The 72089-nt window shown below is 44.2% G+C and overlaps 2 protein-coding genes and 1 pseudogene across 4 annotated transcripts; 2 read left to right on the top strand and 1 right to left on the bottom strand.

The window, feature by feature from the left end:
• LOC129858072 (histidine--tRNA ligase-like) overlaps positions 1–1397 on the top strand; it is a 4172-nt pseudogene extending 2775 nt beyond the window's left edge.
• Positions 1398–1444: 47 nt separating this feature from the next.
• On the bottom strand, positions 1445–4666 carry dnd1 (DND microRNA-mediated repression inhibitor 1). The gene is made up of 5 exons (XM_055927002.1): positions 4586–4666; positions 3950–4055; positions 2464–2789; positions 2189–2321; positions 1445–2078 (listed from the first exon to the last, which is right to left on the bottom strand). The coding sequence occupies exons 1-5, from the start codon at positions 4604–4606 to the stop codon at positions 1567–1569; spliced, it is 1098 nt and encodes a 365-aa protein (XP_055782977.1). The 5' UTR covers positions 4607–4666; the 3' UTR covers positions 1445–1566.
• Positions 4667–24918: 20252 nt separating this feature from the next.
• Positions 24919–62710, top strand: LOC129858070 (GDNF family receptor alpha-4-like). 3 transcript variants are annotated; one of them, XM_055926999.1, is made up of 9 exons: positions 24919–25445; positions 32704–32985; positions 36880–36957; positions 37215–37566; positions 37667–37776; positions 38055–38189; positions 39997–40133; positions 42437–42633; positions 62536–62710. In XM_055926999.1, exons 1-9 carry the CDS (start codon positions 25391–25393, stop codon positions 62588–62590), a joined length of 1401 nt encoding a protein of 466 aa, XP_055782974.1. In that variant the 5' UTR covers positions 24919–25390; the 3' UTR covers positions 62591–62710. The 3 variants fall into 3 exon arrangements, with proteins under 3 accessions (XP_055782974.1, XP_055782976.1, XP_055782975.1); XM_055927001.1 differs by lacking the exon at positions 62536–62710 and adding an exon at positions 44877–46212; XM_055927000.1 differs by having other exon boundaries at positions 24920–25430.
• Positions 62711–72089: the final 9379 nt, after the last annotated feature.

Below are 72089 nucleotides of genomic sequence, written 5' to 3'. Positions count from 1 at the left end.
TGTTTGACCCCAAGGGCAGGAGTGTGGGGGTCAGCATCGGCATCGAGAGGATCTTCTCCATCATGGAGCAGAAGGCTGAGGTAAGGAAGGGCGACGGGGCATTATCAAACTGTCTGATCACTGCTGCCAGCTCTACACACAGGCTTGTTTATTCATAAGTACATGAGAAAGCCTGTGTGTCTGGCCCCCCCGGCATCGGCGCAGAAGGTGCGCACCACAGAGACTCAGGTCATGGTGGCCTCTGCACAGAAGAACCTCCTAAACGAGAGACTCAGACTGACCGCTGAGATCGATTACAGCGAGTGAGATGTGTGTGTAGAGTTAATTACCACTGCTGAATAGGCTGTGTGTGGCTAGTCGTAAGAGTAACCTTTTAATAGCACTGATATGACCGTGTGTGTTGTCAGGTAGAGGTGATGTATAAGAAGAATCCCACGCTACTGAGGATTCTGGGATCCCCCTGGTGGCAATCCTGGGGGAGCAGGAGCTCAAGGACGGGGTGGTGAAACTCCGAACAGTCCACAGCCCAAAGGAGGTGAGTCACACACCAAACTCCCTCTTTACCTCTGTCTGGTCTCCTTCACCATACTGGTATGCTAGGTGGTTGCTACTTAAAGTCCCCAGGACATTCACAGTATTAGGAAAGACTGCCTTCTCTTCTTGTGCACCAGATGCATGGAGTAGTCTACAATCCATACATTAGTGCCACTGAATGAATTGAAAATATTTATGGGAGTGCTTTTTTTAGGCTAGATTATGTAATTTTTTCATTGTTGCTGCCTTGGCCAGGTCTCACTTGATTTGACTCTGGGTCTCAAATGGGCCTGGTTGAATAAAACATGTTTCTCTCAGGTTGACAGATCGAGAGCAGAACTAGCGGAGGAAATCAAGAAAAGGACCTCAGAAGTCATGGTCAGGTCATCACCCGATAGGCCCAAAAGGTTAACCACAGGTCTCAGCGCTGACCACCCAAATGCCAACCTTCAACTGTGGAATTTGTTCCACTTGTCCAGGCCTCTCTAATGGTCTTAATAAAAATCCAGTGGTTTCATGCCAACTACCCAGACACCTGCGTAGCATGACAGAGGCACGGTTGCAAATCACTGCATTACAGCTTCAGTCTGAGCACTAAGGAGAATAAATGCCTGTTCTTTTGACCCACCAATAAACTGATATTTGCTTGATTAGTTCAGTTCAACAAATGTACATGTATGATACATGAGCATATTTCAGAAGTATTCAGTTTACAATTGGCTCATTCATCCCCCTCCTCTCCCCTGTAACTATTCCCCAGGTCGTTGCTGCAAATGATAATGTGTTCTCAGTCAACTTACCTGGTAAAATAACGGTAAAATAAATAAAAAATAAAAAAAAATGTATACCACACAACTGCTAGACATTTGACAAATCTCATTTTATTATGAGAAACAATTAAATGGTGCAGAAACATGCAAAAGTGGTTCAAAATGAAAGTAAAATCATGCATCTACTTACTAAATATAAAAAAGTGCAAAACATTAAGTATTTTCATAATTAAAACAAAGTAGCGGATTAGTGCTTCAACACTCAGGCCCTGTACAGAGCGCTGAGGACCTGCTGGGCTGTAGCTCTGCGAGCCTCTTCCTGTGTGGCTCCAGGGGTGGGGCCGGGGAGAGTCTTCACCATCCCAGTGAAGGGTGTGGCCAGCCCCGGCACATACACCCGGTAGCTGAAGCACAGGAACCCGTCAGGCCCCATGTTGTGGTACTGCAGGTCATAGAGGGGCTTCCCCTGCCCGTACACCTCACACACACCCTGGAGCAGGGCTGCTGCATCCACAGGAGGCACCATGGTCGCCCCCCTGGAGGATTCAGGAGCAGCGTGCACCATGGGAGAAGGCGCCCTCACAGCCCGGGAGAAGGCAGGGAGCTGACGCTGGGCGAGGCGCAGGGGAGGCTGGGGGCTGTCGAGGGAGCGGCGGGGAGGTTTGGGAGGAGAGGAAGGAGGGGTTTTGGAGGGTCTGGGAGGCTCTTCATGCTTGGGCCTAGAAGAGGACTGCCACTTCAAAGTGATGGCCAGCCCGAAGCGTTTCTTAAAGGCTGCAGAGAGGAGGAAAGGCAGACGGAAAACATTAAAGATCAGATGAGAGCATTTCAAATGTAAGAGCTGCTGATCAGTACACTGAATCTCCATGAGATCCCTGGCCTACCTTCAATCAGCACCTTCTTGGCCATGGAAGCTGCATGGTGGGAGGCATAGACCACCACTGCAGACATCCCCTGTTCCCCAGGCCCTGCTCTCAGGGACACACCCTCTACCCCCTCAGAGAAGTCCAGCAGCACCTGCAGGTGGGACAAGATTTACACACAGACCAAACGTCTAGAAAACTGTAAATTCAGCTATTTTTGTAATGTTCTGTTTCTACATGCATCATTCCCACCCCACAAGTCCCTCCACCTGAACCACCCACCCCTCCCTCCTGACCTGCAGCAGTTGCTCCCTCCTTGTGCTGGTGGGCAGCTCCGCAAGACAGAGCTGACGCTTCTCCGTGCTGCGCCGTACACTGAGGCGTGACCCTGACCCCAGGGCACAGCCATGCAACGAGCGGATGGCGGCAGCGGCCGAGGCAGGGCTGTCGTACTTGGCGTAGGCAAAGCCACGGTTCTGTCCGCTGAAGTTCATCATGAGGCGGAACTCCCAGAGAGGGCCCACGGCACGGAACAGCGGAATCAGCTGGTCCTCAAAGACATCCCGCGGGATCTGGCTTATGAACACCTCACAGCCCGGCCCAGGGGAGGCGCCAAGCCAGTCTAACCACCAGAGGGAGCAGTGGAGTCAGGAGTGGCTTCACTAGATTGGCTTTGACTAGCAAGTTATTTCCTCTCACTAGCCTTTCCCTTAACTTTTCGATGTTTACAGATCTGAAGGTTATGGATAGGTATAAGCAGTGTAATGGTGGAACTTTTTCCACTTTACAGATCAGCAAACATCGGAGGTGCCCAGGGACGTATTCATTACACGGATTCTGTTGCAAAACGTTTCTTAAGCGGAGGCAAATGGAACAGTGAGGCACCTATCGGAATGTTCAACAGAAACTGTTCGCTTTAGTTTGCTTCTGAAACGGTTACGTAATGAATACACCCCTGGTGAATTTGCCTTAATTCCAATTGGCTTGCCAGTCTGTTCACTGTAGATGAGTAAGTTCCCCATGTGTGAGCTGATCACTTCATCACCAACAGGTGTGTGTCGTTAGAGTGATTAGGTAAAATGGCTATTGCCATGCTATGTAGATGGAGTAGGCATGTAGTCTTAGAGATTTTGCCAATATTATCCACAACTCTACAGTTCTTCATACATTGAAGAATAGATACTTCCAGTGGTGGAAAGTATCCAATTGTCATACTTGATTAAAAGTAAAGATACTTTTACGTGGGTCATTTTCTATTAAGGTAACCCAGTAAAATACTACCTGAGAAAGTCTTAAGTATTTGGTTTTAAATATACTTAAGTATCAAAAGTAAATGTAATTGCTAAAATATACTTGTGTCAAATTCCTTATATTAAGTAAACCAGAGGCACAATTTTCATATTTTTTGGGATAGCCAGGGGCACACTCAAACATTATTTACATATAAAGCATTTGTGTTTAGTGAGTCTACCAGATCAGAGGCAGTAGAGATTACCAGTGATGTTCAATTATTAAGTGCATGAATTGGACCATGTTCCTTTCCTGCTAAGCATTAAAAATGTAACGAGTACTTTTGGGTGTCAGGGAAAAATGTATATTGTAAAAAGTACATTATTTTCTTTAGGAATGTATTGAAGTAAAAGTTGTCAAATATATATAGTGAAGTACAGATACACCCAAAAAATACTTTGTGCCACTGGATACCTCAGCAAACGGTCTCTTGCCTACCACTGAAAACAGTATTTACAGCACCATAGGCCATTTGGTTCCAATCATACATACCATCAGGTGGACCTCCATATTTCCTCTGGCCATTGACCTGTGTCAGTTTGACGTCAGTCTCCTGCAGCCACTTCTCCAGCGCCTTCAGTCGCTCCGGGTTCAACACCTGCTAGAACAAAGATTGAGACGTTTATCTTTTCGATCTACTTTATGAAGACACGTCGTGAGAGTATTATTAATCTGTCAATATATAGTCCAATTTTGAAAATTAGCTTTTTTGTTATCCAACGGAGTGGGCGGTTGATCAGAGGCCTCTGTACATGTGGGTCTTGTAGATCAATACTAACCAATTAACTGCGTTTGCAAACAAACCTACAGAATCAAAGTTAACATTTTGCGACCTTTATAATACCCGAGAACGGCTCTTATTTACAACTAGAAACACTTCGGGTGATACTGACAAATAAGTAGGCTAAGGGTGTTGAATTGTATGAGCAAATGTTTTCTGTAAAACAAGCAACATTTCGAGAACTTCACTTGCAAAAGGCATTAATTGCACATCATTGTCCAGTGTGTGAATCATATTACATGAAGGCCAGCAACTAGTGAACTGCTTTAGATTCACGTCCATGGCAAGTTATCGGTAATATGTTAATAAACGCTTTAAAACAAAAACGGTGTTATGCTATTTGTTACCTGACTTGAACGCTCCTCCATTATCCTAGGTCTCGAAAAAGTAGCAACAATTACCGAATCTGATTTCTAGTCATTAGTGGTACCACGGTGAAATCCCGTGACCTTAGGTAAAAGTCAATTGGATCAGAGGAGGTTGGGGGCGTGTGCAAAGGTTGTTAAATTAGTCAAGTTTGAAGACGATGGTGATGGAAAGGCCATTTGAAACAGTAAATGTTGAAAGTAATTTAGAGGAGAAGCCTCAAAGTATTTGAACTGTACCGGGTTTCGACAGGTAGTTCTAAGTGCATTTTCAACAGGTGCATCCTTCGCTATTCCTGAGTTGAATGAAACATTTAAACGAAACAACTACACGTTTCAAAGGATGGCTTTGGTCCCTTACGGAGAGGGATGCAACTACAACTTTCTCTCACAAGATGTCAACCTGTCCCGCGGTCTGCTGTATGTAGGCCTACATATGGGTCATCATAATAATCACGCTCTCAATAGGACCTTGTGAACTTCTCATTACACACGATTTGACTACATCCTCAAACGCACAGTTTGCACACGGCCAGTCTCTGGATTGTGCACAACGTTTTTTTTTCTTCCCTGCAGGGGTGTTGTGTTGGTAACTCATCTGTAGGCCTATGGCATATAATGGAGGTACATGAGGGGAGGGAGTATGGGGTTTTGTAGTATTTTGTAGAGTATTAGGCTGGATTGGACCATGGGGTTAGGCTTGCTTGACTGGGTTTGGTGTGGTTCTGCTTTGTAGTGTGATGAAGCCAGGTGTCACTGGGGCTGCTGTGTCTGTGCCATTAAAGGAGTGTTTCCTTATTGCTGCTAGCAACTCCCCATCACACCAACTACACCTGCACATCAAGGTCTTCTCTCTCTCTGTAACATCCATTTTTAATTCTTGGGTCCGGGGTCTGTGTATGTGCAGCGCCACGCCACAGACCGTTGGTAATTAGAGCTGTTCATTTGAGGCTGAAAAATGCGGGCTGTAAACATCCTCAACATGCTTGCTCTGTGAGTTTCGGTGTGATAGCAGGGGCTGACTGTGTGGGTATAAAACAACGCAGTGGGGGTGGTGGGTGAACCGTGAATAGTGAATTGCTACTGTGGAGTATTTTGGCCATGTCTTTGAGGTGGTGCACTGCATTGCACCCTCAGATGACTTTTATGGATTTTTGATCATGCCTTTTGGAGCAGCTTGTTCATTTCCCTCTGCCAAAGAAAGGTGAGATGGACATTTGGAGAAGAGGGAGAGTTTCCTGTTTCCTCCTCTTTGACTGTTCCCCGTAGACTGCTTTATCTGAAGTATCTCTATGAAACAAAGTTAATTACTGTATCTAGACTTCCAGATAAGAGCTCTGCTTCAGGCTAATGAGATTTACATCAAGGTCAATTTTCATTGACCATGGTTTCTGGACTTAATGCTGAGGTGGATATACAGTAGATTAATATGTTTTCCACTTTGTGCTGGTTTGAGGGTTCTCTCCCTTCTCTCTGCACCATCCTGTGTGTGTTTGTGTATCTTACCATGAAAGACTGTGGTAATTGACTGCAATATAAAGCGTTGACGTGTGCGACAAAGGAACACACCCACAGTACTCACAACAGCACAGGGCCATTTAGTGGTTACAGGGCACTGTATCACACATTGTGTTTATCTATGCAAAACGAAACTATATGATTTAGTTCTGCAAATTGTTACAGCACTGCAAGCACAACTGCTTTCTGTCACATTGGCCTTGGTTAGGAGACATGTACATGGCAGTAGCAGGGAGCCACAGGGGACTGTGCCCATTTAAGTATTTTTTATTACTGTGAAATTCATGGCAACTGTGTTGGTGAAGAAATCGAATGTCTTCTCAATAGAAAAAGCATTTAAAACTGAGTTGGCTTCTGCTATTTTATGCTGCTGCCTTTCGGTAATTTCCAGCTGTATATCTTTCTTAGTTTTAGAAGCTGGCAGGCACATTTTGAAGTAGAACTTTCCAGAATATCTTCTCCCGTAGTATTCAGAGTCAAATTAGTCGCGGAGACTGTCACTCTTTTGCTAAGACATGTCAGCTGCATAGCGACAGCAGATTCTGAGCCGTAGGGCCTTGGCGTCACACACACACATGCGTGCGCACACACACACACAGCTGTGTCCCCGCCTCTTTCACCTAAACATCAGGGGGAGGGAGTGATCTCTTTTCCCAGTCTAACCTAAGGGTGTGCCCCGGGCAGAGTCAATCTGTTCCCTGTCACCCTGCATCTCCTCAGCTCTGCTCAGCCGTTACACAACTCCCAACAAGTCTTCAAGACTTTGAAACAAACTTTTAAAGGTGCAATATGCAGAAATCACTCTGCCATTTCCTGGTTGCTAAAATTCTAATATAGTTTGCCTCATTTCAGTTTGACAAAACAAGCAATATCTAGATAATCATTGTACCATCTAAACCGCTGTGAAATATCTTTTCAATAACCAAAAATGTTGTATTTTCAGCTGTTTGAAGCTGGTGTGAAGGTGTTCAGGGCCTTTCTTACTCAGGACTTTGATCATGTATTTTTAAGACTATTATGTCGGAAGCATTTATCAGCATATTTATCAGCATTTTATTTATGTGTTTGGGAATTGGTCTCGAAAAGAACTTTAGTCTGTAAGAATGTTTTTGTTTGTTTTCATGCCACCTATGTATAAAGCCAGAGTACTAGATTCAATGATAGTTATATATATACAGTGTGCTGTCATGTTTTTTTGTGTGTGTGTGTGCGTGTGTGTGTGTCTCATTTGCGAAAGATCTTTATGGATTTGTGTCTGGGCACTGCTGATCAGTGGCAGACGGGCCTAATTCAGCCAGGTGATAACATGTGTCATTGTTCCTTTGTGTGGCTGTTGGTACTGCAGCTAATTTTTACTGCTGTGTGTAGTCTAGCGTGTTGGTCAAGTTTAGCTCTGGAGGCACATTTTGTGTGCTCTCCTCCCCTCTCATACACCACAACCCCCTCCCGCCCTCCGATGTTCCTGATAGTGATATGCGTGGAGCCAAGCGGTCACTCACCAGGAGAGACATATCTATGTACTGTGACAACAATAAAACACTGCCGCCAGCCGATGTTTAATAAGGAAGTGTGTTGAGCAATGTGTGTGTGTACGTGCGCCCGTGTGTGTGATGAGGCATTAGAACTGAACTTAAACTTGACAATCTCAGTGTGCCTGTAATATAAATGAGATTTTCAACTAAACACATTTTTTTGCATTTATTTGCTGCTCTTTAATTACTTTTTATTTCTTATTCTTAAATGTTTTGTTTATTTTGTATTTTTTTAACTGCATTGTTGGTTAGGGGCTTGTAAGTAAGCATTTCATTGTAAGGCTGTTGATTCGGCGCATGTGACTAATACGATTTGATTTGTATATAATTTGGTGTGTGTGTGTGTGTTCGTTCACGCACATGTCTATATCATTTTATACAAGGGGTGGGTCTAATCCTGAATGCTGATTGGTTAAAAGCGCATTCCAGCCAGTGTCTATTCCACAAGTTACTACCGACTAAATCTATGATGTTAAAATGCCTATTTACTTTGTTCCATCTGACTGCGCAATCCACTGTCTCATCAGCCCAGCCAGGCAATTTATGAACTTGATCTCCACTATAAAAAGCATCTAGACATTATCTCACATTTCTTTTAGACTAACATTTAGTTAACAACAGCGGAGATTTGTAGAAACCTTGCTGTCTGTCTCTCCGACATTTGCGACATTGTTTTCAATATTCAAATTCGATCTCCAACAGTCCCATAGTAATGGGACTCGGGACTAGACAGGCAGGCAGGCAGGAAGCGTTTCTCAGCCAGTTGAAATCATGAATCAGCTGGCATCATTTTTATGGATATAGAAAAGAAGGTCAAACATCTGACAGTGACATTCAGTTGATATTGGACAGCCTACACATCGGTGGGACACAAGAAGAACAAGCCACGCTAGCTGCTCTTTTGGCCAGTTACTCAGACGTGTTTGCTTTCCAGGATGAAAACCTGGGTTACACTGATAAAGTCAAGCACACGATTAATTTGGTCGATGAAACACAGCCCTACTGCCGCATTCCTCCTACACAGTACAAAGAGTTTAGGGAGCACATCTTTAAGCTTCTGGAGAAGGGTGTCATCCAGGCGACCTCATACGCTTCCACTGTGGTCCTAGTCCGTAAGAGTGATGGGAGTCTTTGTCTATGTGTTGTCTGTAGGCGACTGAATGCAAAAACTGGACGTGATGCTTTTCCTTTGCCTCCCATCAACGAAAGTTTTGATGCCCTTTACGTTGCAAAGTTCTTTTCGACTATTGATTTTGCTAGTGGTTACCATCAGGTTGGATTGCAAGAACGTGACAGACACAAGACTGCATTTACAACTCCTTTTGGCCTATGGGAGTATCTTAGGATGCCGTTTAGGGTTTGTAATGGGCCTGCGACGTTTTAACGACTCATACAAGTTACTATGAGTGACCTAGTCTGTTAGTATACTTGGATGACATACTCGTGTTCTCTCAGATGTTCCAGGACCACTCGGAGAGACTTGAGACAGTTCTGAAGAGACTGAAAGAGACGGTTGAAGGTGAAGCTTGAGAAGTGCCATTTCCTTCAGCAAGAAGTATGTTTCCTCATCGGAGGGTATTGGGGCAGACCCAGAGAAGATCACCTCCGTAAAACAGTGGCTAGTCTCCAGTACACTCAAAGATCTGAGGTCGTTTCTTGGCTTCTGTAGCTAATACAGGAGGTTCATTGAGGGGTTTTCCAAACTGGCTGGCCCTCTCCATGACCTAGTCAATGCGTGCCTCAGAGAAGATAGCCCTGCAAAAGCTAAACGCTTGTTTGAAAGAGAAACTTATCACTGCTCCTGTGTTAGGTTATCCAGATTTTGCTGGGATGTATGAAGATTGTAGAGACAGATGCAAGTGGCCTAGGATTAGGTGCTGTTCTTTACCAGCAGTAAGGAGATAGGAAGAGAGTAATAGCGTACGCCAGCAGGAGGCTCCGTAATGCATACTACAGTAGTATGAAACCTGAGCTCCTCGCCCTCAAGTGGGCTGTTTCAGAGAAATTTCGAGGTTATCTTTTGGGCTCTAAGTTCACTGTGATAACAGACAACAACCCCCTGTGTCACCTCACCACAGCCAAGTTAGGTGCCATCGAGCAAAGATGGGTGGCTCAGGTAGAAGTGTTTGACCTCGAGGTAGGCAGTCATTTGCAGGGGAGCCTGAACCTGGTAATTATCATGCCAAGTATGATGATTGTGTGGCAATTTGCATGTCATTCGAACGAGGACAGCTCTAGAACCAGACTTAGTGACAGCAGGAGCCAAGTGCTGTAAGATCAGACAGGATTGTGCCTCAGAAGCCAGAGTGGCAACTGATAGTAGTGAGTCTCAGGGTAACTCACCAACACTTCCTGGTTATTCTAAAGATGAGTTACAGAAGTTTCATGACCCTACACTCAGCGGGCTGAGGAAGTTTTGGGACAAACAGAAAAAATCTACTCACAAGGAGAGGTCACGATTAACTAAGCCAGATATGTCCACGCTGAAGCAGTGGCATTGAGTAAAAGAGCAAAATGGGTTGTTTGATTGAGGACACCCATGTAGGTGAATGTCACCAGCTCCTATTGCCAGCTTGCTGGAAAGAACCAGTACTTGAAAGTGAACATGATTGCATGGGACACCAGGGGATAGAACGCACACAGAACCTACTTAGACAGAGATGTTTCTGGGTTGGGATGTATGAAGATGTTGAGCAGTGGGTGAAGAAATGCCAGAGATGTATTCTGACAAAAATGCCACAGCCCAAAATACAGGCATCAATTAAACCCTTCCTAGCTTCACGGACCCTTGAAGTTGTTGTAGTGGATTTATTTCACCATCCTTGAACCTGCGTCTAATGGTTGTAACAATGTGTTATTGGTAACGGATGTTTTCACTGAGTTCACTCGGGTTCCCTATTCTTGATCAGAAAGTGGAGACTACAGCTAAGGTCCTTCTCAAGGAGTGGTTCATGAAGTATTGGGTGCCTGACGGATTGCACTCTGACCAAGGGATACATTTTGAGTGTGAAGTCTTTGCCGAATTATGTAAACTTTATGGAGTCAAGAGAACCTGCACAACCCACCATCACCCTGAGGGGACCGCTCAGTGCGAAATGTTTAATAGAACGCTCATGATCTCCTGCTCACACTGCCTCCATAAAAGAAGCGCTGTTGCCCCGAGCAGTTACCAGAGTTGGTGTATGCCTGCAATGTGATGCCCAATTCACCACTGGGTACTTGCTGTACTACCTGCTTTTCGGGGTCCATCCACACCTTCCTGTTGATGCTTTGTTAAGTCAAGAGCAGGTGCTTGACAAGAAACATGACTGGTTGGTTGTTCACCAGGAGCGTTTGAACGAGGCAAGTGAAAGAGCAAGAGACTACACAGACCAAAAAGCAGCAGAGAGAGTTGAACTTCACAAAGACAAAGTGTACTATCCACCCGTTGATGTCGGCCAGCTGGTTTCCTAACGCCACAGACCTACGGGTAGAAACAAGATTCAGGATGCTTGGGGTTCTACTGTGTACAGAGTGATCGACGTACAGGGTACTACACATGCATTCGAGCCATTAGAAGGTGGGCCTGTAAAAACGGTTCATAGAATTAATCTAAGGCCATGTGTGAGAGACCATCCTGTCCCTGCTCATAGGCTAGTGAAGAACAGTGCACCAGTAACCCCCATCACCCCTCCTGTTAAGTCTTTGCCAGAGCCTTCTACACCTGAGTTTGTAGTGTTTGAGGAAGTCTCCTATCCAAAGGTAACTCGAGAGGAAAACACAGAACCTGTGCGCAACGCTGATAGTGACCGTTATTCTTCCAGTAGAGGAACATGAAGTTGTTGCTGAGGAACAAGATGTTTCTGAGCCAGTTCATGCAGATGATTTTGTGAATGAACCAGAAGTACCAGAGCAAACGCTGGGATACACTCAAACCCATATAACTCAATCCTAAATCAGTTTGTAATAATGCAGTTTCATTCAGTCCTGAAGTGTTGTCCCAGATTATAACCATTCTGGGAACTGTATTCTTCAGGTGAAGCTGTAAGAGAAGTTAAAATCTTGTGCTAAGTCACCAAGGACTCTGACTTTGTAGAAGGGGAGAATGTAGCCAGGTGGTAAAAGCACGTAGCTGTATTCATTTATATCCACTAGATGGCACTGTCCCCTTAAGAGAGCCATAAATAATGTGTACAGGCGGTTATGGGATTGCGCATGCGCAGTGTGTAAGAGTGAGAGCAAGCAATTACACTGGAGAGTTTATGAAATCCATCGTGGGTAAATAATTATTTTTTATCTTACTCTAGTACCGGAATATATCATATTTTGCATCATCTGCGGTGTATAAGACTTTATTTATTAATATTTATGCTAGATGGTCATGTTAGCCTTTTGATACTTTCAGATTGACATGAGGATGTTAGCTTCTAGATAGCTGAATACCAGTGCTCTCAGAACCACGTTGTGGAGTTGATGATAACATTATTTGAAGCGTGGGTAGTTCTCAGAATTACATTCTATTTCGTGTAAAGCTTCAGGGTGTTGTATTTTGTTTCATTTTTAAATTGTAACCTACGGTATGTGGGGTTAGGGTATTACGTGGGCAGTGTGTTTGTAAGTATTCCGATTATTTTCTGACAAAATACATTTTTAGTTTTTCATGGGCTCCCGAGTGGCGCAGTGGTCTAGGGCACTGCATCCCAGTGCAAGAGGCATCACTACAGTCCCTGGTTCGATTCCAGACTGTCTCACATCTGGCCGTGATTGGGAGTCCCAAAGGGCGGCGCACAATTGGCCCAGTGTTGGCTGGGGTAGGCCATCATTGTAAATAATAAATTGTTCTTAAATGACTTGCCTAGTTAAATAAATAAATGCACAATGTCATTTTGTTTATGGACATCTTGTACCCAGATATTTGAAATTTCAGAAAGTCCATTATAACTGTGAATGAACATTGTGGTCTCTGTATTTTCTTGTGTTTTTCTATAGAAAGCAGAGCCAATAATGTTTATGCATTTCACTTTGTACTTATTGTACTCAGATTGTTTTTATGCACTTTACTGACAGATTTATTTTAATTGATTGTGATTTAGACTGAACTTTACTTTATGGTGACTTCACCTTGTGGTGATTTCCCTTCTACATTATCCTATTTTAAATGTAAGCTTCGATAGATTAAACAACCCCAAATTAGTTTGTGTCCTGTGCTGGGTTTACTTTCAAGCTACATACACTACCGTTCAAAAGTTTGGGGTCACTTAGAAATGTCCATGTTTTTAAAAGAAAAGCACATATTTTGTCCATTAAAATAACATCAAATTTATCAGAAATACAGTGTAGATACAGTGTAGACATTGTACAGTGTAGACATTAAGTAGACATTAATTAATGTTGTAATGTTAATGTTGTAAATGACTATTGTAGCTGGAAACGGCATTTCTAAGTGACCCCAAACATTTGAACGGTAGTGTACAAATAAATGTCAATCAAAAAAAGTGCAGCTAGTTTGCAGTCTTTCCAGCTTCAGTTTGAAGTGATTGTGTTAACTGTGTTGTTGGCTAGCTCCTCTGAACAACAGTGTCCTGACCAGTGGTGGAAAAAGTAACCAATTTCCATACTTGAGTAAAAGTAAAAATACCTTAATAGAAAATGAGTGAAAGTCACCCAGTAAAATGCTACTTGAGGAAAAGTCTAAAAGTATTTGATTTTAAATATACTTAAGTATCAAAAGTAAATGTAATTTAAAAAATAGACTTAAGTATCAAAAGTAAAAGTATAAATAATTTCAAATTCCTTATATTAGGCAAACCAGATGGCACAATTTTCTTGTTTTTTTATTTTATGGATAGTCAGGGGCACACAACACTCAGACATTATTTACACACAAAGCATTTGTGTTTAGTGAGTCCACCAGATCAGAGGCAGTAGGGATGACCAATGATGTTCTCTTTTTTTTTTTTTTTTTTTTTTTTTATCCCATTTTCTCCCCAATTTTCGTGGTATCCAATCGCTAGTAATTACTATCTTGTCTCATCGCTACAACTCCCGTACGGGCTCGGGAGAGACGAAGGTCGAAAGCTATGCGTCCTCCGAGGCACAACCCAACCAAGCCGCACTGCTTCTTTAACACAGCACGCCTCCAACCCGGAAGCCAGCCGCACCAATGTGTCGGAGGAAACACCGTGCATCTGGCCCCCTTGGTTAGCGCGCACTGCGCCCAGCCCGCCATAGGAGTCGCTGGAGCGCGATGAGACAAGGAAATCCCTACCGGCCAAACCCTCCCTAACCCGGACGACGCTAGCCCAATTGTGCGTCGCCCCACGGACCTCCCGGTCGCGGCCGGCTGCGACAGAGCCTGGGGGCGAACCCAGAGACTCTGGTGGCGCAGTTAGCACTGCGATGCAGTGCCCTAGACCACTGCGCCACCCGGGAGGCTCAATGATGTTCTCTTGATGAGTGTGTGAATTGGATCGTTTTCCTGGCCTGCTAAGCATTAAAACATGTAACGAGTACTTTTGGGTGTCGGGGAAAATGTATGGATTGTATGAAAATGTATTATTTTCTTTAGGAATGTAGTAAAAAATAAAAGTAGTAAAAGTAGTAAAAAATATGAATAGTAAGGTAAAGTACAGATATCCTAAAAAAAACGACTTAAGTAGTACTTTGAAGTATTTTTACGTAAATCTTGTATGGTGTTCGGGTCTGTGGGACCCGTTTTCAATGTTTACTAAAAGAAAATTGATACAATTAATAATTTTTCAACTTGAGACTCATTGGCCTTTGCTAATTTTCTGCGAAAAACACATTTTCGCAGAAAAGAACACATTTTAATTGAGTGCACACCACTATGCACCCCCTACACATTTATATTACATATGTGGTGTTCGGGCAGTGGACCAGAGGGTAATAAAATTGTGGGAAAGTGTGTGTGTGTTTAAATGAAAACAAGTCAAAATTAATCCAAAAGGTTTGCTATATGCCTTCACTCTGTCTTCCTCCTCCCTGGGCCTGCTGTTTCAACATAGACAGACAGGTTCTTGGTGCTATCTGCCTGTCTGCCTGTCTCCCGCTTTTCTTGCACTCTTTACACTTTGTAGTATGGGAAACTACACAATGTCTTGCGGGAACCTGCACAATGTTATTACAATACATTATTTTGAAACATTGTAAATGCAATATTTTCTCACACTCTACCCTAGCCAGGTGTAAATTGGGGGAGGGACACAATAAATAGCTTTGCATGTGTTGCTCCTTACCACAATCAATCAGTATGGCAAAAATCATCTCTGCTCAGAGGGACTTATAAATAATTTTTGCAGAGTGAGAAGCTAGTGTGGAAGGAGTGTCTTTGGAAGACTTTGGAAGATGAAGAATTTTCTGAATATGAGGATCTCTGTCCTCATATTCGGTCTCTGTCGATTCGGAGTCTGACAGTGAGTTGGAAGAAGAGGATGATATTGACCCTCAGCCAGCCCCAGGACCAACCCATCAGCAACTAGATCATCAGCAGAAATATGGATGTCAAAAAATTATGAAATTGAATGGTCTTCTTGAGTCACCCCGCATGGCTGCCAATGTGATGCAACCAGGGCCGACACGTATGACGGTTACTCAAGTGCAGGACACAGTCTTCTTTTGAATTGTTCATCCCAGACACCATCCAGAAAATCTTTCTGGACTGCGCTCATTTGGAGGGAAGGCATGATTTTGGAGAGAGATGGAAGGAGATGGACCAAACTCATTTACATGCATACTTTGGGGTTCTTATCCTTGCTGGTGTTTTCAGATCCAATGGGGAATCCACAGAACCCTGTGGGATGCAGAAAGTGGCAGAGAACTTTTCCATGCAACAATGTCTCTGGAAATCTTCCACATTATTCCCAGCATTATCCGCTTCGATAACCGAGACACCAGAGCAGCTCGGCAGCTAGCTGCAATCAGGTCTGTGGGATAAGTGGGTGGACCGGCTTCCCCCGTTTTACAACCCTGGGTCCAATGTTACTGTTGATGAGCAGCTTATGCCATTTAGGGTCCGCTGCCCCTTCAGGCAGTACATACCGTCTAAACCCACAAAATATGGAATCTAGATCTGGGCAGCCTGTGATGCTGCTTCACCATATGCGTGGAACTTGCAAGTGTATACAGGGAAGCCAAATGGAGGAGCCCCTGAGAAGAACCAAGGGATGCGGGTTGTCCTGGACGTGAAACAGGGACACCGTGGCCCCAACATCACATGCGATAACTTTTTTACTTCGCACAAGCTGGGACAGAAGCTCCTCAAGAGGAAGCTGACGATGGTAGGAACCGTATGAAAAAAATTTGCTAGAGCTCCCACCTCAGCTGTTGAATACATGGAACAGGCCTATCAATTCCACTAAGTTTGTGTTCACGGCCGACATGTCCCTAGTGTCCTACGTGCCAAAGAAAGGCAAAAATGTGGTACTCATGAGAGCGCTGCATAGGGATGGGAGAATCTGTGGCCAGGAACATCAAAAAACAGAAATCATAATGGATTACAATGCTACAAAAGGAGGGGTGAACAATTTAGACAAGCTGGTGACTGGCTACTGCTGCAAAAGAAGAACGCTACGCTGGCCACTTGTGATATTCTTCAACATCTTGGACATCTCGGCGTACAACACGTTTGTCATCTGGATGGCGTTGAACCCAGATTGGAACAGAGCGAAGCTCCAGAGGAGACGGCTCTTTCTCGAGCAGCTGGGCAAGGCATTGGTAAGACCTGAAATCCAGAGGAAGCAACATATCCCAAGGTCCCCAGCTTCTGCAGCCATCGTGAGGAGGATTCTGGTGCCCCATCCGCCCGGCCCACAGAACCAACAACTCCAATACCGGAAGTAAGTGTGAGTGATGTTGTTGCATGTGTGTGTCTGACTCTCCTACCTTGGCCTGCTGTAACTATATATGAGTGAGATGTTAGTAAAATTCCTGAACTAAGTGTTTTCATCATTCTAGATTGCAGCCGGTAGCAACAAGAAGAAGTGCTGCGATGTGTGTGGACCCAAGAAAGTCAGGAAGACACAGTACACATGCATCAAGTGCAAGAAATACATTTGCAACACACACAGTAAAACTATGACCCTCATGTGGTGTGTAGACCGGCCTTAATTTATGATCAATGGGGCTCATTTATCGTTTCCATATAAAACTGTATGTAAAATTTGTCCTTCCAATTTGTTCAGTTCAAAGCAATAAACATCAATAGTGATGAAAACCTAGTTTCATTTATATTTGTTCAAGATTAACATGATTTATTCCGCTCATGTATTGCGCTCAAAATTTAAAATCCCCAAAAAACGAATTGCGCTTTTATTGATAAATGTGATCTAGCAGAGGTAAATGGTAAATATTAACCATGTATGCTGTCTATATTGCTTGTAATTAATATAAGTCAACATCTAAGTATCAGGTATTAAGTATCTTTACGTAAATCGTTATGCCTGTATTGTTTTAAAACCCCAATAATGTTGTGGGTACATCAGACCCGCGAACATTGGGTGAATAACAAAAACATGAACACCATACAAGGGTTAAGCACTTTACACCACTGGTCCTGACGAAAGAGCACATCTTCTATGCCAGGCGTAATCACGCCTCATTAGCTCATTATTATGGATGCATCCAAATATATGTCACTAGAAAACAGCTTATGCAAATTAATCCAAATAAGTTTTTTCATGAAAATATGTCAATCATTATTTGAATATGTTGGTAACCCGTTGTATAAAAGTGATAATGCCCTCAAAGACAGTGTTTGGAGGATATATTGGCATGGTTTGAATAAGAAGTGCATATGGTGTATAGCATGATCACTGGGAGCCTGCGTTGTGTAGTTTTCACTGAATGTCTTGTTTGTTTGTCTTCTTGGTTCTGTGAGCTGGTAAACTACCGCCTCATTGATTTGGATTGCTTGTCATTTGCCATTTCAAATGGAACTAAAAAGGAGAAAACTGGAGAGAGAGAAGGAGAGAGAATTTGCATTTGAAATTGTTTGAGATATTTGAATAATATCTGGGTATTGTCTGTGTGGATACTCACCCTACTCTCCTCAGTCTCTCCTCCTTTTCAAATAGATGTTGATGCACAAGCATAGTACTCATGCATACAGTGCATTCAGAAAGTATTCAGACCCCTTCACTTTTTCCACATGTGTTCTAAAAATGGATTAACTTGTTTTCCCCCCTCACCAATCTACACACAATACCCCATGAAAAACGTATATTAAATTGACATAAGAATTCAGACCCTTTACTTTGTTGAAGCACCTTTGGCAGCAATTACAGCCCCGAGTCTTCTTAGGTATGATGCTACAAGCTTGGCACACCTGTATTTGGGGAGTTTCTCCCATTCTTCTCCGCAGATCCTCTCAAGCTCTGTCAGGTTGGATGGGGAGTGTTGCTGCATAGCTATTTTCAGGTCAGTCCAGAGATGTTCGATTGGATTCAAGTCCTGGCTCTGGCTGGGCCACTCAAGGACAAAAGATAATCTAAAGCCAACTCATGGCGGCCGGCGACTGCTTTCAGATTTTGGACATCTAATGAGAGTTGGCTAAATCCTCGGACCATTAAATTCATATGGGCCTGTAAAGAATAGGTTAAATTATTTACCCACTTTCCCAGGACAGCCACACCCCAGGAGGGTATGACTGACATACCAAAAATCTCACCCGGGTGTAGGACATGAACATATGCTTCCTGATTGTCTGGGATGAGTCGTTTGGCACGCTTCAGAGTTGGTTTAACCTGTCTCATTGAAAAGATCGGTGACCGGAATTCTTAACATGTACTATTCTGTTCTTCCCAAATAACAACAACCCCCCCATCCAGGAGGTAAAGTGAGGTACCCCTTGACACTGCATACCCACATCCATCCAAAAGGTGCTCCCATGCCTTCCTCTATCTTGGAAAGGTTTACACCTGTCACCTGTTGCTGTAAGTCTAACACACTAAAATCCCCTTTAGTATAGTTTCTCCTGTCACTATACTCTTCTCTCAGTTGACCCATATATACACGACAAGCTCTAGTATCTCCCATATCTTCCTTCCCATTATTACAAAGACACAGGGCAGGGGTTGACTTCGGGCTTAGGGAGGTCAGTATGGGAATGATGCTCAAGCTCCCGTTTCCTAACAATTCTATCCACGGGTGCCTGCTGGGATAATTACACCTTACAGAATGGGTAGTTCTTACCGTGAAGACTGACTCGTCAGTGTGGCTTCGCCAACAAGGAGACCCATGGAGAGGACGATGGGGAAAACAAACCACCAGACCCGGTGTAGTCTTTGTTTCCTAGTTATAGAACCTGAGTGTGAGTGTAAAATGATGCCTCCTTCTTCTGCTCGTTGGCTAGAGCCTTCTTCTTCATCTTTCTTTCTGGCCTTTTGGTCTGGGCCCTCTGCTTCTGTCCTTTGGCTTGTACATTCTTCCTCCTTCAGATGTTCTCGAGGTCCTGGTCTCCCTCCCTCCATTCGCTCATCCATGGCTTCCACTCTGGGAGATGCTTGAACCATGGCCATGCATGTCTGGAGACTTCCACCCCAGCTGCCACCCCTTCAGGGCCCTTGTAACAGTTCTGCATGATGACATACGGGTGAGTACCTTTCATGTAATCCATCCAATCAACCCTGTAGTCTTCATCCTGTTACCCCCTGTCATAGAACATAATACAATGTAGGACTTGATTGAAAGTTCTCTGGTTCAGTATGTCGTCATAGGGCATTAACCATTCTGATAAGGTGTGGAGATTCAAAAGTTTCAGCTGATAACACGTGTCTCTATGAGACCTTCCCACGATAGTAGTAAAGTCTTCAGTGTAGACTTGGTTCATCATAACCGGGATGGTATTTCTTCCAGTAATCCATGGTATATCTGCAGTTAGCCTTTCTCCTCTGAACGTCAGGGTGGCGTTCATGGTTGTTAACAAGTCTCTACCTAGTAGGTTTACAGGTGTTTCAGGTGAATTTAACATGAGGTCTGTGATTCTACCCCCATCGCCAAAGTCCAGTGGCAGAGCTTTTGTCCAGTACACATTTCTGAGCTGTCCCGATGCCCCTATTACTGTAACAGATGATTTGCTCAGGGAAGCCTGAACAACTTGTCCAGGTTTGCCTAAACAGGAACAGCGAGCTCCAGTGTCTATTAGAAATGGTAGGTCATGTCCATTAACGTTGAGAGTAACCACTGGCTCTTCTCTTCCATCATTGAATTCGTACTGGGGACACTGGAGCAGGGGAGTCGGGCGCCTTCATTGTTGATTCTGAGGGAAATAAGAACTGTTTGTGTTCTGATTTCCCATTAGCCATGGCTGTCCTCTGTCATTAACTTGTCCTCCTTGTCCATAGCGTATTGGCGGCCCCGGGCGAGCATTTCCAACCCCGGGCGAGTGGTACTGTGACTGAGGAGCATACTATTGCCGTGGTGGGTAATACTCCCCATGATATGCATTAGCAAAATTACCTCTTCCTCTGCCAGGCTCAAGGTTTCCTCTGCCCCTGTTGTAACCCCTTCCTCTTTCATTTCCCCCACACTGCGAACGCACATGCCCCAACCACCCACAGGTCCAGCATTGAGTGTTGTTCCAGTCACGAGGAGCTCTGGCGGGCCCACCTCCTCTCCTAGTCCATGGTTGAGGGTCACCATAAGGCTGAATGGGGAAAGGCACATACCCTGCAGGCACCAGGTTCATGGGTGCCAGATGTGACTGTGGGGGGGCTGCAGGCTGTGGTTGGGGTGAGCCTGTAGAAACAACTTGAGCAGCCATCATATTGTGAGTAAAACCACCACTTCCTTTCTCGATCTGTGCACGCTGGGCCTTCTTTAGTGCAGGGTCTAGTCCTCCTCTCCTCGATTTCTCATCATTCTTTTATTTCTTCCAGTTCCTGAACCAATGTCTGAGATACTCTTCTTTCTCTCCCCCAGTCTTTCGGTCCCATCCTATTTCATCTTCAACCTTTTTTTGATGGGTTCAGGGCAATTATTGGCAGTATAATCATAGAACATGCGTTATGCAGTGTCATTCTGGTCATATCTTTCTCAGAGTTCCTCATTCCATATTGCTTTAAACTTTTCAAGCCATTCGGCGAAATCTGAGTTTTCGTCGGGGGCCACATGGCTTATTCTGGTCATATCTCTTGCCGTGGGGTATTCATCTCTCAGAGTCCTCCACAGGGGTGTTCTTACCTCACCCAATACTGTTTCAGGTGGGGAATCCTCGATCCGGGCTCTCGCCAGCAGTGTCTTCAGTTGCCCTGGGGTCATCATCCTTGCCAGCAGTGCCTTGAGGTCACCCAGGCATAGATTTTCGTTGTGCCCGTGTAGATGTTCAAAAGTCCTGATCCAACCCTCTGCTCCTTCTGAGATCCTGGGCATGCCTTTCACTGCTGTTTCCAGGTCTCCAAAACTCCAAGCCTTGTATTCCTGAGTCAATTGTCCTCCAGGACCTGTACGATACACCAAAGGCATATTGCTGAATGTCTCACCCTCTTTGTTTGTCCATGAGTCTCTCAGTTGCTCTTCACACTCTCTATCTCGCTCTGGTATTGTTGTACCAGTTCCGTTGCTCGTCTGACGTCATCCTTTAACTTTTTACTTTCTCCCTCATCGTCTGTGGCCATTGTTTCTTTAACCTTATCAGATATGAACCCCTGCAGATCTTCCATCAACTTCCTCTCCTCCTTTTGTAATGCATACAACTTATTATTTTCCAGTCTCCCTTTTTCTCTTTTTTCTTTCTTCCCTTTTTCTCTGGTCTCTGAATAGGTCACCCATGAATGGTAACACTTTGTACTTTTCTTTTACTTCTTTAGTAGTTGGTTTGTTTTCTACAGGCGTCCATATGTCTAGGGTCTTCCAGTCTCTTCCTTTCTGTGGAGTGAGTTGGGGTGGCGAGGGAAACTCCCTCCAGGAACTGTGCCTCCTTTTCTCATCCGTTTATGTTGTTCTCATGCTGCGTGTTGCTGCTGTTCTGTCATCCATTTCCTTCATCAGAGTCCCTTTGAGGATAATTGTGGTTGCTTCTCCATTTTCTTCTGTCAGTGGCATGAGAGGGTAGATCTGTGTGTAGTCACCAGGGGGGTCTCATATGGCGGCGGGGCGGTGGGGAGTACTCCTGTTGTACCTCTGTCCTGACTCATTTCTTTCCTCCCGCACTCTATTGTTTTCTCCAGCTTTAGATTGGTCACGGTAGCCTTGTTCATGAATTTCTGTCCTTCCAGCATCATCATTCCTATCACAGTTTCTGATACAAGGGTACTTTTCTTCTTCCCCTTTTTTTTGTCAATTTTTCTTGTCTGAATTATCTCCTTGACTAAATCCAACCGAGTCTTGTTGAATGAACCAGTTATTGGATATCTACTTTCTCCTGCCATCTCTGTCCAGACATGCCATTTCTTAAAAGTGAATGTAAATTCCACAGCGGGAAACTTCTTTTGTGTATATTCAACAGGCGTGACAGGCTTCTTTGCTCTTATTCCCTCATTCTGGTTTGACTATGCCATGGTGCTCCGGCTTTTTATTTAGATAGTTCGAGTGTAATGTGTTTTCCAATTTCTATAGGGTTATCCTACAGTGTGTGTAATATGTATGGATATGCCTATGTAAATTCTTATCTATCTCCTTTCAGTGTGTGTTAAACAACAGTGGGTGATACTGTGATCCTAATTCTACTCTCACTTAATCCAGGCTATAGTAAACGGTTCTACTAAACTCAAATATATTTCACACACGGGTCTCACAGAGACAACCACATGAGACTTCAATTCCTAATGTTATATCTTAAGGGAGTAGAGTAACAGTAATATTATATTCACCAGTGCCCCTGGTAATAGGGTCACAAAGTAATTTTCTATGAAAATCGCTACCGAACACAAGTTACTTGTAATAATTTACTGGTATACCAAGGGTTATACATTTCCTCTACTGTCCTATGGTAGGAAAGTGTCACTAACAAATATGTTCAACCTTTTATTCAAATAACTTCTGTCCTACTCCTAACTTTTTATTCCACCATTGGGCCATTACCCAATAAAACACGCCATAATCCACAGACAAACAAACAAATGAAACATACAACGCACTATTCATAAACATCTCAACTCATTCACTGAGTAATTTTCCCAGAATTACCTCTACAAAAATAAAAAATAAACCACCCTCCCCATAGGTCAAGGTGGCCTGGGTAATTGTCGCTGAATTACCTCTACAAAATAACAAATAACTAGTATTTGGGTAATTGTCGCTGAATTACCTCTACAAATAAAATAAAAATCATCAATCATTCATTTCATTCATCATATATTGACATCAGGCATTTCACCAATATGTAATTTCTCCAATTTAGAATTCGACTACGTCATATTCAAAGTGTATGTATATATTTAAGAGTAAGTGAGGTGCCACTTACTTGTTAGAGGGAAACCACACCAGTGAATGCCAATTAATTACAGACTTAGATTAAACAGGTGTCTGCTTACCTTGTTTAATTTTGAGCTCTGACACCATGGTGTAGAATCTCCTCCAACCGGGGTGGACACTCACTCCTGGCAAGCTCGCCAAATGTCGGGGTAGGTTCCTTGTTCCTTGTCAATCATTTGCGTATTGGTGAAATCAGCAAACAGACAATATCTTTAAGTAAATCAATCATTCATTTATTAATGCAATTGCAGACAGAAGTTGACAATGGGATGATAGCATGCATGTTTCTGAGTAAGTTCTGCACCCAACCTAAGGGCACAGCTGATTTTATACATGTGATCACTCCCTAGTGGTATGATCACCTACGTCAATGTATGTGTGTATCAATAAGCTGAGGTTACCTTATAAGGCAATCCAGCACAGTAGCTTCTCTGATTCATTATAATTTTCCACTGTCTCACAAGATCAAAACCAGACAGTGGTTACTTCACTTTGTCTAGTTTCAGTCGGACTCAGACCTAGCCTGCAAGCACACACTCACAACAGCCAGGGCTTAACCACAAAGACTAATATAGATAGCTTGTGCAACGTATAGTGGCAGAGTTTTTAGACACATAGCAACAGTATCTTATTATAAGGCCTGCAGCAAAACATATGAATCTTAAGGTCCCCTTAATCAATAATGGGGAGGGTCTTTGGGACCCACCCCCTACATAACATAATGTAGAGTAGAAAAGCGTCTGAGCGTGTTTTCAGGGGAAACGGAAGTTAGGTTGAAAATATTGTATCCCTGAAAACCAGAAACATCTGCTTTCTGCCAACGCTGTTAAGGGTGACTGTGTTGTCACATGTTGTCCAGGAGCTCTTCCCCAATTAGCTGAATGGATTGGTCCAGGTGGATTGGATTGGTCCCCATATAACCCAATATGACCTCTGGAGTGGCAACACAGAGGCATATCATTTGTGTGTTGGGACAAGGCCATTGCGTGTGGGAGTCTGTGTGTGTCATCATTAAAATGGTCCACTGATGATTGCTTTTTGTAATCTGCAATTGAGGTTAAAATAACATACTGGGAATACTGGTTGCAAATACCAGCAACTGTAGAAGTCATCCAAGTTTTGTTTCTCTCTCTCTCTTTTTTTTAAAGATTGAAGTTGAATATTCTGATCATTGTTGTACAAGACACCAGTGATAATGTTTTTCCTAAGCATCCCCATTGGTTTCTTGTTCCATTGTCTTTACTAATCAGTGAGACCCTGACAGGTTGGCCTCATTACAATATGCAGATTTTAGATCGTAAACTCACACAGGTGTTCAGGCAGTGGATTTGCCAATTATGAAATTGTGTGAATAATTTAAAGACTCATGATCCTCCACTCATCGCTTCTGTCATGATTATTTATGGCTGCCCAGCCATAAACCTCCCTGAGCCTCTTCTCTACTTACACATTACACAGCTCTCCCCCTGAATAGAACAAAATACAAATAGAACATAAAACATAGAATGGACTGTATAATAGAATGACACTGCATGGCATCAATAGAATAAAATAGAATAAAATAGTTTGTCAGACAATAAAAAGGGATGGTTTGGCTTGACAGTAAGTCCATTAGTCGAAAGGGCAATATTTAAGTGGATGTAAATAGATTGGCTGAAATTGATTGGCTTGACACATGAAATACAAACGACCATGAAATCCTATTTAGTTTGAAATTATGGGCAAACTCGAATATGTCCAGCCTGCTACAGTAGCCCTACACCACTAACTATATGCCCCCGTCGACCTGTCTGAGCACTTCTTCTTCAGGACGCATCTGTGTCTGTGAAAGTCATTTAACACACTGTCGCACAGTGAACTGACGAGCGCGAGGAGGAGGGATCTGTCATCTTCACGGTCTCAGGCAGCATGTTGACGGGATCCTATCGTGCCACTGTCGAGAGAGAAATGGCGAGAGCCAGTGTCAAAATTCGAGAACATCTATTTTTGGATGCAGAGTAACCTGATGTTTCACAGCTGTAAATAGTTTTGGAGTCTTGGTTCATTGTGTTCAGCCTACAGGGCACGCGCTACACTTTGGCGGTGGTGACAGTTAATCTATCTGAGCTGGGTTCTCGGCCAGTGCAATCTAAGGAATTGATCGTTATACAGGACTATATACCTGCAACTTGTTCCCAGAACCGTGGAGCCTGACTCCCGTTGGATGTAACGTTGAGCGGAGTGACGCGGGTCGGTGTGCGGACAAATAGAGCGGTGGCGGACCAAACGCACAACGTCCAATTCAATCTCCCTTCCCGTGTCCCTGTGCTCGGCCCGACTCATAACGGAGATGTTGCTCCTAGGAATACTGCTCAACATCTTCATACGAGGTAAAATTAAGGAAGGTATCCATGCTGTTAAATACATTTTCGTCGTCAGTCATTCAGGCTACATGCTAGTCTACTCTAACCGTATTAAAATTAGTTTTTAGCACCTGGGTTTTATAGGCAATCATGACACATTTACTCATCTAATTTAAGTATTTGATGATTTCAATTCGTACTAAGGCGAATTGCCCCGATAACACCATAACAACATTTTACATTATGGTTGAAATGCGCGTTTTCAGTGAGCTTTGGATGCAGGCATGGCTTCTAATATGCTCTGCAATGAATACATGTATTAAACATATTCCTTGATCTTCTAGGCTACATAAACTGCTCTTAATAAACATTTTATGACAACATTCATATTTAGTGAAAGGAGAGACTGTAGGAACCACTTGGAAACCACTTGAATTTAAACTTTGGATTAATGAAAGTATTTAAGAAATTATTTTCAGTCTTGAGACAAAGGTTGATGATCGCTAAAACCACTCGTTTTTGATATTCTGAAATTGATATTCTGTGAGTTGGTGCCGCCGGATGCATAGGCTACACAAATAATTCCCCCGCGGATCGACAGTTGTATTTATTAGCCGTGTTAATGATTGTGTGTTTGGTGTGCTGGTGTAAGCGACAGTCCCAGGGGTCGTATTGTATATCATCTGTGGGTTGTCTGTTTCTCCCTCGCCCGAGTGAGCGTGGTTTGATTTACGCAAACACCTTTCTGGCTTGCAGGTCTCTTTCTTAAAAAAAAAATCTTAATATAAATTCAACTCACCTCTAACCGCATATCACAATAAATGGTAAAGTTGTTGTTCAACGAGGAAGCGCACTCAACCGACGCCTGTGTGCAAACAGCGGAATCGTGGTTGATGTCTTATCGGCGCACAGGTGCGTATGGACGCCAGATGTGCGTCCAGGTGGGTTTGAGTAGCCACAGAGGCAGACACTGGGACCGGGCGCCGCACGGCGTGGTGCGCATTATGTTTTGACAGCCCAGCGGGTCACACACACACAGGTGACAGGTGTCTCCATCAGAGGTGATTTTACTGCACAGCGGGAGGCTGGGGTTGAACAAGAGGGCTTTGGGAAAGGTCAACGGCAGATAAACAGCTAGCTGTAAACTCCTTTATAATTTCCTCATAGAAAAAGATGACGTTAAGGGAAAGAAAATGACATGCATGGGAAATGAAAAGGTATACACCAATGTAAAGATTTGACCAGGTACGACAAGTAAGTAAATCAAATAGGCTAAAAGACAGGGACAAAGGAGTCGCAATTCAATGGCTCAGACACGAGACGCATGCGGCAGGGACTTCAGACAATCACGGATTATGAAGGAAAAACCAGCCTACAATGCGGACACTTAGAAAAATGTAACATATTCTCTGCCCGCTTCAAATTGCACGGTAGGCCTATACAAAAACTGCCGTTGGCTAGGCAACTCTTTCGATACTATAACATGAAAAACGTTTCGGTAATAGAATTTCTGTTACTTTAGGTTAACCTACTTCTGTGTCTCATATCATAGCCTACGGATTGAGATGACCAGTCTGTCTAGTAATTTGTCAGACTCTTCTCAAGGGGGCTGTAGTAAATTAGCCAGGCTGACACAGCGCAAAATACTTTTGAGAAGCAAGCAAGAGAGAGAAAATGCCGACAGCATGGCTTCTTCTAACGAAAACATACTTCCACACCCGCAGTTTATTGACAAAACTGTCTCCAGAAGCGAACTACAGAAGCGAACTAATACTTTGCCTACAGAGCAGATGATGGGAATACTTTCCTTACAAAGCATACACTCTAAAAAGAAAAGGTTCCTGGAGTGTCCTTTAGGGGTTCTGCAAATTGAAACTGGGGAACCCCTATAAGTTCTTCGTAGAACCCTTTTAAAAGGGTTATTCAAATAACCCATTTTAATGAATCCTCAAAGAACCTTTCGAAAAAACTTTTGTGGTTTATTTTTGAACTACCCCCCCCCCCTCCCCTATTATTAATATTAATAATAATAATACGTATAACAATAACACAATATTTGACAATATTTGTTGTAAATGTGAATTTAAAAAAACTGTTAATGGTTTTCATACACATACCTTGTCCATAATGTAGAGGCATATGGGATATTCATTAATGAGATAAGGAAGGAGGATCTGCATAACATACCAATTGACATACCTTTGTATGCCTCATCTGTGTACCTGCAGACACAAAAGTGAGCAGTTCAGTCATCTGCACACAATACAGCTATATATCCTTACCTCTTTTTGATTGATATCCATTGAATTGTGTCCATTTTCCATTTTAGAACATCTTGAACAAATGTGAAAATATAGATGGTATCATCATAAAACAATATCAATTTATATCATTCAATTATCATACAAATGTACCTTAAATTTAGGATATCTTTACATTTTTGGGTTAAGTACCTGCACCTGCTGTCCTTTCAAATGCAAATGTTTCAGTTGGGCAGTTCGGTTTCTACAAGAACCTTCACCAACTAAGGAGGTTCCTTGATGAACCCCACCTCCTATGGGGATCTTGGAAGAATCTTTTGGGGGCATTTTTCAGTGCCAAGACCCTAAGGTTCTTCAAAGAACTTTGAGGATCTTAGAAGAACCCTTATTGAACCCCTCATTTAATAGAGTGCACCGAAACAACTATGCAAGGCAGGGCAGGGCAAGGGCGGTTTAGTTCCAAAATGACAAACTCTTTTACACAACATTTTAATTGTAATGTTATTCTACTAGCAACTACAGTAGGCTATTTCCAAATTATTTTTCAGTGACACTAACATGAACATACACTACATACACAAAAGTATTTGGACACCCCTTCAAATTAGTGGATTCGGGTATTTCAGCCACACCGTTGCTGACATGTGTATAAAATCGAGCACACAGCCATGCAATCTCCATAGACAAACATTGGCAGTAGAATGGCCTTACCGAAAAGCTCAGTGACTTTCAATGTGGCACCGTCATAGGATGCCAACTTTCTAACAAGTCAGTTCGTCAAATTTCAACCGTACTAGAGCTTCCCTGGTCAACTGTAAGAAAAATTTGTCTGTCCTCGGTTGCAACACTTACTGCCAATTTCCAAACTGCCTCAGGAAGCAACGTCAGCACAAGAACTGTTAGTCGCGAGCTTCATTAAATGGGTTTCCATGGCCGAGCAGCCACACACAAGCCTAAGATCACTATGCACAATGCCAAGCGTGCCGCAATTGGACTCTGGAGCAGTGGAAATGCATTCTCTGGAGTGATGAATCCCGCTTTACCATCTGGCAGTCCGACGGACTAATCTGGGTTTGGCGGATGCCAGAAGAACGCTACCTGCCCCAGTGCATAGTGCCCACTGTAAAGTTTGGTGGAGGAGAAATAATGGTCTGGGGATGTTTTTCATGGTTTGGGCTAGGCCCCTTAGTTCCAGTTAAGGGAAATCATAACGCTACAGTATACAATGACATTCTAGATGATTTTGTGCCTGCAACTTTGTGGTAACAGTTTGGGGAAGGCCGTTTTCTGTGCACAAAGCGAGGTCCATACATAAATGATTTGTCAAGATTGGTGAGGAAGAACTTGACTGGCCTGCACAGTGGTTTGACCTCAACCCCATCGAACACCTTTGGGATGAATTGGAATGTCGACTGCGAGCCAGGCCTAATCGCCCAACATTAATGCCCATAATTTTGGAATGAGATGTTCGACAAGCCATGTAGTGTATCATTCTTATTATATATTTTTGGTGAATATACACTTACAGTACCAGTCAAAAGTTTGGACACACTTACTCCAGGGGTTTTCTTGATTTTTTTACAATTTTATACATTGTAGAATAATAGTGAAGACATCAAAACTATGGAAATACATATGAGGAATCATGTAGTAACCAAAAACGTGTTAAACAAATATTTGAGGGTCTTCAAAGTAGCCACCCTTTACCTTGATGACAGCTTTGCACACTCTTGGCATTCTCTCAACCAACTTCATGAGGTAGTCACCTGGAATGCATTTCAATTAACAGGTGTGCCTTGTTAATTTGTGGAATTTCTTTCCTTCTTAATGTGTTTGAGCCAATCAGTTGTGTTGTGACAAGGTAGGGGTGGTATACAGAAGATAGCCCTATTTTGTAAAAGACCAAGGACATATTATGGCAAGAACAGCAAAGAGAAATGACAGTCCATCATTACTTTAAGACATGAAGGTCAGTAAATCCAGAAAATTTCAAGAACTTTGTGTGCAGTCTAAAAACCATCAAGCGCTATGATGAAACTGGCTCTCATGATGACCGCCACAGGAAAGGAAGACCCAGAGTTACCTCTGCTGCAGAGGATAATTTAGAGTTACCAGCCCCAGAAATTTCAACACAAATAAATGCTTCACAGAGTTCAAGTAACAGTCACATCTCAACATCAACTGTTCAGAGGAGACTGTGTGAATCAGGCTTTCATTGTCGAATTGCTGCAAAGAAACCACTACTAAAGGACACCAATAATAAGAAGAGACTTGTTTGGGCCAAGAAACACAAGTGTATGGGCTATTTGACCAAGAAGGAGAGTGATGGAGTGCTGCATCAGATGATCTGGCCTCCACAATTACCCAACCTCAACCCAATTGAGATGGTTTGGGATGAGTTGGACTGCGGAGTGAAGGAAAAGCAGCCAACAAGTGCTCAGCATATGTGGGAAATCCTTCAAGACTGTTGGAAAAGCATTCCAGTTGAAGCTGGTTGAGAGAATGCCAAGAGTGAGCAAAGCTGTCATCAAGGCAAAGGGTGGCTATTTTGAAGAATCTAAAATATATTTCGCTGCACCCGCTTTAACATCTGCTAAACTGCGTACGTGACCAATTAACTTTGATTTGATGATAGGATTGATAGCACATAGGATTTGTTTGGAATACGGATTGTGTGTGCATATGGGGACAGGGCAAGCCAAGCAGGTGTGTGTGTGTGTGTGTGTGTGTGTGTGTGTGTGTGTGTGTGTGTGTGTGTGTGTGTGTGTGTGTGTCCATGGGGTAGCTTGGGGTCGTATGTGTGTTTTTGTTGATAACTATGATTTGGAACTCTAACACAGGGGTAACAGATGGTGTGTTGGGCTTTTGCCTCCTTGGCTGGGAGATTCACCCTGTTTGTGTGTGTGTGTGTGTGTGTGTGTGTGTGTGTGTGTGTGTGTGTGTGTGTGTGTGTGTGTGTGTGTGTGTGTGTGTGTGTGTGTGTGTGTGTGTGTGTGTGTGTGTGTGTGTGTGTGGCTGTGTCTGTGTGTGTGTCTTCACTGAAACTCTTTCATTTGCCCATTCTGCTGTAAACACGGGGACTGCATGATATCATACCTTACTGCTCCCTCATATGAACTGTGGGAACGCACTTCACTGCACTGCATCCATAACCACTGATCTTGAGCCAGCTCTCCCAATCCATGACCTATCCCTAACCATTAATGAACGACACATCAGAACTGGCCCAGGATCAGTTACATGTAAAATGGTAACACTTAAACCCTACAGGTGTAATGCTTTATAGCTTGCTGTTAAAACAGGTTTTACCATTTATAATGTCTTACAAACCACATACATACTGGTCCCCTCAACTTCTTTCAAAAGGTGATAAGGTCAATGTGACGTCATGTGATTGGGAGTGATTCACCTGGTATGTGTATGGCAACGTGTGACTAGTTCAGGGGGAAAGTCTGAGTTTCCTGTTTTTTATGTGACATGGGTAATTTGTCTTCTTCCTCTACCTGTATTTGGTGCTCTAGTGTTTAAAGCGACAATCTGCAGTAGAAACAATAACAAAGCGGCTTCCCAACCCCTGGTTTGGTGAAATGCTGAGTGATGGTGCTGGATAAATGTAATCACTCTCAAATTCATAGACAGAGCTATGGATGCAAGGATTGACCATCTATGATATCAAAATTATAGTTTTAACCATGTTTTAAGGCTACATAGTGTTTGTTTACATTTTCTTTGATTACAGACATTGGAGTAAAACAAGCTTATATTTTGGGTTCTGATGGGGGTGTGACAGTTGAACTAAGCTCATGAAGCCTTTATAAGTTATATTCTTCAAGAATCAATGGGTACATATCATTCATTTATAAGTCGAGAAATGGATGTAGCAACTGCTGATTGCCCCTTTAAGCGTACTGACGCTCCACTGTACTTCATTTATTCAATTTGCGTTCTCCCATTGATCAATGTTGTATCTGGAGTCTCGGGTAGTCTATTTCCTGAAACTCAACATATTCGATTTAAACATGCTGCTCTGTTGAATATGAAGCTCACTTTTCTCTACCACTTCAGCCATCTGGTGCAGGGTTTCCCAAACCCAGCTGATTCAAATAAACAAGTCATTAATCAAGCTTTGACTATTTCAATCCGCTGTGTAGTGCTAGGGCAAAAAAACAGAATGTGTACCCAGGTGGGGCCCCAGGACCGAGTTTGGGAAACCCTGATCTAGTGTGTGGCGGGGTGTGTGTGTGTGTGTGTGTCACAGACAGATTGCTGTACCCCCTCCTGTGGATGTGTGGTATTGTGTTTTTGTAATAATGATAGACTCCGTGCCCATAGTCCCCCTCACAGCAGGAGTCAGACATAAAAGGGTTCCTCTCAGGTTGTGTGCGCGTGCTTTTCAGCACATGCTGATTGCGGCTCATACTGTGAGTCTGTCCTAGCCAGCAAGGTTCTGATTGGTGTGTGTCGCCAAACGGTGTTTGTCTCTGTCTCGCTTTCTCTCTCTCTCTGGTGAGTTTTTAAATGACTGTAATCTGAAAACTTTAGTGTGTCTGTAGGCTTGTGGGTAAACCATTGAATTTTACCAAGGGAGAATTTTGTAATGGTTTACAAATAACAGTCGAAAGCAGCCGAAAATATCACGCAGAACATTTCTGGGGTAAAATAGGAGGTATTTCCCAAATATGAAACCTCACACTGTAAACTCTGGCTTTTGATTCACTCAATGACAATGCCTTCACGTCCATGGAAATGAGATACAGTAGAGAAAGACTCACACATCCAGTATTGACTTTTTATATGTAACGTCAGTGCATTCAGCCCAAATTCAAATCAATAGGTTCACAGAGTGAAAGTACTTGTATGGAAGTCATAAGAGATACTAGAATGGACATGCCCTTTTAAAGCAACATTCCGTGGTGGGTTCCCCCTGTCCACCATATTGAGTGGACCATTTAGAAATGTTTGGAACAACTACTCATCCCAATACGATGGCTGACCATTCTCCCCCTCCCCTCTGTCTCCTCCGTCCCTCTTTTCTGTAGGTGTGGTCCCCTCCTTGTCGCCCCTCCCCCATGGCTTTGTAGACTGTGTCGAGGCAGAGAGGGGGTGTAAGGAAGACCCCCGGTGTAAGGAGCTGTACATGACCCTGGAGTACTGTGCTTCCGAGGAGGCGGTGGCTCCGCTGGGGAACAAGGCCAGCATTGAGTGCTTGGAGGCCCTGAGCGGCCTGCACTACCTCCCTCTGTTGGCCTGCAAGTGTCAGCGCGGCGCACGCAGAGAGGAGCACTGCCTCAAAGTCTACTGGAGCATCAGGATCCTGCAGGGTGAGTGTGTGTCCGCGCGTGTGTGTGTATGAGTTTATAAAAAACGTGGTAGGTGTAGACGTGCGTGTGTGTCACCAAGTGTGTATGTTTGATTACTAGCTTGTAGAGGGAAGGGGGCAGTTTACATTTTTTAGTACCATTGGTTCTTGACCCACCATTTGGCCAAGACTACGTTAGACCCCTGGCCATCCTCTGTGACACATCCCTATAGCCACCGTGTTTTGCCACTGATGCTACAGTCACAGCATGGCCACGCATCTGACTATCAGGCTTGTGTCCCAAATGGCACCCTGTTCCCTACATAATGGGCACACTATTCCCCATAGGTCCTGGTCAAAAGTAGTGCACTAACATATATATATATATGGAATTGGGTACTATTTGGGACTCACCGTCAGTGAGAGTTAATGACAGCTAATGGAGCTATCCCCCATGCTCCGTTAGTCACCATGCATACGGTAATTACACAGCACTCTTCTCTAACACAGAACAGAGTTCTCTCCCCTACCGTGTCATTAAGGAAAACAGTACACAGGGATTTACATGAACAGATTAGTAGATTTATATACTGAACAAAAATATGAACGCAACATGCAACAATTTCAACGATTTTACTGAGTTACAGTTCCTGTAAAGAAATCAGTCAATTGAAATAAATAAATTAGGCCCTAATCTACGGTTTTCACATGACTGGGCAGGGGCGCAGCCGTGGGTGGGCCTGGGAGGGCATAGGCCAACCCACTGGGGAGCCAATCAGAATTCGTTTTTCCCCACTTAAGGGCTTTATTACAGACAGAATTACTCCTCAGTTTTATCAGCTGTCCGGGCGGCTGGTCTCAGACGATCCCGCAGGTGAAGAAGCCAGATGTGGAGGTCCTGGGCTGGCGTGGTTACACGTGGTCTGAGGTTGTGAGGCCGATTGGAAATTCTGCCAAATACTCTAAAACGATGTTGGAGGCGGCTTATGGTAGAAAAATCTTCATTAAATTCTCTGGCAACAGCTCTGGTGGACATTCCTGCAGTCAGCTTGCCAATTGCACACTCACTCAAAGCTTGAGACATCTGTGGCATTGGGTTGTGTGACAAAACTGCACATTTTAGAGTGGCCTTTATTGTCCCCAGCACAAGGCGCACCTGTGTAATGATCATGCTGTTTAATCCGCTTCTTAAAATATGCAACACCTGTCAGGTGGATGGATTATCTTGGCAAAGGAGAAATGCTCACTAACAGGGATGTAAACACATTTGTGCACAGAATTTGAGAGAAATAAGCTTTTTGTGCGTATGGAACATTTCTGGGATCTTTTATTTCAGCTCATGAAACATGGGACCAACACTTTACATGTTGCGTTTATATTTTTGTTCAGTGTAGTTAGGTCGTACTCACACCATGTAATTAGTTCAGATCTGGAACATGCCTATAATGAGGTAAATTAAAGAAATACACTGCTGAAGGAGCTTTTAAGACCACACTAGAGTAGAGCTCAAGTGTGCTGAGACTAAAGACTAAGTTGTGGGTGGATGCTAACCGCCAATTCAGACAAGACTCCAATGAACATTTGACCATTTATTGTAGCCCCAAAAACCGTTCCAGCACAGATGGCGAATGCATGAATGAGGACTGTGAAAATGATGGTTTCTGCAATAGAGACAAGTATTAGTGTTCACAAACATCAATGGAACATAACTGGCATAAAGGCGAAAACATAAAAGATTACATACTGTGAACTTCCAAGGTAAACAATAGCATAACATGTCAAAAGGCACAGGTAATACACTCACTTGGTCATGAATGTATCCTGGATGAGAGTCCTCTGATGGCTGCCAAACCAAAGACTGTATGGTGTGCTTGGCAGCCATATTTATAGGGTCGGATGACAGGTCACCTGATGGGTCAACTGACCAGGAGGCAATCTTGGCCATCTAGTGTATTCACGTTGAAGAATTCAGGAACAGCCGCCCCGCAGTAGTGCAGCTAATACATTATTCACATCGGACTCGAGTCATCTGTAGCACTTCCTGGGGCTGTATGGACAGATTACTTGCTGCAAAGCCATGTTCTGGCTGAGCTGTTGTGGTTGACTGTTGCAGCTCGGGTAGGTTACTGGTTACGGGTTACTGGTTGGCAGAGAAAGTGACCATCTTGGCTGCCCCGTCGACTCCCGAACTCGTGCTCCTTGGGGCATGAACGGCTCCGGCCGCCCCGTGACAAGATCTTTGATGGCTGGAGTAAATGCCTGTTGGCTCCTTTTCTGGGGGCCATGGTTGGGTAGGTAGAGCTGGATACAGGTCAGGTATTAGCAGACGGTAGATTGCCTGAGCCGAGTACAGAGCAGTTAAGGTCTGAAAGGTACTGGGAACTCCTAGGAACTGGGATTAGGCCAGTTGATCTAGACCTGGAAAGAGCTGAGGGCAAACTAGCTGAACTGCTGGCCTGCATACTGAACTCAAGGGTTGTGGTAGCATTCAAAGCTGGTCTGCAGTTATATCTCCTTCTGGGGATGACTGGTTGGAGCTGCTTGAATAGGCTTGTACTTGACTTGCAGAGAGAGCTGCCCTAGACTTTAGTTGGTCTGCTGCTGCCTTAAGGGAACCTTGGGCAGAGGTTCTCAATTGTTGAGATTGAAGCTCGTCTTCGTCGCTTTTGTTGAGGGGCTCAGCTTCCGTGCTGAGCTCGGAGTCTCTTGGTGGTTTCAGACATTGCACTGAGGCTTGAGACTGGTTGTCTGAATCAAAGGGGTCACCTTTGCTTCTGAGTTTGTAAGGTTCTTTCTCTTGGAAAGCCTGTGGCAGTTCTTGTCCATCCCTTTCTCCCTGTGTAGCATTATAAGTGCTGTCAGAGGGGGGGCGGGGTTTCTGGACTGGGCACAGAGGTTCGCCTGCCTGCACTAGTGACTAGTTGGGTCCTGTCTGTGCTGCCTAGGTCCTATATAATTGTAAAACAAAAAATAGTATACTTCAAAGGGTCTTACAATTCAAAATCAAAGAACTAAATGATCATTGGTATGGCCTTCTTAAAACAATTCCATATCGCTTAGACAGGACTTAGACTGTAATGGTTAACAACAATCACCAAAATCCTTTGGTCTTCCTGTGGTAGTTTTTTTCCGGCTCAGAGAGGAAAAGTTGAAGTGAGAGGTTTCACTCGCCAAAATCAGTCCAAAAATAAGCCCAATGCGTTTCTATGGGCTTATTTTGGACCTAAACCTGATGCCTGCTTCCCTGCCTTTGGGACAATGACTCCCATTGTTAGGGCAGAGACATGAGCATCTCGTCATTATATACAGATCTCTGGAAGGATACACATTTTACGCCTGCCACGTTAGGTTAGATACACAGACCACATGAGAGAGGGAAATACACAACAATGAGAGGGACAGAGACCGTTTGTGAAAGTATACCCTACCTCCTTTGAAGAACTAGTAAAATGATCGTCAGACAGCTCTGCAGCAAACTTAGCCAGGCTAGCTAAATAGGATGACTGAAGACAGTACAGTATGAGGAACACAGCCATCTTTATAGGGTCAGGTGACCGGTCACCTGATGGCTCGTCTGACCCTCATGAATGGTAAATGTACCCATGATGGAATTTAGACTAGGTGTTATTATGATGTTGGTAGCAGGTGTGTGATGTTTTAATGAGATGTTGGCTGAGTGCTTTGAGTCCCTGTTATGATGTGATGCTTCCGTGTGTGTTTGATTATGTTGTGATTCTGTCTCCTGTGGTGTTGGGAGATTATGATGCAATTCGGTCTACTGTCATGTTCTTTTCAGGTTATGTGGTGATCTCTCCTGCATTTGTTATGATTTGTCATGATGTTAGGTTGTAATATGACACTGCCTCCCATATTATTAATAGGTTGTAATGTGATGTTCTCCTCTGTGATCATGAAGGTTATGATGACTTTGAGGGGTCTCCCTATGAGGACTCGCCAGTGGAGTCTTCTCGAATGGCCTCCTTAGTGGCAGCAGGTAGCCTGCAGCACAATCATTTATTACCCTCAGGCACTCCTGATCAATACACTACTAAACCCTATCACCAATCAATCCACTCATCTCTACAGCACTCAAGTGACCAGATTTTCACTTTCTCTCCCCTTTCCTTCTCTCTCTGTTGCTCCCCTCTTCCTCTATCTCTCTCTCTCCCCTTCTCTCTCTCTCCTTCCCCATACCTGTCTCTATATCTATCCACCTCTATCTTTCCCCATCCCCATTCCCCTCTCTCTCAGCCTCCTCTCTTCTTCTAGATGGACAGAACGTATGTCTGAAGGCAGCCCAGGACTGTGGTCTGTATGAGAAATGTGGTTCCCTGAGGTCTGAGTACGTCCTGGCCTGCACCAAGCATGCCCCAGGCTCGGACCACTGCAACAGGCAGAAGTGCCTCCGGGCGCTGCGGCGCTTCCTGGAGCGCGTTCCGGAGGAGTACAGCCTGGGGTTGCTGTTCTGCCCCTGTACTGACAAACTGTGTGGGGAGAGACGCAGGAAGACCATCGTTCCTTCCTGTTCCTACCAGGAGAGAGACTTGATACAGCCTAACTGTCTGCTTCTGCAGAGCTTCTGCAAGAGGGACCAATTCTGCAGGTAAGACAAACACTATATGTACACACACAAAACACAAACCTTTTTGCTCCTATAAGCACTCTCATTCGTGTGTGTGTGTGTGTGTGTGTGTGTGATTCAGGTCCAGACTGGCTGATTTCCAGCATAACTGCCAGCCGTCTGGCCATTCCCCTTCTGGCTGTATCAGAGAGAGTGGAGCTGTGTGCCTCAAATCCTACGCCGGACTGATCGGTAAGAGAGAGAGTGAGAGAAGGAGGGGAGAGGAGGGGTGAAATAGCCTTAAGTGCAGAAGTCAGTCTGTTTTCACAAGGCTTGAGGAGAAAGGGGATGCAGCGAAGTATGAAGGATGGAGAGGGGTGAGATGAGGGAGGAGAGAGATAGAGAGACTAAAAGAAAATAGAGAGTGATAAAGATGACAGAGAGTGTGTTAGCGGATCGTGTCAGGGGTGTGTCAGTGGGCCAGCCTTAGGAACTTTTGCAGTTCGATAACCTTTGACCCCCTTCTCCAGGCACCATCATGACCCCCAACTATGTCAGCAACAGCACTGTGGAAGTGGACTTGTGGTGCAACTGCGAGGGCAGTGGCAACCAATGGCAGGACTGCCTGAGGATTCAGCACATGTTCACCAACAACGCCTGTCTGGGTTAGTCTGTTCGTCACCCATATGAGTATGTACAGTTGAAGTCGGAAGTTTACATACACTTAGGTTGGAGTCATTAAAACTTGTTTTTCAACCACTCAACCACTATAGTTTTGGCAAGTCGGTTAGGACATCCTCTTTGTGAGTGACACAAGTAATTTTTCCAACAATTGTTTACAGACAGATTATTTCACTTATAATTCACTGTATCACAATTCCAGTGGGTCAGAAGTTTACATACACTAAGTTGACTGTGCCTTTAAACAGCTTGGAAATTCCAGAAAATGATTTCATGGCTGTAGAAGCTTCTGATAGGCAAATTGACATTATTTGAGTCAATTGGAGGTATACCTGTGGATGTATTTCAAGGCCTACCTTCAAACTCAGTGCCTCTTTGCTTAACATCATGGGAAAATCAAAAGAAATCAGCCAAGACCTCAGACAATCAGAAAACCTCAGTTCATCTGTACAAACAATAGTACGCATGTATAAACACCGTGGGACCATGCAGCCGTCATACCGCTCAGGAAGGAGACGCGTTCTGTCTCCTAGAGATGAACGTACTTTGGTGCGAAAAGTGCACATCAATCCCAGAACAACAGCAAAGGACCTTGTGAAGATGCTGGAGGAAACAGGTACAAAGTATCTATATCCACAGTAAAACGAGTCCTTTATCGACATAACCTGAAAGGCCGCTCAGCAAGGAAGAAGCCACTGCTCCAAAACCACCATAAAAAAAGCCAGACTACGGTTTGCAACTACACATGGGACCCAAGATCGTACTTTTTGGGGAAATGTACTCTGGTCTGATGAAACAGAAATATAACTATTTGGCCATAATGACCATCATTATGTTTGGAGGAAAAAGGGGGAGACTTGCAAGCCGAAGAACACCATCCCAACCGTGAAGCACGGGGGTGGCAGCATCATGTTGTGGGGGTGCTTTGCTGCAGGAGGGACTGATGCACTTCACAAAATAGATGGCATCATGAGGTAGGAAAAAGATGTGGATATATTGAAGCAACATCTCAAGACATCAGTCAGGAAGTTAAAGCTTGGTCGCAAATGGGTCTTCCAAATGGACAATGACCCCAAGCATACTTCTAGAGTTGTGGCAAAATGGCTTAAGGACAACAAAGTCAAGGTATTGGAGTGGCCATAACAAAGCCCTGACCTCAATCCTTTTAAAAATTTGTGGGCAGAACTGAAAAAGCGTGTGCGAGCAAGGAGGCCTACAAACCTGACTTAGTTACACCAGCTCTGTCAGGAGGAATGGGCCAAAATGCATCCAACTTATTGTAGGAAGCTTGTGGAAGGCTACCTGAAACGTTTGACCCAAGTTAAACAATTTAAAGTCAATGCTACCAAATACTAATTGTAAACTTCTGACCCAAACTTCTGACCCACTGGGAATGTGATGAAAGAAATAAAAGCTGAAATAAATCCTTCTCTCTACTATTATTGTTACATTTTACATTCTTAAAATAAAGTGGTGATCCTAACTGACCTAAAACAGGATTTTTTTCTAGGATTAAATGTCAGGAATTGTGAAAAGCTGAGTTGAAATGTATTTGGCTAAGGTGTATGTAAACTTCCGACTTCAACTGTATGTCAATCAAGGAACTGTCAGACCAATCAATCAATGCACTTTACATGAGGCAAACAATCAATTTACTGCTTGACACTGCAATCCATCAATCTGTCAAATAGTTAAACACTCAGACACACACTCGCTCTCATGCACAGATGTGAATACACACACACACACACACACGATGTAATGTAATGTGTCTATCTGTCCGTCTCACAGAGAACTCCATCAGTACCATGGGTATCTCCCCCCCTCGGCCAGTGGAGAGCACTTTTCCCCCGCCCTCTCGTCCCTCACCCTTGGACCAGCAGAATGAGCTCAGCAACAACGCCCAGGATGAGGTCAGCAACAACGCTGTGAGTACTACTACTCAACATTACCCAATACTACCTAACATTACTCAACATTACCCAATACAACCTATCATTACTCAGTATTACCCAATACTACCTATCATTACTCAACATTACCCAGTACTAACTGACAGTACTCAACATTACCCAATACAACCTACCATTACCCAATACTACCTATCATTACTCAACATTTCCCAATACTACCTGTCATTACTCAGCATTACCCAATACTACATATCATTACTCAACATTACTCAGTACTAACTGACATTACTCAACATTACCCAATAGTACCTAACATTACTCAACATTACCCAATACTAACTGACATTACTCAACATTACCCAATACTACCTAACGTTTCTCAACATTGCCCAGTACTAACTGACATTACTCAACATTACCCAGTACTACCTAACATTACCCAGCATTGCCAAATATTACTTAACATTACCCAATATTATCCACTACTACCTAACATTACTCAATACTACTTATCATTACTCATTACTAAATGTGGAAGACACATTTCAGTTGAATACGTTCAGTTGTACAACTGACTAGGTATTGCCCTTTCCCTGAACACTAACCGTCAAGTGCTGAATATGTCGATCTAGTACAGACCTCTAGCACTCTGACCATTGACCAAAGGTGAAGTGACCACAGGCAGGGCTCCAAAGTGTGACCAAATATTTTCCTGTTTGACCTGGGTTTTTATTTTGGAAGAAAATAAAAAAAATCTTGCCCATTCACCCTTTGAAGGCTTAAAAATCCTTCTTTCACCTGTCTCCTCCCCTTCATCGACACTGATTGAAGTGGATTTAACAGGTCACATCAATAAGGGATCACAGCTTTCACCTGGATTCACCTGGTCAGCCTTTGTCATGGAAAGAGCAGGTGTTCCTAATGTTTGTACACTCAGTGTATATGCCAAGTCCAATTGAAAAATCGTAATTAGATTTTTTACCCTTATCGTGCAGCCATACTAACAACCGGGTAACTTTACTAGTATATGCAAAGATTCTTCAGGAGATGTGTTTCAAAAGTAAGTAGTATTCATATAGGCCCAATGGAGGTATCTATTTTTCTGTTGCTCCTGAATTTCATGTGGTGCTCCTAACTTTTTAAAATTAGGAGCACCAGTGCTACAAATGATTTGTATTTATTTAGAGCCCTGACCAGAGGCTTCTGGAATGACCATTGACAACAGGAGTGACTGCTGTTGGCTGACCGCTAAATCCTGTTCGGTCAATTGATCAGAAAGACAGTGAAGCGCTTTGTGTCTCTACTGCTTCCCGCATGCTCAACACAGCCAGAGATTATCTCCAGCCAGCTAGACCAGGGGGATTCCAGTACCCTCTCGCTCTCTCTCTCATTGGCTGTCTCACTTTCTCACTATCTCCGTCTTTAATTCTGTCTCTCCCACTACAACTCTGTTCCACTTGCTTGCTCACTCTCTCTCCCTCCCTCTCTACATCTCTCTTTTCCTCTTTCTCCCCTCTCTCTTCCTCACTCTCTCTACATCATTTTCTCTCTCTTTCTGTCTCTCACTCTCTATCTGAGAGGATTAGATGAAGGTGTTTGCAAGAGAAAGTGCATCAATCAAACTTCATCAGTATTAATTTATGCATACCCATCTGTCTATCCATCCCTCCCTCCTTTTCTCTCCCCCCTAATCCTTCCTCCTACTCCCTCCCTCCTTCACTCTCTCTCTCCCCTCTTTTCTCTTTCCCTCCTCTCCGTGTTCCACATTGTAATCCCTCGCTCCTTTCTCTCTGTCTCTGTCTCTGTCTGTCTCTCTGTCTTTGTCTGTCTCTCTGTCTCTGGCTCTGTCCCTCTCTCTCTCTGTCTCTCTGTCTCTCTCTCTCTCTTTTTCAACCACCAATACATTGTTCCGCTTACCTTTATCCCACTCTCTCCTTCCATCCTCTCTTCTCCTCACTCATTCCTCATGTCATCCTCTCTTCTCCTCACTCATCCTTCATGTCATCCTCTCTTCTCCTCACTCATTCCTCATGTCATCCTCTCTTCTCCTCACTCATCCTTCATGTCATCCTCTCTTCTCCTCACTCATTCCTCATGTCATCCTCTCTTCTCCTCACTCATCCTTCATGTCATCCTCTCTTCTCCTCACTCATTCCTCATGTCATCCTCTCTTCTCCTCATGTCATCCTCTCTTCTCCTCACTCATCCCTCATGTCATCCTCTCTTCTCCTCACTCATCCCTCATGTCATCCTCTCTTCTCATTCCTTGTTTCTTTCTCTCTTCCTCTCTTCTAACAATATCTCTCTCTCTGTCTCAGGTGGAGCAGAGTGAGGAAGAGGAGGATGTGAAGGAGGAGGAGGGGGGTCAGTTTGACGTGATCCCTCTCTATGCTGAGAAGGCCACGGTGTCCAACCTGGGTTCTGGGGGTGGGGGGGTGTCCCCCCGTCTTTCCATCGGCCCACCTCCCTCCCTGCTGCTGCTCCTTCTGCTACTGTCTGCCTCTCTGAGCTGGGGGTAAGATGGGGGGGGCACCCCCTTCACACAGACAAGAGCCCCCACACAGACACACAGTCTTGTACAGAGACAGTCTTGTACAGTTTTCTTTGTCTTGCTTCACCTCCCACTTCAGGTGATAGTTTTGTCCAATGGAGACTTGTCGTGTATGACAGACCGGGATGAACCAACTCCAAAGTGACAGAGGGGGGTTCAACTGAGTGACTTGATATATTATATGTAATTTCCTCTTTTGGTGAAAACATGTGACATGTTACTATGGGTCCGATGGCGCTTCAGTATATCCAAGCTTAACTCTGTCCATTCATACCTCTATCTCCAGTGATGGAGAAGTGCTTTCAGTAAGTCATGAAAAACTAGTCAGTGGTATGAAGGAATTAATGTGCATATGAAGCATCTCTAAACATGTAGCTTGACAGAGTGTGTGTGTTCTGTCTGTGCCAGTGTGTGAGCGTTACGCAAAGAGTAGAGGGTTTTTCAGAATCATCTCATCTCCCGCCTTATACTCACCCCCATCAGCAAACACACACACACACACACACACACACACACACACACACACACACACACACACACACACACACACACACACACACACACACACACACACACACACACACACACACACACACACACACACACACACACACACACACACCCTGGCAGCAGAACATTAGATCCAGCAGATGCTTATGATTTATTAGTCTATCTGTGTCCCTATGACTCAGCACAGGCCTGGGAGAATAAACAGCGGCATTAACACAAATAAAACAGTCATAATGAAAAATAAAAAAGACGTTCCATAAATGTGAGTAATAAAGCAAGTACAAAAAAAATCTAATAACTTTTCAACAGGTGCAGACGCCCGTCTGGGGTTGACACTAGCAAAGAAGACGAGGGATAGAGAGAGTTTATCGTGTGTGGTCTATTTCCACTTTTTACTTGTTTTAGTTTGAGGGGAGATAATATGGTACGGCATGAACTCTTTATCTTATAGTGGCTCTTGGGGGAAAATGTTGGTGAGCGAGCAGTAGAGGGAGAGAAAGAAAGAGTAAACCAGAGAAAGAGAGAGAGACCCTTGAGCGGAAACATACCATAGAGAATGGCTGGCCCTCCATTTCCTCTGTCTTATAAATCTTTTGCTGACACTAATGTTTTTTGTCTCTTGTTCTTTCCTATTTCTGGGGGACGTAAAATTAACTTCCATCCGGAGGGGTTGGAGATGGTGGTGGACAGAGAAGGGTGGGAGGGTGGAGACGGGAAGGGCGGGGGTTGGGGGTGGGGGGGGGGGGGGCTGGATTGGTGGTAGGTCTGCAGTATGTGTCTTGCATCACTCTCTCCCGGGCACTAAAATTGAATTATAAGCTTACACACCAACTGTCCAACGGCACGTGAACAACAGACAGTTACACAAAGTGTCTGTCAATCAGTCATTCTATCTGAAAGAAAAGAGGAACACGCTTACCTGAAGATTTATCCTTCCATTCTATAGAACACGAGCATCATTAATGCCAAGGTCAGCTAGTCGCTCGCAGATCTCATGCTGGGGTTAATTGATAGCAGTGAGGAAAGTAGGCGGGAGATTGATGCGCCTGTCAGGCCTGTGTGGGGCCTTTACGAGGCCTGTTGTTATTTTTTAATTGTTGTCGTGGCCGTATGTCGTCTGCTGACATCTCTCCACTGCCAACAGACAGACTGAGAGAGAGAGAGAGAAAGGGGCGGAGGAAAGGATACCAATCATTTACATCGATATCTTTGAAATAAACAAGCCGAGAAGCCATGCGTTAAATCAACTGGCATAGAGAACGGTAGTGGAATGGGGAGGGATTATTTTACTGTTCTCGTTCGCTCATATTACAGCTCTATCATAAACACACACACACACTGTCAAACATTAGTTCAATGGTGTCTGATTCCCCTGTCCTTGAGCATTTTAATCCTTCGTTGGCCTGACACAAGGATGCTGGTGCCACTGTTGGCTTAGTTATACCGCCCACTGTGGAGAGACTCAGCCAGCGAGAGATACAAAACAGCACAAACAGAAAGGCACACAAGGAAATAGAATGACACACACTACACACGACTCTGTAAGAAACATGTCCAGGGAGAGAAGACGGGAGGAAAGCAAAGCGGGAGAAAAAGAGAGGAAGAGAGAGAGCGAGAACTGATATGACCTGCAGGCTTATAGCAGAATAAGTGCTGTAGCTTGGCTTGGCCTTACTGATCTATTTCACACTCTGTAGGTCCTAAAGCATCAGCACTCTACTGTAGCACAGCCTCAGCCACAGCTCTGCCGCTACAGCCGGACGCACAGTGGAGGACGCTTTCCATTGGATTCATTTAAACAAATACACAAGAAAACGAAAGCAGGAAAAGGCACCATTTGAGCCCAAACCTTCCTAAACAGCTCCTATAGCCCCCACACCTGGAACACGCGTTCATTGGTTGTATTAATTCATACGCTCAATGGATGTTTCTGTGTGCTGTGTTTTTGTGTGTTAACAACCAGCTGTGCTGTGCTGTCTACCTGCCTGCCCTGCTATCACATTCATAATCATCTTTGATTTATAGAACTTCTGTACTACGTACTCATTAATATGTCTATGCCAGATGTGTACATTGTTATTTATGCATACGCACAGTAATTACCGCAAACAATATCATGTTGTATTGACTGCATATCGGCCATCAGGATGACTTACTGTGTGTGTGTGTTGGACATGGCTGAGGAGCATATGGAAGACTCAGAGGATGCTCAAGGGTTACATTGTTTTCCTGCTGCACCTGTACTTTGTAGCTCTGTCTGTTTGTCACTCTGCGTAACCATGGCGATACTGTATCGCTGCCTCTCTTCGCTGTAGCACCAAATCATGCTAAATGGTGTTGAATAATGCTCAGATCTTCAGCCTTTTCTATCCCAGCACCTTCGGAGGTGAAGCAGTCATTTTGAGCCCCCCCCCCCCCCCCCCCCCCCCCAGTAGGCCGTGCCTCCTGCAGGTAGTCGGCTGAATAGGCTGATGGGTATTCAGGAGGGGAGAGGACGCACGCTGGGACTGCAAATGAGACGTACATTCTTGAGCAAGCAGAACTGTACTGCCTGACTACTCTGCACAGCAACAATATGATGATGAAACCCTTTCTTCCTTCTTGCTCACTCTCCCGAACACTGCAACGCTGAGCGGACCGATCTCCTCTCTCTCGTCAGGCTTGAGACTTCCCCCCCACTATCTTCCGTGTGTTGCTCCGGACAGTGGGCAGTCACAGGAAAGACCGTTCAGGATCACAGAACTGCTCTGCTGGTGTTCAAGAATGCAAAACAAAACATAAAACACTGATGCCATGAACATTCTGTTCGTCCCGCTTCCCTTTAAGCATGCCTGTGTACCACAGGAGAGGGCCAGCTCTGGCCCACTACCCCCCAGAACCGGTTCTGTACCGACCCCTTAAGTACACACCCCGCCCAGTGTTCTCTTGATCCGGTAGTGTTCTGTGCTTTCCTCCATCTGCTGTTCAGAGAGACAGCCACCGCCACTGTGTACATCGGTGAACATAATAAATATATGATCTTACATTTCCTTACTTTCGCTTCTTGTTTTTGTGTACAGTTGACCTTAAATGAAATGCCTTGGAAGTGTTGGGAATGCGCTGACTAGACCATGTACATGAGCAAGTAAAGAAAAAGCACTTGAACTGGGATATGTATATGAATTGCACAGAGGATACACTTAGCCAATGTACTTTTATCAATAGTCGACTACATTTAATGAACACATTAAGACGGCGTATAGATTACCTTCACATGCACCAGTTCTCTGTCCCAGGTGTGACATTGTGATATTGTGTCAAAGCAGTGACAATGATGATGATAATTGAAACACTACATCAGGTTTAATGGCCGTTGTCAGTGTGTGGTTAATGAAATCATTGGGATGTATTTCTGCTTCGTCTGAATTCTCCTTAATTCTACATGCTCCAGTGCTTTATTAGATCATTAAAGAGCGACTAGCGACTACCAAACACTGTGGTCACACACACACGCACACACACACACCAACACACGACATGCATGCAAACGCACAATGTCTGTGAATCAGAGGAGCACCAATCACAGACCCATTAAATAATCAGACAGGTTTCTCTCCCATTGTGTCCAATCAGAGCAAATGGGTCTCCTGCTCTCTGCTCCTTCGTGATCACTCTTCCCCTGGGCTGGTTGTGTGTGTGTGTGGGGGGGGGGGGGGGGCTGGTGTGTTGTGAATCTAATTCTCCAGAATGTTGCTATTAGTCAGTCAGTGAGAGAAAGGGTTCTAACCTATGAGAAACAGGACCTGTAATTAGAGTGGTGCACATTGGCATTACATGGCTCGTGTGTGTGTGTGTGTGTGCGTGTGTGCGTGCGTGCGTGCGTGCGTGCGTTGCACATTGGCATTACACAGTTCATCTCACCCAATGACCCAGACAAAAAAAAAAGCCTCAACTGGAAAATAACTTCGTCCCTGAAAGATCTTGTTCCCTATTTTTCTAGGGTCTCTCTCTCACTCGCTTCCTCTCTCTCTCTCTCTACCTTATCCTCCAACCTCCCTGTGGAACCCAACAAACTTTTCCTCCTGAGTCTGCTCAGACAGATGAGTGTTCAGACGGAGAGAGATGGAAGAGCAGGAGACCCAGTAAAGCTTTTAATCTGGAAATGGAGCGATAGGTATCCAGTAATGGTCATTTAAGCATTAAGCCCTCCTCCGTCCGCCTCGTTTGTGCTTCCTAATGGTCCTTAAACATTTATGACCCTGATGATAACAAAGGAAGACTGCAGCCTAATCAGATCAATGCTGGTTAAAAACCCTACTCTGAACTGCACAGGCATCAGCCATTGGCGGGGAGAAGAAAACCCAACTCATATCTGGCTCCATATCAGCTTTTAAAGCAAGCGTCTGTCCTCCTTATATAGGCAGTAAATAAACTGCATTGTGATACTGACTGTCTGTAGGAATCCAACACACACTTGCTTTCTTGCTCACTTACTTTGCAGTGTAGTCCTCTCTCTCTCTCTCTCTCTCTCTCTCTCTCTAGCTCTCTCTGTTTCTCTCCATCGGTTTGAAATGGAGAGATATGTACTCTTTGAATAGCTGAGACTGCAGTCAGAGATTGGGGTGGCTGTGAATAGCCGGCCAGATAAAGATGGATTTCATTCAGAAATGGATGGAGAAACGGCGTCTGTCTCTGGGTGGTACAAAACGACTCATTCTACTCCGTTTAAATGGCTTCTATTGGGAGTGATGAGATTCAGGCTCCACTCTCCACAGACTGCGTCCTGCAGCATTACAGGGTCACACGGGTTAAATGGCCTAATAAGGAAAATACACGCTGCATTACACACTGCATTACAACACAGACACACACACTGCATTACAACACAGACACACACACCGTGGGACTCTCCAGCTATCAGGATCTGTGTATTCACACCTGAGATGTTTATTTCCATCCACCTGCACAAACCAACTGGCTGAATTCTACCAAGATGCACTAATGTATGGAGTGCTGAGCTGCAGGGTATTTGCAGGAGTTTGTTGGTGGTGCGAAATAAAGCTCATTTGATTGGCTGTGGCAGTGCATTTTGTACGCAGTAAATTATACAACTACAGTCATATGGTCTTCCTTATCGATTTCTCTCCGGAAGCACGCGGGGTCAGTCTACAGGTGTAAACGTATTGTTATCGTTACAGATCGTTCATTTTGCGCATCATCGTTGTGCTCTTGTGTTCTGGCTGGCTGCAGTGGCTGTGAAGTGAACACACCCGTTGCTTCTCTGGGCTCTCACACACACACACACACACGCAACAAAATCATCACGACATTGGCTTTTCATCAGCATTCAGACATTCGGTCTTTACTGTTCGCTGTATCAGTATGTAATTAGTGACTATGAATTGCTGCGGTAAGATCCAGAAGTATGTGTGTGTGTGTGTGTGTGTGTGTGTGTGTGTGTGTGTGTGTGTCCACTGCCTATCGCTGTGGCATAACTTTATGTCCCTTCATTATACTTACCCCCCGCCCCAGTTTGCTGACTAATGGAGCCTTTATTCTTAATGAGTGTTGCTCTTGTTCCTCTATCTCTTGCCCCCCTCATTACCTTTCTATCTCTCACCCCTCTCTTCCTCTCCTCTATTCCTCCACCGGCTTCTTCTACCATCACCTCATCCTCTCTGCTTCAATTTAATTACAACTCCCATCCTCTCCTCCGCCTCATTCCCCCCTTAACCCTCATTCTCTACCTCCAGCTCTCACACATTCTCTCACTCTCTCTCTCTCTCTCTCTCTCTCTCTCTCTCTCTCTCTCTCACACATATTCTCTCTCTCTCAATTCAATTCAAGGGGAAACATATGTTTACATTGCCAAAGCAAGTGAAATGGATAAACAGAAGTGAAATAAACAAAAATTCAACAGTAAATATTACACTCACACAAGTTCCAAAATAATAGAGACATTTCAAATGTCATAGTATGTCTATATACAGTGTTGTAACGATCTGCAAATAGTTCAAGTACAAAAGGGAAAATAAATAAACACAAATATGGGTTGTATTTTCAATGGTGTTTGTTCTTCACTGGTTGCCCTTTTCTTGTGGCAACATGTCACAAATCTTGCTGCTGTGATGGCACGCTGTGGAATTTCACCCAATAGATATGGGAGTTTATCAAAATTGGATTTGTTTTTGAATTCTTTGTGGGTGTGTATAATCCGAGGGAAATATGTGTCTCTAATATGGTCATACATTGGGCAGGAGGTTAGGAAGTGCAGCTCAGTTTCCACCTCATTTTGTGGGCAGGGTGCACATGGCCTGTCTTCTCTTGAGAGCCAGGTCTGCCTACAACAACCTTTCTCAATAGCAAGGCTATGCTCACTGAGTCTGTACATAGTCAAAGCTTTCCTTAATTCTGGGTCAGTCACAGTGGTCAGGTATTCTGCCACTGTGTACTCTCTGTTTAGGGTCAAATATTATTCTAGTTTCCTCCGTTTTTTTAAATTTTTCCCCAATGTGTCAAGTAATTGTAACAATTCCAGTGGTGGAAATAAGAGTCAGGTGCAGAGAGCAGGAATATCTTCAACGAGTGGAATTTATTTCCTTACAGTAATCACCTACAATCCGGTGACGCCACACTAAACACTGGGCGCGTAAAGAGTAATGTCCAAAGTAAATTGAATCACAAAAATCCACTAATACACACCACAAACACGAAACAGAAAAACAAGCCCGCACAAAAGTGAGCGGGCAAACTGGGTTTAAATAACCCCTAACCTAAACACACAACAGGTGAAACAAATTAGACCAACTAAAAAGAAAACAGAAAAGGGGATCGGTGGCAGCTAGTAGACCGGAGACGACGACCGCCGAGCGCCGCCCGAACGGGAAGAGGCACCATCCTCGGCGGGACTCGTAACAGTAATTATCTTTTTTTTTTCTCGTGATTTGGTTGGGTCTAATTGTGTTGCTGTCCTGGGGCTCTGTGGGGTCTGTTTGTGTTTGTGAACAGAGGACCAGCTTGCTTAGGGGACTCTTTTCCAGGTTCATCTCTCTGTAAGGGATGGCTTTGTTATGGAAGGTTTGGGAATCGCTTCCTTTTAGGTATCTGTCCCTCTCTGTCTGTCTCTCTCCCTTTCTGTCAGTGGCTCCTCGCTCACATACAGTGCATTCGGAAATTATTCAGACCCCTTTGTCTTTTTCCACATTTTGTTACGTTACAGCCTTATTCTAAAATGGATTTAAAAAATAATTATCCTCATTAATCTACACACAATACCACATAATGGCAAAGCAAAACAGGTCTTTAGATTTATACAAAATGTTAACTTTTTACTTAAGTATTCAGACACTTTACTCAGTACTTTGTTGAAGTACCTTTGGCAGCGATTACAGCCTAGAGTTTTCAAAGGTATGGCACTTCAAGCTTGGCACACCTGTATTTGGGGAGTTTCTCCCATTCTTCTCTGCAGATCTTCCCCAGCTCTGTCAGGTTATTCTCAACTATTTTCTGGTCTCACCAGAGATGTTCGATCGGGTTCAAGTCCGGGCTCTGGCTGGGCCACTCAAGGACATTCAGAGACTTGTTCCGAAGCCACTCCTGCGATGTCTTGGCTGTGTGCTTAGGGTCGTTGTCCTGTTGGAAGGTCACCTCCCTGACCATGGCCCTTCTCCCCCGATTGCTCAATTTGGCAGGGTGGCCAGCTCTAGGAAGAGTCTTGGTGGTTCCAAACTTGTTCCATTTAAGAATGTTGGAGGCTACTGCGTTCTTGGGGACCTTCAATGCTGCCAAAATATTTTGGTTTTCTTCACCAGATCTGTGCCTCGATACAATTCTTTCTCGGAGCTCTACGGACAATTCCTTCGAGCACATGGCTTGGTCTTTGCTCTGACATGCACTGTTAACTGTGTGACCTTATATAGACAGGTGTGTGCCTTTCCAAATCATGTCCAATCAATTGAATTGACCACAGGTCCAATCAAGTTGTAGAAATATCTCAAGGATGATCAATGGAAACAGGATGCACCTGAGCTCAATTTCGAGTCTCCTAGCAAAGGGCCTGAATAGTTATGTAAGTAAGGTATTTCTGTTTGTATTTTTAGTGAATGTGCAAAAATGTCTAAAAACCTGTTTTCCCTTTGTCATTGTAGGGTATTGTGCGTAGATTGATGAGGAAAAAATAAATGTCATCCATTTTAGAATAAGGCTGTAACGTAACAAAATGTGGAAAAGGGCAAGGGGTCTGAATACTTTCCGAATGCACTGTGTGCTCCTCTCCCTCTCTCCATGCCCATCTCCTCTTCCTCTCTCCCTCCAGCTGCAGTGTGTGTGTGTGTGTGTGTTGGGAGCATGTGCTGGTATGGGACAGAGCAGCAGTGTCTTTTGTCCGGCCTGGCCTGGCTACGCCTCACCAGCTGCTACTCTGCTCACTCTGTTAATAACCCAACATCTTATTTATGGTCTGTCGTTTGTTTTAGCGGCGTCAGTGGCTTTCACGTTCCCAGGTGTGCCAGCACACCATTTAGACTAGTAGCCTTCTGTACATAAGTGTCTTCTCTTTCCCTCTCTCAATCTGCCAAGCCTTACTGCCTATCTGTCCTTTTTACTGTATCTCTCTCTCGCTCTACCGCCATCGATTCGTCCTCCCTCTCTCTCTCTCTCTCTCTCTCTCTCTCTCTACCTCTCTCTCTCTCTCCTTCTTTGTCCTATCCGTTAACTTCAGATAGACCTGAAATCTCTCCTGAGGGAGGACCTGTTAATCATGTCTCTCTCTATCGGTCTATCTCTGTCTCTCTCTCTCTCTCTTTCTCTCTCTCTCTCTCTCTGTCTGTCTGTGTCTGTTTCTCTCTCTTTCTTTTTCTTTTTCTATCTCTCTTCCTTTCTCTTTGACCATACTCTACATCGCCCAGTCAGAGCATTCCCAATAGAATTCTAAATTCCCCCAGCAACATGACTGTGAACGAAATATAGTTAATCACTCACAAACGAGTAAATGAAAAGGTTAGGCACTACACTTCTTTCTTCCCCCTCTTCCTTGTACCTCTTTCCATCTCTCTCTTCATAGTTCACTCTCTCTTCTCTTTGTCTAGTTTTCATCAGAGATTAGGTAAGTGCAGAGAGAAGGGAGAGCTAGCAAGATAGGAGGTGAGGGTTGGAGGAGGGTAGATAGGAGGTGAGGGATGGAGGAGGGTAGATAGGAAGTGAGGGTTAGAGCAGGGTATATAGGAGGTGAGGGTTAGAGGAGGGTAGATAGGAGGTGAGGGTTAGAGCAGGGTATATAGGAGGTGAGGGTTAGAGGAGGGTAGATAGGAGGTGAGGGTTAGAGGAGGGTAGATAGGAGGTGAGGGTTGGAGCAGGGTAGATAGGAGGTGAGGGTTAGAGGACGGTAGATAAGGGCTGAGGATTTGAGGAGGGTAGATAGGAGGTGAGGGTTAGAGCAGGATAGATAGGAGGTGAGGGTTAGAGCAGGGTAGATAGGAGGTGAAGTGAGAAGAAGGAGAGAGATCAGATGAGGTGAGTTGAGAGGAAGGGGAGAGAGTTGAGAAGAAGGAAGGTAAGAGGGCGGAGGAGGAGGGGTGAGATGAAAGGGTACAGAGAACAGAGAGAGGGATGAAGGAGAGGGATGAGGACCAAGAGAGAGGGGGTGAGGTGCGGGGTCGATATCTGAGCAGCTGACATACTGTAAATCCCTCATGCATGTAAATAATTCATAATTACATATCTTTCCTCACTGGTCATCACTCTTTTTTTATCACTTTCGCTCTGTTCCCGACTGTACCTCTGTTCTCCTCTCCAACATTCAATAGCCAACACTCCAACTCTTCCTTTGCCTTTCTCTTTCCTCTCTTCATTGCTCTCCTCTTTCTGATTAATCTAAAGCCTTCTCTCTAATTTTACACTCTACTCTCTTGCTCATTATTTCTCTCCCTCTCTCACGCTCTCTCCCTCCCTCTCCTAATGATAGATCAGGGTTGTTTTGTGATAGGGAGGAAAGGAGGACAGGCTTGTTGTCACTTACGTTGTGGTGATTGATAAATAAATGGTGATGCATGTAGCTATGCAGGACTGGGTTGGGCTGGGCTGGGCTGGGCTGGGTTGGGCTGGGCCGGGTCGGACTGGGCTGGGTTGGGTTGGGCTGGGCTGGGTTGGGCTGAGCTTTGTTGGGTCACATAGGGAGACTGATGTTGCGTTCATAACCAAGTGGGAAGGTGGTATTTACCACACATAACTGGTAAAAATCATTTAGAACGCCCCTCAAACTCATAATTACCAGTGGAAAACTAGTCTGACATGCTGACCTCTGACGTCACCTAGTGAAGAAATTACCTCGATAACAACACTTTCGGCAGTTAAATGTATCAACCAAACATTATTTATAAAACTCAATCTATTAATATGGTTTACTTTTAGTTTATGGTTTAGGCAGCTTGTTGGCCAATAGCCAATCAACGTTTCTCAATGAGTTCAAAGCACCTGAACGCATCCAACTGGTATTTATGACTTCGTAACTGGTAATTACCACCTTCCCACTTGGTTATGAATGCGGCATTAGAGAGAGGAACAGGGGAAGAGGGAGGGAGAAAGATGGCGAGAGAAAGCAGGTGAGAGACAGGTAGGAGTGATGTGAGGCCAGTAGGTGTTTTCATATCTTATAAGCAATCGATAGTGGCGTTTATTCTGGAGCCAACTTTACTGTGGGCTCAAATAAATAATCATAATCACAAAACGCCCCAAGATTGATTTTCATGGAATTATCATTATTTTTTCTTTAGCAGATTTGCTTATTGGTCCTTGGGGGTATTCAAATGAAACACACACACACACACACACACACTGAACAAGATATTTAAGTTTCTGTCAAGCTACTGAACTGAATGACATGTGAGGTGGTAATTCAACTGTGTGTAAATGCATGTGTTCATGTGTGTGTGTGTGTGTGGGGGGGGGGGGGGGTGTATAAGGATGCACAGGTTGACTCATAATAACCGCGGGCGGGTGTATTTAGGGACATGAAATATTGTGTGGATGAAGGGCGGGTTGAATAAAGAGAAAATAATGCAATTCATATCTATAGGATACATTAAGGCTTTTCTTTCATGATTTTTTATCTGGCGTTAGTGCGTAAGCCTAAGCTTTAGGGCCTAACTGCCCGCGCGCCAAATACACACCAATTGCCAAATGCTTTTGGAAACTTGGGCAGAAAAAGTTAACGTTGATCCACTGAGGCAAAAAGGACAATGTAGGAGTTGAATTCAATTAGAGAAAAGCTGTGAAATGGAGAGTTGAAAATAAAGAAAAGTGTGAGCCAGAACAACAGTCTAATGTTTGGGAAAGATGTTATATGGGAAGACTGTGAGGCGCCTACAAATTCGACAGTCACAAGACGGGGGACAAATATGTCACATCAAGGGAATTGTACTGTTTAGATGGGTTGAATTGAATATGAACTGAAATCTGGACCAGAGGTGTAGTGCAGTTTCGTTGGGGCCAAATGAATTGTGTATATTTTTTTGCCATGGGTCAGAGAGGAAAATGTGCAGTTTTATAGCTAATCTCATGCTATGTTACGCATTTAAAAAATCTGAGCTCCTAGAGTGTGAGGCTCTCCTTTAATTTGTCAAGTGTTCTACTCCGCTAGCCAGTACGTCGCCTAAATAGGTGTGCGTTTCTTTCGCCTCTATGTTAGACATTTTGCCATAAAACTGAGATAAATGTTGGTGTTTTACAGCTCAGGGAGTCTTGAAAGATGTGAAACTCCACAAATATGTGTCTTAATATTAACAAGATTTTAAATATATATTTTGATAGACCAAAGTAGCAGCTATCACACCATGTAAAGAAACCTCTTAATTATTTTAATCTTCATAAAATGAAACTAAATGAATTGATGTCAACTCTGTCAGACACCATAAAAGGAATTTCATTTGAACAATTAATGTCCAACAAGTGTTTAAAGGCCTTGTTAAATTCTAACATTTAGAGGATTCAAATATGTAATACAAATCTCCAAATAAATGTTTGTTTTGTTTTATAACACTATTAAATTCTCCAGGGCTAATTTCATTAGCATTCTGGCATATTGTTATAGATTTAGAACATAGAACAACATTTATAAACCAAACATTATCCCTTAGGTCTAACACAGTAAATACTTGAATTGTTTTATCATATGTTGCAGAACAGTGATTCCGATATTTTTTCGGATTGTTGATAATAAAAATGTATCTTAAGAGGGGGGATAACGGAGATGACAAGTCACTGACAGAGTTGACAACCGATACTCAAAACAGACATGTTTTTGCCTCTGAAAATAAAAGTTCAATACAAACATTTGCAAAATATAGAAAAATTATTCATTTGAAAATCCCCCCAAAAAACAACCATTATATCAGATCTTTTTTGACAAAAATCTTACGGAGTTCATGTTTTACGAATTTGACAAAAATGCATTTTTTTTCTTCATTCAAGTGGTATACATAGTAGCAATTCAGTTTTTCCTCATTTGCTTTATGACTCTTAAACCTAAATAAAATTTAACATATTTGAACCAAAATTCATATTGTATTTTAATCTACCATGGTGATTCCAATATTGTTTGTTTAAATCTATCAAAAGTAGAGAACCATACAGGCCATGAGGGGTCTTGTTGTATTACAGTACATGGAATGAGGACATGAATAAAGGGTCCTTATGCTCATTCCTGATTCATTAAGGGTCTGAAGGAGTTGCTTTTATGACAGTTTTTTTATGCTTTTATGACATCTTTTATGACAGTTTTGAGATAAATATTCTTTAAAGTCACAGAGGGCTATTGCAAGAAACTACATATGATCATTTTTCAGTTCATATCCATTATTGCCATTTGTTTTTTCAATTTAAACACTATTTTGAAAGTTTGAAATTGCGATCCTTTGCTCCAGACAAGGGCATTTCCAGGCATACAGCCGACATGGAAATTAATAATAATTAAAGTATTTTGAAAATTCCAAAAAACAAATATTTTCCCTTATAAAATTCACCTACATGTACATTTTAAGATCAAATAATGCAACAAAATCCATATTTTTCTATTTAGAAAATAAAGTTTCCCTTTCGGACAAGGATTGTCCCAACTTTCAAGAATCTCTGAGCTAATTTCCTGCTATTCTACACGTTTTGCCAAAAGGCTGAGAGAAATGTTTGGCTTATGACGTGATTATTTGCTATCTGTGGGGCCCCGACCTCCAGGGGAGTCCTAAGCTTTGCATTTTCTCCCCGGTCCCTAAACGTCCTTGCTGCTCGAGAGAAGCAGAGATGAAATAGAGAACTTTACAAATGTCAACTACACTGAACAAAAATATGAACACAACATGTAAAGTGTTGTTCCCATGTTTCATGAGCTGAAATCAAAGATCCCTGTCACGTTCCTGACCTATTTATGTTAGTTTTTGTGTGTTAGTTGGTCAGGACGTGAGGTTGGGTGGGCATTCTATGTTGTCTGTTTCTATGTTGGTTTAGGGTTGCCTGGTATGGCTCTCAATTGGAGGCAGGTGTTTGGCGTTCCTCTAATTGAGAGTCATATTTAGGTAGGCGGTTCACAGTGTTTGTTTGTGGGTGGTTGTCTCCTGTGTCCGTGTCAATGTTTGCACCATACGGGACTGTATACGGTTTGTTCATTTCATGTAGTCTGTTCCTGTTCATTTCGTTCTTCCCGTTGTATGTAAGTTCGTCGTTCAGGACTGTCTACTTTCGTTTTGTTATTTTGTTAGTGAAGTTCGAGTTTTCGTCTTGTCTTTAATAAATCATTATGTCTTCACAATCCGCTGCGCCTTGGTTCAATCCCTGCTCCTCCTCTTCTGATGAAGAGGAGGAGGATTATCGTTACAGAACCACCCACCAATCCAGAGCCAAGCAGCGGTTTAAACGGAGTAAGGGACAGCGCAAGAAGGAGGAATGGACTTGGGACGATGTATTGGACGGTAAAGGTTGCTACACATGGGAGGAGATCCTGGCTGGAAGGGATCGCCTCCCATGGGAACAGGTGGAGGCACTGAGGAGAGCAGAGGCTACTGGAGTGAAGGACCGGAGTTATGAGGGGACGCGTCTTGCACGGAAGCCCGAAAAGCCCGTGAGTAATTCCCAAAAATTTCTTGGGGGGGGGCTAAGGGGTTGTGGGCCAAGGGCAGGTAGGAGACCTGCGCCCACTTCCCAGGCTAACCGTGGAGAGCGGGAGTACGGGCAGACACCGTGTTACGCAGTAGAGCGCACGGTGTCTCCTGTACGTGTGCATAGCCCAGTGCGGGTTATTCCACCTCCCCGCACTGGTAGGGCTAGATTGGGCATTGAGCCAGGTGTCATGAGGCCGGCTCAACGCGTCTGGTCTCCAGTGCGTCTCCTCGGGCCGGCATACATGGCACCTGCCTTACGCATGGTTTCCCCGGTTCGCCTGCATAGCCCAGTGCGGGCTATTCCACCTCGCCGCACTGGCAGGGCGACCGGGAGCATTCAACCAGGTAAGGTTGGGCAGGCTCGGTGCTCAAGAGAGCCAGTACGCCTGCACGGTCCGGTATTTCCGGCGCCACCTCCCCGCCCCAGCCTAGTACCTACAGTGCCTACATTACGCACTAGGCTACCAGTGCATTTCCAGAGCCCTGTTCCTCCTCCACGCACTCTCCCTGTAGTGCGTGCATCTAGCCCGGTGCCTCCAGTTCCGGCCCCACGCACTAAGCTACCAGTGCGTCTCCAGAGCCCTGTACACACTATATATTCTCCCCCTACTAATCCTGATGTGCTTGTCCTCAGCCCGGCGTCACCAGTGCCGGTACCACGCATCAGGGGTAGAGTAGGCTTTGAGGATACAGTGTGCCCTGTCCCTGCTCCCCGCACTAGTAGGAAGGTGCTTATCATTAGCAAGGTGCCTCCAGTTCCGGCACCACGCACCAGGTCTACAGTGCGCCATATCCGGCCAGAGCCATCCGTCTCCCCAGCGCCATCTGAGCCATCCGTCTCCCCAGCGCCATCTGAGCCATCCGTCTCCCCAGCGCCATCTGAGCCATCCGTCTCCCCAGCGCCATCTGAGCCATCCGTCTGCCAGGAGCCTGCAAAGCCGCCCGTCTGCCATGAGCCTGCAAAGCCGCCCGTCTGCCATGAGCCTACAGAGCCGTCAGCCAGACAGGAGCCGCTAGAGCCATCAGCCAGACAGGAGCCGCTAGAGCCGTCAGCCAGACAGGATCTGCCAGAGCCGCCAACCAGACAGGATCTGCCAGAGCCGCCAACCAGACAGGATCTGCCAGAGCCGCCAACCAGACAGGATCTGCCAGAGCCGCCAACCAGACAGGATCTGCCAGAGCCGCCAGCGAGCCATGAGCAGCCAGAGCCGCCAGTGAGCCATGAGCAGCCAGAGCCGTCAGAGAGCCATGAGCAGCCAGAGCCGTCAGAGCGCCATGAGCAGCCAGAGCCGTCAGAGCGCCATGAGCGTCGAGAGCCGTCAACCTGCCATGAGCGTCGAGAGCCGTCAGCCTGCCATGAGCGTCGAGAGCCGTCAGCCTGCCATGAGCGTCGAGAGCCGTCAGCCTGCCATGAGCGTCGAGAGCCGTCAGCCTGCCATGAGCGTCGAGAGCCGTCAGCCTGCCATGAGCGTCGAGAGCCGTCAGCCAGCCATGAGCATCGAGAGTCGTCAGTCAGCCATGAGCTGCCCTTCAGCCTGAAAAGGCTAGATACCCAGAACTGCCCATCAGTCCAGAGCTGTCTCTCTGTCCGGAGCTGCCTTTCAGTCCGGAGTTGCCCCTCTATCCTGATCTCCCTCTCTATCTTTATCTACCTCTATAGTCTTATCTATCCCTCTGTCTTGGTTTATCTCTCTGTCCCGGTATTATCATTATTTAATATATTATTAAGAGAATTGTGTGGGGGAAGAAAGAGGGTGGACATTCTTTGTGGGAGGAAGTTAGGATGGATTATGGTGGGGTGGGAACCGCGCCCGGAGCCTGAGCCACCACCGTGGTTAGATGCCCACCCAGACCCTCCCCTAGACTTTGTGCTGGTGCGTCCGGAGTTCGCACCTTGTGGGGGGGGTACTGTCACGTTCCTGACCTATTTATGTTAGTTTTTGTGTGTTAGTTGGTCAGGACGTGAGGTTGGGTGGGCATTCTATGTTGTCTGTTTCTATGTTGGTTTAGGGTTGCCTGGTATGGCTCTCAATTGGAGGCAGGTGTTTGGCGTTCCTCTAATTGAGAGTCATATTTAGGTAGGCGGTTCACAGTGTTTGTTTGTGGGTGGTTGTCTCCTGTGTCCGTGTCAATGTTTGCACCATACGGGACTGTATACGGTTTGTTCATTTCATGTAGTCTGTTCCTGTTCATTTCGTTCTTCCCGTTGTATGTAAGTTCGTCGTTCAGGACTGTCTACTTTCGTTTTGTTATTTTGTTAGTGAAGTTCGAGTTTTCGTCTTGTCTTTAATAAATCATTATGTCTTCACAATCCGCTGCGCCTTGGTTCAATCCCTGCTCCTCCTCTTCTGATGAAGAGGAGGAGGATTATCGTTACAATCCCAGAAATGTTCCATACGCACAAAAAAAGTTTGTGCACAAATTTGTTTACATCCCTGTTAGTGAGCATTTCTCCTTTGCCAAGATAATCCATCCACCTGACAGATGTGGTATATCAAGAAGCTGATTGAACAGCATGATCATTACACAGGTGCACCTTGTGCTGGGGACAATAAAACACCACTTTAAAATGTGCAATTTTGTCACAATGCCACAAATGTCTCAAGTTTTGAGGGAACGTGTAAATGGCATGCTGGCTGGAGGAATGTCCACCAGAGCGGTTGCCAGAGAATTTAAGGTTAATTTCTTTACCATAAGCCGCCTCCAATGACATTTTAGAGAATTTGTCAGTATATCCAACTGGCCTCAGAACCGCAGACCACGTGTATGGTGTCATGTGGGAGAGCGGTTTGCTGATGTCAACGTTGTGAACAGAATGCCCCAGGGTGGTGGGGTTATGGTATGGGCAGGCATAAGCTACGGACAACGAATATAATTGCATTTTATCGATGGCAATTTGAATGCACAGAGACACGTGGACGAGATCCTGAGGCCCATTGTCGTGCCATTCATCCGCCGCCATCACCTCATGTTTCAGCCTGATAATGCACAGCCAGTGCTTGACTTGGGCCGGAGCTGTCCGGAGCGCCGTACCGGCACTTCAAATTTTGGGGGAATTTCGTACCAGCTCCTCTATAAAACAAAGTAGCCTATCGCCATCCCAGATTCACACACCAAGGCAAAAAAGGTTGATCAAAGCAGAATGAAGGTGGGTTCTGCATTAAATAGCCATGGAGGGTGGTCAGTCATTTCCTGAGTCTGCTTTGTTCAAGTTTATTTCCCTTAGGTCTGTGAATCTGTGTGTGATTGAAAATGTGCCAACCTCAATTCGAATGATGCTCTGTTCCAAGTTGTCAAATGAAGATTTGTAAGGTCATGAAAAGTCATGGACATTTGTTTAATAATTGAATGTAATTCATGAAGGCATACCACCCTGCATACCACTACTGGCTTGCTTCTGAAGCTAAGCAGGGTTGGTCCTGGTCAGGCCCTGGATGGGAGACCAGATGCTGCTGGAGGTGGTGTTGGAGGGCCAGTAGGAGGCACTCTTTCCTCTGGTCTAAAAAATATCCCAATGCCCCAGGGCAGTGATTGGGGACACTGCCCTGTGTAGGGTGCCGTCTTTCGGATGGGACGTTAAACGGGTGTCCTGACTCTCTGAGGTCATTAAAGATCCCATGGCACTTATCGTAAGAGTAGGGGTGTTAACCCCGGTGTCCTGGCTAAATTCCCAATCTGGCCCTCAAACTATCATGGTCACCTAATAATCCCCAGTTTACAATTGGCTCATTCATCCCCCTCCTCTCCCCTGTAACTATTCCCCAGGTCGTTGCTGCAAATGAGAATGTGTTCTCAGTCAACTTACCTGGTAAAATAACGGTAAAAAAAAAAAAAAAAAAAAAAAAAAAAAAAACTTAAATATGAAATATTATCAATCACTTTAAAATTGACATATCTGCCATTATCGGTATGACGCTTCAGTGCATGTCTGTGTACCGTTGCCCGAGAAGAGAGGGCGTGACATGTCAGCAGCATGTATAAAATAATGAAAGTACAACAGACTAACAAGATAGCCAATTCAAAACATAACTTGTAACAGTTGTCTTGCTAGTTAACTAGCTAACTAGGCATTAATGTAGTTGTCGCCTTTTCACCGGCACTGTAGATAGCCTAAATAAATCTGGACTTTTGGAAAGCTAGGATTCCCCCCTATTAAACAGTAGCCATGGAAAACTCCATCCAAAACGATATTTTGGAATTTGTTACATTGGTCCATTGTTGATTAGTCCATTGTTTCTGTGCTTTGCATCATAAAATGCATCATACAGGGAGGATTTCTGTATTTTGAACATTACATAAATTGAAAACTTGAGTGCTGACAAGCAACACATTTTGGGACTATGTCAACAATGGACTAATGAAAGAAACACCTAAATATAGTTGTTGGGTGGAGTTTTCCTTTAAACATATTCTAAGAAAAGCTTAATTGACAAATAACTTGCTGTGCATAGGTCTCCCCTGAAACATTCATATTTGAGCCTTACATATAAACATGTTTCGTTAGATACCTTGCTTTGATGTAGCCTACCTTATCCATTTGATCCCTGATTCATTGAATGAGGGAATCATTTAATAAAGACAAAAGTATTTGGTTTGTTACCCAATGTTTTATGTCAAGGGTGGCAACTATCCTCCAGGATAGCTACTGGGTGTGCAGGCTTTTGTTCCAGCCCTGGTCTAACCACGTTGTAGCCTAAACATCAGTTGCTCAACAGGACCTTGATATGCAGAATTGGGTGTTTCAGGGCTGGATCAAAAGCCAAGCCTGCATACACAGGAGCTCTTCAGATGGTGGGTTGACCACATTTAAGTGCCTTGATCAAGTGCACAATGGCAGGAGATGGTAGGCCTACATGGGATCAGACACAGCAGCCTTCCAGTATCAATAATGTTCACTTTTACGTTTTTCACACAGGCTATAATCAGTGGTGTAATGTACTTAAGTAAAAATACTTTAAAGTACTATTAAGTCGTTTTTGGGGGGTATCTGTACTTTACTATTGATATTTTTGAAAACTTTTACTTTCACTCCACTACATTCCTAAAGAAAATAATGTCACACCCTGATCTGTTTCACCTGTCCTTGTGATTGTCTCCACCCCCTCCAGGTGTTGCTTATTTTCCCCGGTGTATTTATCCCTGTTTCCTGTCTCTCTGTGCCAGTTTGTCATTTATGTTCAAGTCAACCAGCGTGTTTTTCCCGTGCTCCTAATTTTCTATTCTCTTCTACTAGCCCTCCCGGTTTTGACCTTTGCCTGTTTTCTGGACTCCATTCCTGCCTGCCCTGACCTCGAGCCTGCCTTCCATTCTGTACCTCTGTATCTCTGAACTGGTTTTGACCTTTTGCCTGTCCACGACCATCTCTTGCCTACCCCATTTGGATTGTTAATAAACATCTTGGACTCTAACCATCTGCCTCCTGTGTCTGCATCTGGGTCTCGCCTTGTGACCTTATAAATAATGTACTTTTTACTTCATACATTTTCCCTGACACCCAATAGTACTTGTTACATGTTGAATGTTTAGCAGGACAGGAAAATGTTCTAATTCACACACTTAAAGGGAAAATCCCTGGTCATCCCTACTGCATCTCATCTGGCAGACTCACTAAACACAAATGCTTTGTTTGTAAATTCTTTCTGAGTGCTGGAATGTGCCCCTGGCTGTCATGAAATTAAAAAAACAAAATCGTGCTGTCTGTTTTACTTAATATAAGGAATTTGAAATGATTTATACATTTACTTTTACTTTTGATACTTAAGTATATTTAAAACCAAATACTTTTTTACTTTTACTCAAGTAGTATTTTACTGGGTGACATTTCCTTGAGTAATTTTCTATTAAGGTATCTTTACTTTTACTCCAGTATGACAATTGGGTACTTTTTTTATCACTGGCTATAATAGTCATGAAAATGTGTATGAACCCTTAAATGTGAATAATCAGAGGTGTCTATAGCACATCGTCTAATGGAACAACTTGGAAAAAGACATCTCCTGCACTTCTTTCATCCCTAGACAAGCACTGTGCAAGGCCCCATCTGTACACAATTCCTGGAAATGTCCCAGTTCTTCCATAGCTTGCATACTCACCAGACATGTCACCCATTGAACATGTTTGGGATGCTCTGGATCAACGTGTACAACAGAATGTTCCAGTTCCCACCAATATCTAGCAACTTCGCACAGCCAGTGAAGAGGAGCGGAACAACATTCCACAGGCCACAATCAACAGCCTGATCAACTTTATGCGAAGGAGAAGTGTCGCGCTGCATGAGGTAAATGGTGGTCACACAAGCTACTGACTGGTTTTCTGATCCACGCCACTACCCTTTTAGCTGACCCTAACCCTAACCCTAACCCTAACCTTAACCATTTAACCCAACTCCTAACCTTAACCCTGACCTTAACCCTAACCCCTAAACCCAACCTTAGTGTAAGCCACCTAGCTAACGTTAGCCACAACAAATTGGAATTTGTAGCATATCATACGTTTTGCGAATTTGTAGCATGTTGTATGTTTAGCAAATTCGTAGCATATTCAAATCAAATCATATTTTATTGGTCACATACACATATTTAGAAGATGTTATTGTGGGTGTAGTGAAATGCTTGTGTTCCTAGTAATATCTAACAATTCACAACAATATACACAAATCTAAAGTAAAAGAATGCAGTTAAGAAATATATAAATATTAGGACGAGCAATGTCGGAGTGGCATTGACTAAAATACAGTAGAATATAATACAGTCTATACATATGAAATGAGTAAAGCAGTATGTAAACATTATTAAAGTGACTAGTGTTCTAGTGGTTCTTTCATCACATTCCCAGTGGGTCAGAAGTTTACATACACTCAATTAGTATTTGGTAGCATTGCCTTTAAATTGTTTAACTTGGGTCAAACGTTTCGGGTAGCCTTCCACAAGCTTCCCAAAATAAGTTGGGTGAATTTTAGTCCATTCCTCCTGACAGAGCTGGTATAACTGAATCAGGTTTGTAGGCCTCCTTGCTCGCACACACTTTTTCAGTTCTGCCCACAATTTTTCTATTGGATTGAGGTCAGGGCTTTGTGATGGACACTCCAATACCTTAACTTTGTTGTCCTTAAGCCATTTTGCCACAACTTTGGAAGTATGCTTGGGGTCATTGTCCATTTGGAAGACCCATTTGCGACCAAGCTTTAACTTCCTGACTGATGTCTTGAGATATTGCTTCAATATGTCCACATAATTTTCTTTTCTTATGATGCCTTCTATTTTGTGAAGTGCATCAGTCCCTTCTGCAGAAAAGCACCCCCACAACATGATGCTGCCACCCCCGTGCTTCACGGTTGGGATGGTGTTCTTCGGCTTGCAAGCGTCACTCTTTTTCCTCCAAACATAATGATGGTCATTATGGCCAAACAGTTCTATTTATGTTTCATCAGAACAGAGGACATTTCTCCAAAAAGTACGATCTTTGTTGCAAACCGTAGTCTGTCTTTTTTATGGTGTTTTTGGAGCAGTGGCTTCTTCCTTGCTGAGCGGCCTTTCAGGTTATGTCGATATAGGACTCATTTTACTGTGGATATAGATGGTTTTGTACCTGTTTCCTCCAGCATCTTCACAAGGTCCTTTGCTGTTGTTCTGGGATTGATTTGCACTTTTTGCGACAAAGTACGTTCATCTCTAGGAGACAGAACGTGTCTCCTTCCTGACGCAGTATGACGGCTGCTTGGTCCCATGGTGTTTATACTTGCATACTATTGTTTGTACAGAGGAACATGGTATTTTCAGGCGTTTGGAAACAGAAGCTTCTAAAGCCATGACATCATTTTCTGGAATTTTCCAAGCTGTTTAAAGGCACAGTCAACTTAGTGTATGTTAACTTCTGACCCACTGGAATTGTGATACAGTGAATTATAAGTGAAATAATCTGTCTGTAAACAATTGTTGGAAATATTACTTGTGTTATGCACAAAGTAGATGTCCTAACCAACTTGCCAAAACTATAGTTTGTTAACAAGAAATTTGTGGAGTGGTTGAAAAACGAGTTTTAATGACTCCAACCTAAGTGTATGTAAACTTCCGACTTCAACTGTACGTACAGTACCATGCGAAACGTAACATATCACACTAAATGGAGGGTCTCGGATTTACGTACGTTATAATACGAAATGCTCTGAGACCAGGTTGTATAGTCGGGTTGTTGAGGAGTGGTTATTAGCAATTGCGGGCGAGTGAACAAACAGCTGACCCACGTAACACTAGTGTGTGTGTGTGTGTGTGTGTGTGTGTGTGTGTGTGTGTGTGTGTGTGTGTGTGTGTGTGTGTGTGTGTGTGTGTGTGTGTGTGTGTGTGTGTGTGTGTGTGTGTGTGTGTGTGTGCGTGCGTGTGCGTGTGTGTGTGTTGCCAAGGGATGTGGATCAGAACAGGCTACTGTAATTGAATCTGAGTCTAATCATCCTGTGTGGCTCAGTTGGTGGCGCTTGCCACTCCAGGGTTGTGGGTTCCATTCCCACGGGGGACCAATACGAAAACGTATCCACTCACTACAGTAAGTCGCTCTGGATAAGAGTGACTGCTAAACGACTTAAATGTAAACAACAGTGAGCGAGATCAAACACACACATCCTCATTTCATTCAGCCTCATTATATCTCTACCACCAGCTGGTTATGTCTCTGTTTTCATTCTTCCCCCGCAAGACAATCAAATAAACATGAAATGGTGTTTCGCACCAACAAAACACCACAAAAGACTCCTAGTGGCTTGGCAAATCAACTCCCAGGCACAATAATGATTAAAAGAATAAACTGTAAGAGACGTGTGTGTGTGTGTGTGTGTGTGTGTGTGTGTGTGTGTGTGTGTGTGTGTGTGTGTGTGTGTGTGTGTGTGTGTGTGTGTGTGTGTGTGTGTGTGTGTGTGGTCTGAGAGAAGAGGTGTCTAAGATTGAGAGAGACAGAGCGTGCACATTTACACAGCACTGTAAGTGATCACTGTGATGCTGTTTGGCTGGGTCTGTGACTATGACTGAATGAAGTAGTCTAACGTTACTATTGATTTAGTAAGACAATGGAGCCTGTTGGGCAGCTGTACTGTAGACATCATAGTGCCATTCACTGCAGATAATGTCAAGCCTACAGGTCCAAGACGATACACATGTTCTGATGCAAACTCCCTTATTAATATGACCACCACAAATACTGCAGGGTGAGACTCAAGTTTTAACAAAACATCTTTACCCACCTTGTGCTCTGCAGCAGTGGTGTGTGTTCTGTGTGTATTCTTCTGAGAGAGTGTGTGTATGTTATGTCTGTTTATGAATAATATGTGTGTTTCTAACTCCTCTGGGAGTTATCATCTACTGAACATCATACCCCCCCACCTTCCCTTCCTCTACCATCTCTCTCTCCCTCCCGCACCAGCTCCCATCTCTCTACCAGCCACTCTCTCCCTCATCCCTCCCCCACCCCTCCAACAGAAACTCTCTCCACCAGCCACTCTCTCCCTCCCTCCACCAGCCCCCATCCCTCCAGCAGCCACTCTCTCCCTCATCCCTCCCCCACCCCTCCAACAGAAACTCTCTCCACCAGCCACTCTCTCCCTCCCTCCACCAGCCCCCATCCCTCCACCAGCCACTCTCTCCCTCCCTCCACCAGCCCCCATCCCTCTACCAGCCACTCTCTCCCTCATCCCTCCCCCCATCCCTCCACCAGCCACTCTCTCCCTCCCTCCACCAGCCCCCATCCCTCTACCAGCCACTCTCTCCCTCATCCCTCCCCCACCCCTCCAACAGAAACTCTCTCCACCAGCCACTCTCTCCCTCCCTCCACCAGCCCCCATCCCTCCAGCAGCCACTCTCTCCCTCATCCCTCCCCCATCACTCCACCAGTCACTCCCTCCCTCCCCTCCATTCCCCCCTCTCTCCAAGCCATATGTCCACATACTGGATAGTGAGAGATGCTGTATTTGGGCACGTCTTAATCAGATTGCAGGGTCCAGTGAAATATGATAAGACAGGTTATTTCATTAGCGGCACACATCGAGTGATAGCAGCTCATCGCTGCTCAGACACCTATGAGTTCACTTTATTTATTCTGAGCATTAATCTAAAACAACAATTCTCCTAAGAGCATCCCTCGCTCTCCCTCTTTTGATCTCTCTCTTTATCCCTTTCTCTCTCTTTCTCTCTCTATCCCTCGTTTTATAGTGCTCTAGGGGGAAGCAGGGGCAGAAGGCTGATGACACACTTAGTGTGTCGTGTGTGTGTGTTTGTGCATGCATTTGTGCGCGCCTTCATGCGTGTGTGTGTGTGTGTGTGTGTGTGTGTGTGTGTGTGTGTGTGTGTGTGTGTGTGTGTGTGCGTGTGCGTGTGCGTGTGTGTGGGTGTGTAAGAGAGGTGCAAACATATAAAATAAAAGAGAAAAAAGCGAGAGAACGATATAGAGAGAGGGGAGACCGGGGGAGGGAGTGAGAAAAAAAGAGAACGCGACAGATAAGGGGAGGAGTGGAAATAGCCAGACGACAGTGTGAGCAGAGGGGACCAAATGATCCTGTAGCCTCACAGAGTGCTACAGATGGTGCTGTTGTAGATGTTGTTTGTGTTGACGCCAACAGCAGTCCATTAGCGTGGTCCACCTCACACACACAAAAAAACATACCAATATGTTTTGCAAACGACTCTCAGATCAGAGCTCATGCGTTAGATACTTAGCGAGCAACACAATTAAATACGCTAATGTTGAATTCCAAATCGCCCCCTAGTCCCTACCCCCTAGACAGGCAATCAATACCGTAGATCTGAAAAAACTTGATAGGTGTAAGCAACATGGCGAGACTCCCTCCCAGCCTGTCCGAAGGCAAGGTTAAGCTATTACCACATTGCTTGTAAACTTATGCAATTGCTTCGGGTCTACAGGGGTGCCTAGGGGGCTAGGGGTTGATTTAGCATTCAGAAAACGCATAATAACAAACCCATGGAGTGATCTACAGTTGGGTAGAACCACCCAGGTATGATATCTGATATCAAATTACAGTGTAGTCGTCATTCCACATGCCTGAACTAAACGTAACCAGAGGCCCCTTCAGTTCCTCCGGACATCACAGTGAATAAATACATGCTGAATGTGTTTTGAATATTAGCGCTGTACGGCAAGGACAACCATCTTGAAATGATGATGTGGTTATTATTCCTCTGTACTATTAGTATTTCATTCCTTGCCTGTCTGTCACCCCTGCTGCTGCGCGTGTGTGTGTGTGTGTGTGTGTGTGTGTGTGTGTGTGTGTGTGTGTGTGTGTGTGTGTGTGTGTGTGTGTGTGTGTGTGTGTGTGTGTGTGTGTGTGTGTGTCTGTGTGTGTGTGTGTGTGTGTGTGTGTGTGTGTCTGTGTCTGTGTCTGTGTGTGTGTGTGTCTGTCTGTCTGTCTGTCTGTGTGATGCCTCCTGTGGGTTGGTCCTCTGTCTCCTGGGAGATAAAGTTTTCCGCTTCCTCCCTTTTGAATTCCCACAATGCAGCTGATATATTTCTACTTTTAGCAAGGACTGTCAGCCAGTGGAGCGACTCGATTGTTTTGATGTGGTCAGAAAGGGGGGGTGGTAGATAAAGAAAGGAAGAATAAAGAGGGAGAGAGAGAGAGAGAGAGAGAGAGAGAGAGAGAGAGAGAGAGAGAGAGAGAGAGAGAGAGAGAGAGTACAACAGCAGCATTTTTAACAGTGTAGATGTCGTTGGTGCATGAGGATCCTGGGGATACTGAGGACACTGAGGATACTGAGGATACTGAGGACACTGAGGATACTGAGGACACTGAGGATACTGAGGACACTGAGGATACTGAAGACACTGAGGATACTGAGGATACTGAGGATACTGAGGATACTGAGGATACTGAGGACACTGAGGACACTGAGGATACTGAGGATACTGAGGACACGGAGGATACTGAGGACACGGAGGATACTGAGGATACTGAGGACACTGAGGTTACTGAGGACACTGAGAACACTGAGGATACTGAGGATACTGAGAATACTGAGGATACTGAGGACACTGAGGATACTGAGGATACTGAGGACACTGAGGATACTGAGGATACTGAGGATACTGAGGACACTGAGGATACTGAGGATACTGAGGACACTGAGGTTACTGAGGACACTGAGGACGTGGTTTTAATGACCAACTTCCCAGCTTCCACCACACAACCCTTCTGTGCGTCACTCTCTGTGAGCGTGTGCATGAGTGTGTGTGAACGTGCGTGTTTGTGTGAACGTGCATATGTGTGTGCGTGTGTGTGTGTGTGTTTGTGTGCGTGAGAGACAAATAAAGGATAGAGGGATGATGAAGGGAAAAGGGCAGTAAGCATGGGGATGTAAGAGGGAGCTTAACTGTGGAGGGAAACACAAACGCACACACAATGGCATTTGGATTCCATTAAAATTCTTTGTCTCTGATCAATAATTTAATAAGCTGAAAGGATGAAGGACTCATCATAATCAATAAAGCTGTGTATGTGTGTGTGTGTGTGTGTGTGTGTGTGTGTGTGTGTGTGTGTGTGTGTGTGTGTGTGTGTGTGTGTGTGTGTGTGTGTGTGTGTGTGTGTGTGTGTGTGTGTGTGTGTGTCAGTAGGCAAGAGTCGCAGAAATCTCATTCCCCTCACAGTTGGTCTCAGCTTCCCTTACACTCAACTCAATCAAACAATACCCTACTACACAGTCACTTACACTAACACACATAGCCAAACATTACAGATACAGATTACCACAATATAACCATTAACCACACTTTCAGACAACCACATCTTTGTTCACAACACTAACACACTCACTAATACAGCTATCTCTCTCTCTCCCTCCTCCATCTGCATCTCTCTCACTCTCTCCCTCCTCCATCTGCATCTCTCTAACTCTCTCCCTCCTCCGTCTGCATCTCTCTCACTCTCTCCCTCCGTCTGCATCTCTCTCACTCTCTCCCTCCTTCGTCTGCATCGCTCTCACTCTCTCCCTCCTCTGTCTGCATCTCTCTCACTTTCTCTCCCTCTAACGCGTGGGTGCAGGAATGAGGCGCAGAGAGCAGAAGGTTAGGAGAAACGTATTTAATACTGGTACTGATACGGTCACGCCAACACACTAGGCGCATAAAAACCCAGACCGGCCCAAACCAGGACCCACTACAGTACGGCGTAAATACCACAAAATACAATCCACCACAACCTAACAGAAGGAACAAGCCCGCACAACAGCAAGCGGGCATTGCCAGCTTAACCTGTTTGGGCTGCAGGGGCAGTATTGAGTAGCCGGATAAAAGGTGCCCATTTCAAACGGCCTCGTACTCAATTCTTGCTCGTACAATATGCGGTCCTTGATATTTATTAGAATACATGCACTTCATACGTCTTCCACTAGATGTCGACAGGCAGTGAGAGAAGAAATGGAGTGAATAACTTGATCTGGGGTCGAACAAAAGCTCTTTGTATGACGTGTCACCAGTTTCCTGTTTTCTGGAGAGCGCGTGAAGGGACCTGGATTTGCCTTCTGATAAGCTGTCGTTATGGACGACTAATATCTCCGGCTTTGATTTTATTTGATACATGTGACAATATCATCGTAAAGTATGTTTTTTCAATATAGTTTTATTAGATTATTGAAATTCTTTCGGGACGTTAGGCGTGTTGCGTTGTGTGCCTTTGTTCAGGAAGGAGAGCTTCGAGCCACTTTGCTAGCTTTCCGTGCTAATTGACTGGAGAAGAGGACATTCTAAATCCAAACAACGATTGTTCCCGACAAAGGACCCCTTGTACAACATTCTGATGAAAGATCGTCAAAAGTAGGACCCATTTTATGATGCTATTTCTTATATCTGTCGAACATGTGAAATAGTCGTTTTTTGCCCAGAGTTTGGGCACTCTCTCGCTATACCTAAGCTGGATGTCGTAATGAAGTTATTTTTAGAATTCTAACACGGCGATTGCATTAAGAACTAGTGTATCTATCATTTCCTATACAACATGTATTTTTTAGTAACGTTTATGTATAGTTATTTGGTCAGAATAGTTTGAGTGTCATAAAAATATCCGCACATCTGGGAAAAAGATGCTACGTTAGCACAATGTATAACCACTGATTTCAGCTCTAAATATGCACATTTTCGAACAAAACATAAGTGTATGTATAACCTGATGTTATAGGACTGTCATCTGATGAAGCTTATCAAGGTTAGTCAAAAATTATATATCTTTTGCTGGTTTATTCGCTATCGCTAACGTGCCTATTGCTATCGCTAACGTGCCTTGATGAATGAATGCGGTTGTGTGGTAGGCTATTGTAGTAAGCTAATATAATGCTATATTGTGCTTTCGCTGTAAAACACTTAAAAAATCGGAAATATTGGCTGGATTCACAAGATGTTTGTCTTTAATTTGCTATACACCATCGATTTTTCAGAAATGTTTTATGATGAGTATTTAGGTATTTGACGTTGGTGTCTGTAATTACTCTGGCTGCTTCAGTCCTATTTGTGACGGTAGCTGTGATGGTAGCTGCAATGTAAAACTGATTTATACCTCAAATATGCAAATTTTTCGAACAAAACATAGATTTATTGTATAACATGTTATAAGACTGTCATCTGATGAAGTTGTTTCTTGGTTAGTTTGGTTGGTTCTTGGTTAGTTAGGTTGGCTTTGTGCATGCTACCTGTGCTGTGAAAAATGTCTGTCCTTTTTTGTATTTGGTGGTGAGCTAACATAAATATACGTGGTGTTTTCGCTGTAAAACATTTAAAAAATTGGACATGTTGGCTGGATTCACA

The sequence above is a fragment of the Salvelinus fontinalis genome, chromosome 6, assembly GCF_029448725.1.
Source record: "Salvelinus fontinalis isolate EN_2023a chromosome 6, ASM2944872v1, whole genome shotgun sequence".
Taxonomy (NCBI): Eukaryota; Metazoa; Chordata; class Actinopteri; order Salmoniformes; family Salmonidae; genus Salvelinus; species Salvelinus fontinalis.
This window is presented reverse-complemented; position numbering and strand designations above follow the sequence as displayed.

Excerpts from the sequence above, each read along its gene's own strand:
- dnd1 (XM_055927002.1), bottom strand. The coding sequence starts at position 4,606 with ATGGAGGAGCGTTCAAGTCAG. Across the intron at positions 2,790-3,949 it reads ATATGGAGGTCCACCTGATG|ACTGGCTTGGCGCCTCCCCT; the intron begins GTATGTATGATT and ends TCTGGTGGTTAG. Across the intron at positions 2,322-2,463 it reads GGAGGGAGCAACTGCTGCAG|GTGCTGCTGGACTTCTCTGA; the intron begins GTCAGGAGGGAG and ends TCCCACCTGCAG.
- LOC129858070 (XM_055926999.1), top strand. The coding sequence starts at position 25,391 with ATGTTGCTCCTAGGAATACTGCTCAACATCTTCATACGAGGTAAAATT. Across the intron at positions 25,446-32,703 it reads ACGAGGTAAAATTAAGGAAG|GTGTGGTCCCCTCCTTGTCG; the intron begins GTATCCATGCTG and ends TCTTTTCTGTAG. Across the intron at positions 37,567-37,666 it reads AAGAGGGACCAATTCTGCAG|GTCCAGACTGGCTGATTTCC; the intron begins GTAAGACAAACA and ends TGTGTGATTCAG.